General features: G+C 41.4%; 2 pseudogenes; one reads left to right on the top strand and one right to left on the bottom strand.

Annotated features, from left to right (window-relative positions):
* Positions 1-35002: 35002 nt before the first annotated feature.
* Positions 35003-35937, top strand: LOC114198888 (annexin A13 pseudogene; annotated as a pseudogene).
* A 35291-nt stretch (positions 35938-71228) lies between these two features.
* LOC114198886 (deoxynucleotidyltransferase terminal-interacting protein 2 pseudogene) overlaps positions 71229-72089 on the bottom strand; it is a 1949-nt pseudogene continuing 1088 nt past the window's right edge.

The raw sequence follows: 72089 nt of genomic DNA, 5'->3' as shown, positions 1-72089 counted from the left end.
TACAAAGCTCTCTGATAAGAAAAGTAGAACAGCTGAAAGAAAGAACAGGTTGGAGATGTATTTCTTAGACTTTCTCCCCTGGGGTCTATGCCTCAAAAGGAAAACTCTAGGTCTTGGAATTTCCCAAGATAACCCAGAGAGACTGCCAAGTTGAGAATGACCGCTCTTGGGGTGGGGGCAAAAATGTCTTGCATGGACACCTCCTTATGAAGTTGAGATACATCTAGGAAGATGCTTGTTTGTCTGTGATAGCTGGGGGATGGTGAGAGCATGAGAGAGACTTCCAGCTTGAGAGGAGAGGAAGGTTGCTGGAGGGGTGACAGGCAGGGTGAAACAGGAAGCTGGGATGGAGAGGACGTGAAGAGCTATCTCTGTGGCAACCGGAACTAAGGTGAGCAGTAAGTCCAGGCATGTCATTACTCATGAGGGTAGTTATAGCCTGATATTTCCACACACTGTAGTGCAGCAGCACTCTGACCATCTGGCCCAGGACACTTCAGAGAGGAGTCACTCAGGGGCAGGGCGATGTTCCCAGAAGCATTGTCTTTGAAGAATAAATCCTTAATGGACAGGGTGACAGCCATGGCAGGAAGTCATTCAAATAGGAGCAAAAGGGATCAAAGAATGTGGCTTCAGGGGACCTCCTTGAAGCCCCAGTGTTCCCAGCATCGGTTTTTCTAATAGTTGACATTCTTGCACACATCAGTGCTCAAGGATATTACCCAGTCACTTCAGTTTCCATTTTATACTACAAATTATGCCCCTTTGGATCACTCACTGGAGTTTCCAGAAGATCCAGATTAGAACATTCATGTCTAACATTCTTCCCCATTCCCGACGTTCAAAGTAAGGCAAATACATACCAAAAAGTTTCAGCTTTAGATGGTGTCTCATTTCTAACACTGGTCCACAGCATCCAGTCATATTAAGTCATTTTGGTCTTGTTTTTTCACCTGTGAATGGAAAGCAAGGTTTATTGACATTACTCCTCAGGTTTGGGGAAGTCATAATTATTACAAAGCATTCAAAGAGAAATGGGAAGACGCTCCCATTCCATCCCAACGATTTCCAGGCATAATGACAAGGATAACGGCTGTCTCCATTAATCTCCTTGTGCAGTAATTTATGAGAAGTATAATTTATAACGGGCTACAGGAGTGTGAATATCAGAGGTGTCTGTTGCCAATGCTGTCTAGGTATCATCAACTGAAGAATTTGGAACTGAAATATTTTAGAAAGAAGGGGCGCCTGGGTGGCTCAGTCATTAGGCGTCTGCCTTTGGCTCAGGTCGTGATCCCAGGGTCCTGGGATCGAGCCGCACGTCAGGCTCCCTGCTCGGTGGAGAGCCTGCTTCTCCCTCTCCCACTCCCCCTGCTTGTGTTCCCTCTCTCGCTGTCTCTCTCTGTCAAACAAATAAATAAAATCTTTAAAAAAAAAGAGAGAGAGAGAAATATTTTAGAAAGAAGAGACTAGACTGGTCCATCTACTACTGAGAGTATCAGGAACACCACCTGCTTTCTATCCTCATTCAACTTTCTCAGAGAACCTTCTTCACTAGAAACAACAACGCATTTCCTAGTATAAGAAATCTGCCCTAACATTTCATTCTATTTTCCCCAAATGGGAATCATCTCTGAACCTCACCTCTTTCCCCACAGCTCTTGGAAGCCCCTCACCATAGATGTGGAGCAAAGGCCAAGGCTGAACTGACCCCCCACCCCCACCCCCGCCACATAGGTCTGGCTCGTGCCAGGGCAATGGGAACCATCTGAAATAATGATCAGGGACAGAAACCAAGTCTGATGACAAGGAAACAAATCAACCAACCAGCGATTATTTCCCCAAATGAATTCCTGAATTTAGTTTTCCATTCCCGGAGGCTTTACTGGCCACAGAACAGAGGGGCTGATGTTTTTTCATTTCTCTCCTATGAGGGAGCTTAACAATCAGGACCAGAGCTGTGGTCTGGGGGAACAGAGTAGGTGGTGAAAGAGCGTTCTTAGCAGAATGAGAAATATCTTTGATCTGCTCCCGTGGCCCACCCCCAAGATGACCCCACTTTTTTTAAACAGGGTCATAGTCCCATCACAGCGCCAGCTTTGGGGACTCTCAGATCTCTTGTGGTAACACTGGAATTTTGTTTCTCTAAAACGTAGAGGGAGTGAGTCTTCTGAGAGTCTGAAGATCTCATTAGAACTCAGTAGATCTAAAACGACTTTGATCAAGAATGTAACTTATCTGAGCTTGGCTCCCAAACATGTTTCGAAGCCTATATTCAGAAATACTAGCTTTTTTGCTTGTTTTCCAGGCACATTCAGTTTTCAACCTCTAAATCTTCTGAGTTTCTAAAAAGAAGATGTATCCCCCCAGGCACACACTGGAGAGAGAAAGAGCTCAGAGTTTCCCAGAGCTAGTAGGTGGTGTCAGTAAGAGATGAGCTACTGAGGCAGGAGCCAGAGACCATGGGTGGCTGGGAAGAAGACAGGGTGGAGCCAGCCAGCCATTGCCCCAGGGTCAGATTCAAACAGGAACTGCTCCCCTTTCTCTGCTTGCAATTTTTTTCAAGGGTCACTTACATTATAAACCTGATCATTTATCAAAGAAAATAACATTTGTTATGGGAGGAGAAGCCTACGGTCTTAGGGCAATGCCATAACAAAGGAGACCAAAAAATGAATGCACTGGAAAAGCCCTTTGAGTCCAGCATCTTAATTTTTGCAGACAGAATTCTGAGGCACAGAGAGGGAAGGTGCTTTGCCCAAGGACTCAGAAGTGGAAAGCAAGATTAGATCATAGGTTGTCTGTTTCTCTTCTGGCTCCATGCCCTGTCCCTTCTCAGAGCCCACTCTAGTGACCCCTAGTGGGGCTCCCCAGTGGTTTCTACCTCCATGTCTCATTCTGGAAGTTTGCCCAGCTTCTCAGTGGGGTGATGAATTGATAGTGAGATTGCTACAGGAAATGTCTCAGGGCTCAGACTCATGAACCCCAAAGGAATTCATGCCTCTCAGTCATGAGGCACCACTGGACCCTAATCAAGGAGGCAAGAGTCTAAATTAAGCGATCTAGTACCAACCTCTACTAACGTTAAATTCTAAGAGGCTCAACAGCAAGGAAAGGAGAGAGAAGAAGAGGGGATGGAAGGGAGAGGGAAGGATGGCGAGAAGAGGTGAGAAAATGGAGCACAGAGGAGAAAAAAACAAAGGAAAGGAAGGGATGCAAGGGGGATTACTGAATAAAAAATGGAATTGAGGGTATCTTTTTCTGTTCTTGGTTCAGGAACTCCAAAGCTGAGCATCACATGAAATCTGCTGTGTGCTCCAAGGAGCAGAAACAGACTCTGGATTCACTGCATCTAGGGATCCCATTTGCATCCTGAGCAGTCAAGAGGGCCAAGTCCTTGCCAGCTGAGCGCTCAGAGGGGGGTGGAGAGGATGCCCTCATTTCCCAACCTTTGACAGACTCCTCTCTGGACACTCCATTGATTCTACTGAGGGCGCTTTCTGATCCTGATCCAAACCCAATCAGGTTCCAACCTGAAGAAAATGCTGAAGCCATGGATTTTCTTTAGCAACTTTCCAGCCAGCAGCTCTACCAGGAAGCCTCCAAGCCTATTAAATAGAAGTTATGTTAATACCCTTTGTACGGCCAGAAGCTGCCCCCAGCTTTGCCTTGCTGAAGTCTGTGGGTGTCTTTGATCTCCAAATGGCTTCCAGATCTTATGGCAGTGCTGTGAGTGGCAGCATTCAATAAGAAATGCCTGTGGCCGCATGGACAGAAATAGCTCTAGAGGTTCAGTAGCTGCTGCTCTCCCCAATTCTGACCACTGTTCACCCTCTGGCTCTAGAATACCCCAGTGCTAGTGGGCAGAGATGCCAGCTTGAGTCCCCCACCACCTCTGGATTCTGACACATCTGTGGACATTGGACAGACTCCCAGGAAGGACCCACCATGGATCTATTTGTTTGAGGGTCTGAGAGGACCTCTGGGAAAGCAGACAGATGTGCTTTACCAGAAACAAAGTCCCAGTATCCAAAGGGACTGGGGTTTATGAGTACAGCATCATGTCTATAATTTGGATGCTTTCCCTGTGAAGAGGGATTCCACGAGTAGTAAAACAAAACAAAATGGAAAGTTCTGTTTATACTAAAAATTGCTTTGGTAAGCCTCTGACAAACTATAAAACACAGGGGAGGGAGGCATTCCTCCCACAGTGAGAACACAGATGGGAAGGCTGTGTGCAAGATCCTAATATTAAGGCCCTAAATACTGGACCTAAAATTAAAGTCTAATATTATGTGCTGCCTTAACATCAGGCAAAATCGGGAGTAGTTGCTACCTAAGCATTTGGGTCTAAAAGTCTCTTTGGGATTTACTTACTTGGGTCTTTTCAAAGTTCATGGTAGTTCCAAGGTCTGAAGTGATACTATATATATCATTAACTGGGTATTTCATTTGATCATTCATTTAAAAAAAAAAAAAAAAGAATCTGTCCTTAGAAAGAAAACTTCTCTCAGGTATATGATTGAACAAAAAAATTAATGAAAATGACTTTAAAAATTCTTACTAAGCCTCTAGATAATATTCACAATTACTAGAGGCAGGAAAAAAGTTCACTTCAGAAGAACTGGCCATAGGTCAATTGCCAGATGAAACTTACCCACCTATAAAGTTAAGACTCAGTTCAGTAATGTATGGTATGTAAGTAATGGTATTTTTTAACCCAATTATTCTTTTTTTTTAAAGATCTTATTTATTTATTTGAGAGAGAAAGTGAGAGACAGAGCACAAGTGGCAAGAGGGGTGGAGGGAGAAGCAGACTCCCCACTGAGCAGTGGGAAGCTGGACATGGGGCTCAATCCAGGGACTCAACCAACTGAGCCACCCAGGTGCCCCTAAACCCAGTTATTTTTAAAATAATTTTTTAAAGTTTAGTAAGCTGAATCAAAAACAACCATAATTTTTAAATAAAATTTAGAAAAACAAAATGATAAAAAAATTTAATAAAACATTTTTGCTGGTGAAAGTACTACCCAACTATAAAAAAATAGACACCTAAGTAGGAAAATGAACAAGAAAAAATAAAAATGACCAACAAACATGGAAAAAAAAATCAACCTCATTAGGAATCAAATGTAAGGTGAATTTTTTTTCAAGATTTTATTTATTTATTTGAGAGAGAGAGGAGAGTGAGCACGTGAGAGAAAGGGGGAGAGAGAGAGCGTGCACCAGAGGGATAAGGGGCAGAGAGAGAGGGAGAAGCAGACTCCCCACTGAGCAGGGAGCCAGACACGGGACTCGATTCCAGGACCCTGAGATCATGACCTGAGTCGAAGGCAGATACTTAACCGACTAAGCCACTCAGGCGCCACTGTAAAGTGAATTTAAATGAAACACCATTTTCCTGAAGGACGCCTGGGTGGCTCAGTTGGTTAAGCGGCTGCCTTCGGCTCAGGTCATGATCCCGGGGTCCTGGGATCGGGTCCCACATCAGGCTCCTTGTTCGGTGGGGAGCCTGCTTCTCCCTCTGCCTGCCTCTCCCCCTGCTTGTGTTCTGTCTCTCTCTCTCTCTGACAAATAAATAAATAAATGAATCTTAAAAAAAACAAAACAAAACACCATTTTCCTGCAAGTAAATTGGCAAAGTTTACAAAGTTACAAAGAGACGATGATGTTTAGAAATAAAAATTCAGAGATGAGCAAGTTCTAGATGATAAATAAGATTCTTAGGGTTTTGGCCATGGGCACTGGTGGCTGAATTGAGGCATTCAAGGAACTTAAAATCTAGGGTAGCACTTGTCACACTTCTCCACCAAGAATCCTTAAAGATAAAGCATAAAAAATGCACAGCCTTGGGTGCTGGACAGCCATAAGCAACCTGTCTCTGTTTTGTTTTTAAAATCTCCGTATAGTTACATTCTACTTCATAATCCACCTGTACTTATTTCAATGTGCACATCCCCCATCGAAAATCTTCAAATAATATTTGGCTCTCTATATATGTTATGCTTTTTTCCCCAGCTGCTTTAAGTAACCCTTGATGCACCACTGAGTGCCTTAGGGAAACATTCAAATAAGGGGGCTAGGATATTGGGAGCATCCAGGAGGATGGCAGAACATGAAGTAGAGAGAAAGAGTTGGAGGCAGATACCCAAACTCAGTGAATGACAAGAGATGGTCAGAAAGTTAGTATCTGGAAGCACAGATGAAAGACAAATAATGGTGAAGCTGGATGGCATGAGGAACATGAATTTTTAGCTAAAAGTTTTAGACTCCGATCCACATGCTCCTTCCTCATCTGAAGGTACAAAGGAAAACAGGCAGCCTCCAATTTGGGGAACCGATGCCTTTAAGGGGAATCAGGGATCACTTGAGTTGGAGGTTGAGAAAATGTTCAGGTAAGATGTGGTTAATGGAGGAATATGAAATGAGGGCTTCATGGCAAACAATAAATACATTATTTCTGAGCTGTGTTTAAGACCACATTTCATGCCAGCTCATTAGACCAGCTAAGGGCAGAATTACTTATCTTAATAACCAGCTGATCTTGGAGTAAGACTGATATTTCTTGTACTTGGTGGGAAAAGGACAAGTATCTGTAGAAAAGGCTGTCTGTCCCCTGACGGGAAGCGAGTTGAAGGAATACTCTTAAGAATACTAAGAAAGTCAGGGCACCTGGGTGGCCCAGTCATTTAAGTGTCTGCCTTCGGCTCGGGTCATGATCCCAGGGTCCTGGGATCGAACCCCACGTTGGGCTCCCTGCTCAGCAGAGAGCCTGTTTCTCCCTCTCCCTCTGCCTGCCAGTCTGCCTACTTGTGCTCTCTATCTCCCTGTCAAATAAATAAATAAAATCTTAAAAAAAAAAAAAAAAAGAATATGAAGAAAGTAATTGGGGAGTTTCTACAGCATACAAGTAGATGGACAATTTTAATTCCAAACTCCATGCCAGACAGCATGATTGTGATCATTTTAGGGTGGCAAATTTTTGAAATCAGGTAAAACCAAACATCCACTTTGGTCATAAAACATCCCCAAAGAGCACCTGTAGCTTTTATATATATTCAACTTCCTGGTTTACCATTCAACATAAACCAGTTGTCTTGATCCTTCCCTAGTATTCTGAACTCCTACATTAACTGCCTTTTTGGAGGAATCTCAAACTTATAATGATGAAATTATATTTGAACATTATGCCAAGAACTTGATCTTCCAGTACTCCAGTACACACACACACGATGTTCTATGGGTTCTGTTTCTCTGGAGAACCCTAATACTTGGGGTGACAAGTGTCCCATTTGCCTTCTCAATCCCTAAGGATGGTTAAGGATCAAGGGTAAAGATATTCATTTAGCCCCCTATTCTGGGAGAGTAGAGGGTAAACATCAAACAGTTGAAAATTCAGGCTCCTTTGGGCATATTCTTTTGATTCCATGTCTTAGAATGCATTTTTAATCTTCTTTAGAAGTCTTTTTTTAAAGATTTATTTATTTGAGAGAGAGAGACAGACAGAGAGCACAAGAGGGAGGGGCAGAGGGAGAGGGAAAGAGAATCTCAAGCAGACTCTACGCTGAGTGTGGAGCCTGACATGGAGCTCGATCCCATCACCCTGAGATTACAACCTGAGCTGAAACCAACTGTCGGATATTTAACTGACTGTGCCACCAGGCACCACTCTTTAGAAATGTTTTAAATTGCATTTCTTTCTTGGTGTCCCCACATTGCCACTGAGTGAACAGAGTGCAGGGGTTACCATTCCCTCTTCAAGAAGTCAACAGAGTGAGGCTCAGGGGATGAGGAGCCACTTAGATCCAGGTTACTAAGGCAAAAATACTCTCACAGCTTAGTTCATGTACATAAGATTATGTATGCACAAAGGCAATATAAAATGCTTAAGGCACAAGTTAAAAATAAGATAGCCAGGATATCCTTGTTTTATATCATTGGAAATTATATAACATATCTCAAGTCCTTTTTTGCTGATTAACTTGACTCTTTTGGTATTACCAATACATGAATTTGCATCATATTAATCTATCAATGAGTTAGCCGCAAAATAATGGACATGTGTTGGATTGAGGAATATACCAGTGGTCCTGGAATGAACCAAGAGAGCAAACAGGAAATAATCTGAACAGCAGGAGGAAGCACCAAAGGTAGGTGAGCCTGGAATTTCCCCTGGAAGGGGTCTGCCTAATCCTTTTGCCTTAGGAGAAATGTCACATTCACATCAGGGCCTGGGAGGAAAAAGGCCACAGTTGAGAGAGGTGACATGGGAAAGAACTGCCATTTGTTGAGTGTCATCTTTGTCCCAGACACTTTTACATATATTCAGTTTTTTTTTTTTTAAGATTTTAGTTACTTATTCATGAGAGACAGAGGAGGAGAGAGAGAGAGGGAGAGAGAGAGAGAGAAGCAGAGGGAGAAGCAGGCTCCCAAGGAGCAGGGAGCCCGATGCGGGACTCGATCCCAGGACCCTGGGATCATGACCTGAGCCAAAGGCAGACGCTTAACCATCTGAGCCACCCAGACGCCCTACATATATTCAGTTTTGATTTTCAGAACCACCTGAGTGGTTATAAAATATTACCTCTATTTTTCCAGATGGGGATGTAGACGCAGGAAGGTAAAGACTCTTATCTGAGATCACACAGTTGGTCAGTGTCATATGTGGGACTCAAACACCTCAATTCCATCCTCCTTTACTTGTCCTAATTTTGGGGGGAATAGAGGGAGTCCAACTAGCCTGTGAGTGTATCTCAGGAAGGAAGCCACTGTGTAGGGGTCCTTTATTTGAAGCTACAGTTAACAGTGATACCAAGAGGGCAGAAAAAGTGAAAACAAAGGTAGAAGCAAATGTTAGGGGGAATAGGGCAGGTCTCCAAATCTGAGAAGGGTCAGAAGTGGAGATAGAAGCCAGATTAAACATGAGGGTTGAAGAAGTGAACTGAGAAATAAAAGGGGACCATGTGCTAAGGGAGAGAATAGCAGGGTGTTCTTGGATGAATATTTTAAAGATCCTTTAGCCACAGTTAGTTTTCCTATGACCCCCTTCCTCATCCCAGAGCATGATGTGTGGCCAAACCTGCCATGTTTTAAGTTCCAGAGGTGAGTTCTTTTATTTGATCACATACTTATTTCATTAAATTCCTACCCCTTTCAGGGTTGTGCAAAGATTTAAGTTCTCAGGGGTGGGGTTCTAAGGGACTTTATCACTTAGCTACCAGCTTATCTAACAGTATACAGGATCAGATATCGAACAGTAACTATTCAGCTATAAATACCAGCTTCCTGTGTTTGGAAAAGGTAAGGAAATTCATTCATTCTACAAATATTTGTGGAGGATGCAAAAATGGAAAAGGACCATCATGGCAGTTCAAATGAAATGCTGGGGTAGTTCAGGGGAGGAAGCTGGCATTTGAGCCTGGACTAAAACCCACCCCAGCTCTTGTGTGTGTGTGTTTTCAATTTCTTCTTATAGCTCTGGCATTTGGACTGTATTATAATTATCCAGTTACTTGTCTGCCTCCCCCTAGTAAACTAAAATCTTCTAAAGGGCAAAGATTGAACTTGGTTTATCATTGATAACCCACAACTAAAAGTAGCACTCATTTTATAAATATTTATTGACTTTTAATTGATTTTAAATTAATAATCAGACCCAGAGTTCGCAAATCATGATTCCAATTAGAAAACCCAGCCCTAGGATCTGCAGTCCATGGTTTGAGACCGATATAAAAAGATAGGGTTTTTGAGAGAGTTTATGTTACCTTTTTTTTTTTAAAGATTTATTTATTTATTTACTTACTTACTTCAGAGAGAGAATGCACAGGGGCAGGGGAAAGCAGAGGGAGAGGGAGAGGGAGAGAGACAATCCCAAGCAGACTCCCTGCTGAGTGCAGAGCCTGACACGAGGCTCAATCCCATGACACTGAGATCATGACCTGAGCCAAAATCAAGAGTCAGATGCTTAACTGACTGAGCCCCCCAGGTACCCCTATATTACCTTTTTGAGCAGAGTTTACACTATGGTTTTCTTGAACTTCCTATACAATTGAAAGCAGTGCCATGCACATGGGAAAAATAAAAAAGCATTTGCTAAGAACAATTGAATGATTAGACTTAGAGCAAAACATAAATTAATAGGACTTCAGAAAAGAGTTTTTTTCATCATTTTTTCATCATTTTTTTCATCCATTTTTTTTCATCATATTCTTCTAATCCCTAACACGGAAAACAGAGGACTTGTGGACAGTGTCTACATGAGGCTTCACATTAACTTTATTTGACAAAGATGCAAGTAATGCATGAACCATCTGTGCATGAGAACCAGATGTCTCATTTGCATTTGGATTTTTCCAGTAGAAATGAACCCTTGAAGGCTTGAGAAATGCACTAAATTTATTTTAATTGACAGATGGACTTAGAATGTTGAGACAAATCATTTTCCAGGCATCCAATGCAAAGGTCAGTATGTTCACTTGAAGGAGTATAAATAACAACAGTGAAGGGCTAGGCAGTGAAGGCTAAGACTGGAAGAATCTGGAGGATAGGGAAGGTGGAAAGACTCAGACATCAGAAGAACAGATAAGATCCAATTTCAATTACTATTGCTTGAGACCATCTCATGTACCCGTTGTTGAAAAAGCAACTGCTGCACTCATTATTTCATTTACCCTTCACGCCAGCATATGGGGAAACTAATGCAACCCCATTCTGCAGATAAAGAAATGGAAGCTTGAAAAGGCTAAGCTGACTTGACCATGCACCCATGAAAGAGGACTTCAACTATCTGCATGTTGACCTCAAACCTTCTAATTGATTAAGTTCTTCTTTCCAGTTTATCTGTTATCTCAGCAAAAGACCCTGTGGGCAAAGCATCCCATAATAGAAACTGAAATTACCCCCTTAAGCCCTAAGGACTGCCCTGAGCCAGCAAGACCCCATGTGATTGACCCCCAAGACACAGATCACCCTGATCTTTACTGCCCATCAGCTTTTACCCACTGACCTTTGTCCTACATTTTCCTTATATTAACTTGGAAGTATTTTGAGTACTTTTGGAGACAGTCTTTGAGATGCTGGTCCTCTGTCTTCCGATATTGGTCTCACTGAAATAAAGTCCTTTCTTGTTTTACCACCACTCATTTCTTTGCTTTGGTTTTTGTCAGTGACAAGTGGCTGAATCTAGTCTGTTTGGGACCCCCGGAGCCAGGTGCTTTTACATCCCTGTACCCCGACTATACCCACAGCTAGCAAATCTCTGCATCAGGATTCAAACCTAGGTCTTGTGTCTTCCTGACCAATGGTCCAAAGCAGACAAAGCAGGGAGGAGCAGGCTGGGTCCCTGATGTCAATAGTAAGACTCCAGAGTCAGTCAACAAGACCAGTCCAACTGTCTAGAAGCCCCAGGTGGAGCTTGTGAAATGGCCTGCTGAAGACAGCAGTCCAGGACTCACAGATACTAAGTCTTTGAGGCTGTTAGGTAAACCCTAAACACAGAACACTAGCAGGGCAGAGATGCTACTGTCCTGGTAAAGCATTCATGTACGTTTACCCTCTGGAGTCCTGGTGATTGGTTCAGGGCAAACGGTGAGTCCAGAAATACAGAATTTGATCGGACAGTAAAGAGGAGTCAGCCCACTAGGAAAACTCAAATGATCTGTTCCATCCTGCGGTGCTTGCAGGTTTATAACGAATACACTTTTGCTGGCTCAAAATGAGCCTGTGCTCCTTTGAGCAGAAAGAGTTAACCCTCTGGGAATGAGACCGGAAGCTGAGCTGGTTAGGCTGTTAGAGAAACAGCATGTAGCTCATTGAAATGGAGAAGAAGCCTGTGGGTCGCTGTTGTTCAGCACTGGGACTAGGAAATGGTTTATTGTATGATATTCAATAAGCATTTTCTTTGAAGGAAGTGTGCTGTAAATGTGTCAAATGACAGTTAGTGACTGGTCTCTAGGGAGAGGAGATGTGTTGTGCTCGAACTGTGTTACTTGAAAAATTGAAGAATTGAAGGCTGAATCACATGGACCCAGAGCAGGTCTGATTCTTACTCCAAGAAGGATATATGGAGAATATTATTTCCTTGGATTTGTGTGGTTCTTTGCATGTCTCAAAGCACATTCATACACGTCATTATTCTTATTCATTCTTGTTACTTGGCAAAGGCAAAGTATTATTCTCCCTCCCCCTTCTTTTTAGATAAAGAACAATGGCTTTTTTAGGTAAAAGAACAAAGAGAATGACTTCCCAACAGAACCGACAGGAGGCTGTGACTGCTCATCCTCAACTTCACCTTCACCTACTGATCACTTCACACTCAATGCCAAGCATTGTGCTAAGCACTTGATCAATATTACCTCATTTAATTATCATCTCAGTTCTACGGTGTAGGTCCTCTTATGATCTCCATTTGGAAAGAGAAAAACCAGAGGCTTCCAGAAGTGAAGGGCCCATAAGCAGGAAATGACAAGCTGGGATTTGAAACCTCACAGATCCATACTCTCAATCTTTGTACCCTACTTCCCCACCTTCCCCTGCCCCAATGAGTCAGGTGCTATGACCTCTCCTGTTTTACTCACGAACAAACAGAAGCACAGAAAGATTAATAATTTGCACAAGTTTACACAGTGAGTAAATGGTAAAGCCTGGCAACAAGGAGTCTCTGTTCTGGAGGAACGTTCTGGAGTTGCAAATAAAACACCAAGAATATTAATTAAGCACGTTGGTAAAATGCACACGTTGTACCCAGGCTGGAAGTTCCTCCCCGGAAATGGCTGAAGAAAGACAGGATAACAACAAGCAGGCAATGGGGACCAGTGTGTCCCTTTATAAAGGCCACCAGAAATCCCTCTGTGGCCTAAGAGGATACAGCAACAAACCAATGTACGGTAGCTGAAAGAAATAATTGTCAGAGGCATGTCATGACTTGAGAGAATTTGAAAGGAAAGAATGAGAGAGTGTAGCTATAGGGTGTCTGGAACACACATTCAAAGGCACTCTGCTAGAACCACCCAGAACAATTTTCATCCAGTTATGACTGTCATTTCCAGGAAACCCATCCCCCATCCCCCAGAGGTATGTGTGTAATGTTCTTTTTTAAACTTGAGTAGCCCAAGAAAGCAGCCATGTCCCAGGGACATGTCCTGTTCCCTCCAGCTACATCATCACACTGGCAGAGATGGAGAACTCCGAGTGGAGGACCCCAGTCCAGGTCACAAGCGAAGCCTCACAGAGTAAGGGAACTTATCCCTCTTTGACAATGCCCTGAGCTCACACTGATGCACATTCTTACTCTTTTGCTTTCCTCCTGCAAGGCTTTATTTCTCCTGGGGGAACATGACATCTTCACTCTGACAAAACATCCTGAGTGATAGGGAACCCAGGCTACAGCCCTTTAGCTGCCATGTATTTGAAGCTGACTGCTGATTTATTGGAACAAGAAGTATGTTCTTTTTCCCCTGAACCAATGATGCCAAGGTTTTCCATAATTTGAAATCACTTTATCATTTAACCAACCCCCCAAAAAAGCTTATTTGTCTCCTGATTTATGCATGAAGACCCTCTTGGGATCATTTAAGGATAGAAAAGATATACTTTTATGTGTGCTCTAAGTCTGAACTCAGGAATACCAAAAAATGAAATGGCAGAAAAATGGCAATAATGCCACCATATTCTGGTTAAAATTTAGCTATACTACTTGAACTGAATGGATGAGACAGAGTCCAGTGAAAAAGGAGTTCTGGTCATCCCATCTGAGCAACTAATTAGCTGTGTAACCTTGGGCAAGTCACTTAACTTTTCTGAATCCATTTCCTCACCTATAAAATCAAAGACAGTAATATTAAGTTTACTATACTATTCTAATTACCACTTTTACAGTTTAAACCATATCCAGGGCATCTTATCTGAGCTTCTTTCATGCTATTATCATTTTACTTTTATAATTATTCGTGGTTTTATATGCATCATCTTTATCTAGGTCAAAATATCTTAATTGCTTAATAGTTGACAGAGAGATACACACACCCTACATCAATTGATCCTCACAGAAACCCTAGTAGATAGGACAGGTAGGTATTATTCCATTTTAGAAACAAGAAAAGGAGGCTCAAGGGATTTCAATAATTTCCCTAAGCTCACACAGCTAGAGTGTGGTAGGAAGTAATGCAAACCTGGCACTTCTGATTGATTGAGGCTCTGTTCCCAGGTCCATGTGTGTTTAATAGAAGGGCACAGACTTACACTAACAGAGGACTGTTACACCATTCTCGAATCCACTTCTCCTTCCACCCGACTCCCACGACCTACTACCATTCTTTATGCATAGTAGGCTCTCCCCACACACACATGCTGAATTCATTCACTCATTCTATTCATTCAGTCCTTCAATATTGATTGAATGCTAGGTGCTAAGATACTATGATAAAAAACACAGGCTTGATTGTGCCTATAAGGAACTGATAGAGGGAGAAGGAAGGAAGGAGGGGAGGAAAGAAGGAAGAAATTCAGAAGGAAGGAAAAAAAGGAAGAGAGGGAGGGGAAAATGGAGGGAAGGAAAGGAAAGCAAACCGGTCATGGATATTCTTTATTTTTTTAAATGTAGATAAAATACAAAGAATTAGGTCCAGCCCAGGTCATTCTCCATAGTGGTGCCCAGAAAGTTCTTGGCCCCAACCTCAGAGTAATATTTTTATCAATACTATAATGATTTCCTAAAGGTGACTTGTTGTAGGATTTCTGGATTGCTGGGGAGGAAATGTGAAGGTGTGTCTGACCTGGCTACAGAAGGTCACATAATGGATGGCAGTGAAGTCATGGGAAGCTTGCTAGCTTCATTTTCTGTTACTTCTCTTCATCTAGATGAGAGCAGTGTTTATTTAGGAATGTTGTCCCTGCCCTTGGCTTAGAAACAAGTCATAAATTTTACAATCCTCATAGAAGATTTCATTTCTTTGTGCTTTTTCTCTTTGACATAAACTCACGGATACTTTCTCTAAAAATCAGCCCTGAGCTATGCATCAATGTTTCCAAATACATTCCATTACATAAAGTTTAACAATAACTCTGAATAATAATTTTTTTTGGCATGGTCATTCCATCCAATAGCAAGGGAAGGGAAATAACATTTCTTTTTTTTTTTTTTTAAGATTTTTATTTTATTTTTTGACAGAGAGAGAGAGACAGTGAGAGAGGGAACACAAGCAGGGGGAGTGGGAAAGGGAGAAGCAGGCTTCCCTGCTGAGCAAGGAGACCGATGTGGGGCTTGATCCCAGGACCCTGGGGTCATGACCTGAGCCGAAGGCAAATGCTAAATGACTGAGCCACCCAGGTGCCCGGGAAATAACATTTCTGAACTCCTACCTATAGCAGGTTCTCTCCCCTTCTGTGTTTTGTTCACTGCCTTACCCTCAGTCCAGGACATAGCAGGCCTCAGTAGATATTAAATGAATGTATGAACAAATGATATTAGAGCAATACTGTGACTCTGTTTATTTTACTTAAATTACCCAGATTAGGAACTAAGAAACCAGGAAACTGATTTCCTACATTTCATGAAAATATTTATAAAATAATAAGATTGAGAATTGAGTTCTCCTTTATACAGAATGTGTTGCATTCTAATTTTTAAAAAAATTTCCTGCTTTTTAGATTATAGACATTGGCAATATTTCCTACAGGCATATTCACCATGGCATACTGGTAAACATTATGTGCCTAACCAGTAGATAGAAAAATAGCAAAGTATACATCTTCTAAGAATTTAGTGCTTGAATAGCAGGAAAAATGTGTTAACCCAAACCATGTTATAGATAAATAACTCATGCTGTTAATACTTTCTACTGATGGTGTCTAAACCTAAAGCAGTGTCATAGGTAGTCCTCTGCAATATCATATTTTTTACTGCATCCTTTGGGAAAAAAATTATATTTATTACTACTGGAAATTAGTTACTCTTATTAATGTAAATTGCATGATCAAATCCTTAAACAATTTTGATGACTAAAGGTCATAATGGCAAACTAACACCAAAGGATTTATGTGCTATAATCCATTTTGTTCTTTGACTAGCTTTGAAAGAAAGAATCTACAAGAAAGAAATTTTTTAAAAGATCATTGGGTCCCAGGATCTTTCTGGTCTTGACTCATTCTCCAAATCAGCATGTAATATTCTGGAGAATCAGAAACTCCTTTTAGAGTTAGAAACCCTTTCCTCAGAAGAATGCATGTCAGATAGAAACTTGCATTTAATCTCTCAGGATTAAATCTGGTGTGAATTTCAGGTGTCCAGATTCGAGCCTCTCTCTCCATACAATGGAGAGAAAAAACTGACAGGAAATTCAAATAGGAGGATAGACAGAATTATGCCCTCCCCCACCCATATATGTCCATGTCCTAATCCCCAGAAAGTGCAAATATGTTAGGTTACATAGCAAAGGAAAATTAAGATTGCAGATGGAATTATGCTAATCAGTTGACCTTGAGATAGAGACTATCCTGGACCCAATGTCCTTTTAAGTGGAAGAGGGATACACCCTGTGTCAGGGTGATGTGATGTGAGAAAGGCTGAATCAAAGATTGCTGGCTTTGAAGATGGAAGTGGGCCACAAGCCAAGGAATGCAGGCAGCCTCTAAAAGATGGAAAAGAGAAGGAAACATTCTCCTTAGAAAGGAATGCATTCCTGCCAGCATCTTGATTTTAGCCCATTTGGGACTTCTGACCTCAGAACTAGGATTGGGGCACCAGGGTGGCTCAGTCAGTTAAGCGATTGCCTTCAGCTCAGGTCATGATCCCAGGGTCCTGGGATCCCTGTGTCGGGCTCCCTGCTCAGCAGGGAAGTCTGCTTCTCCCTCTCCTCCTGCTCGTGCTCTCTCTCTCTCTCTCTCTTTCAAATAAATACATAAAATCTTAAAAAAAAAGAACTAGAATAATAAATTCGTGTTGTTTCAAGACACTAAGTTTGTGATAATTTGTTATAGTAGCAATAGAAAACCAGTACAATATATATTCCCTTTCCATTTCAATATCACCCTTAATCTTCCTCATTACATCAAGCTTGTCAAGCCCTTCTCCCTCAGACCATTGAATTCTGGAGTCAGAAATCTGCTCTGACGGGGGCTCTGAAGCACAACACTCCCAAGAAGGCCAGCAGGTCCACGGAGGGGTCTCTCCACTGATAATCAGCTCATGGTTTTCATGTCTAGAACTATGGGCTCTGCCCTTAATCAACTTTAGCCTTTGGTGACTCCATCTTGTCCTTCTCTGTGCCACCTCTGTTGTCTCAGACAAGTTCCAGAAAGAAGAAACATTCTTAGTTATCAGTAGATTATTTCTTGGCACAATTTTTATCCATTCTTTTTACAAGGATCATCACCCTTCTCCTTGTCACCTCCTGGACACTCTGGAATGTGTCTGTAGGGCAGAGCCTTTGTCTTGCTTGATCTCTTTCTTCCTTCATTGTGTTGAACTTATCAACAGATAGGTTTCATTGAATTTTATTTTCAACGTTTAGACTCACAGTTCTTCACCTTCTTCCCCTTTCTTTTCCTCTGTTATCATGCATATCTGTTTTGTTCTTCAAAGACTTCAGGGTTTTTTTACACACTTGGGAGCTTTCTTTTTACCACCAAAAAAATTCCTCACTTATGATATCAAGAAAAGAGATGCCAGATGCCATGCTTTTAAGTTCCACCTTTGATATATTTACACTTCTTTTCTTCCTGTTCCCGTAAGAATTTTATGAGATTTCGTAGGCTTCTGCAAAACATCCCTGCTTTTGAGAAATCAAAATGAATCAGTGTGTGATCAGAGATTATAGCGGATTTCATTTTACATATCACAACCTTAATTGGCCACAATGAAAATTCTACTGGCTGACTTGTCAACAAGCAAATACAAATTAGTATTACTTGATTTTTTTATTATGAGAAAATTAAAAGACCTCAGTGTGTAAGTCTTTAAAAATATTGTAAATCCAACTTCATTTCCTTATTTTGACATGCACTTGAAATGTGCTCCCAGAAACAATCTTTTTGTTTGCATTGAGTTTCCCTAAATTGTCAAATCAATTTTTCATTTTTACACCTGTTTAATACATTGTAATTTTATACATATTAACTTTAATTTTCCTTTCCACATATCACCCTTTAACTTCTAAATAGTTTATATTCTAACCTGAGCATTATTCATATTCATACAATTCATATTCAAACAATTCCCTACTGTCAGCCATAAGTTTCTTTTCTCCTTTTGACCACCATCAGTCCCAGTGACTTCATGAGCAAAAATTTCCCTCTTTCTAAAAAGTTATTATTTCTATTATTATTATTTATTTATTTTACTATTATCATCATTATTATTACTACTTTCAGCTTTTGAAGGCATAGAAAGTCTACAGACACTTTGTAATAAAATAGACGACATTCACCAATAATGCCTTCTTGACCTCCTTCCTGGGCCAAAGTCTGAGATAAAACAGTAAACAAACTCACTATCCTCACAGAGCTTGCAATCTAATGATGCAAACCCAAATCCACTTCTTTCTATGGAACAGGGATCAAGGAAAATGAAAGTAAAATGCTTTGCCTGTGATGTTTGGCACAAATTAATATTTACCATGATGACAACGATCATGGACAAATGATGAAGAAGATGATTATTCTCTTGCTGTAGAGGGTACAGCTGTAGCCACAGGGTATTTAGATTACCAGCTCCAAGATTTTCTTTGGAACAGTGAAAAAGGTTTGTATACTTCTGTCACACTTCCATGAAAGCTTAAGCCCCAGAATCAGATGGACCCGAATTCAAATCCTAGCTCCACCCCTGACTAGCAGTGTGACTTTAGGCAGTTACTCATTTTCAAACCTTATTTGTTCTCATCTAAAAATTGTGTATAAGAGTTTTTAATCCCATAGGGGTTCGGTGAAGATTAACCATGAAAATTACAGTGCATTCAGTACAAAACTTAGGATCCAATAAGTGTTTAATAAATATTAGCCATAAAAAACATTAGTATCATTTAATTCCAGATTAAATTCTGAAGCCTTGGTCTTCCAGGATGGGAAACATAACACAAATACTCATTAAAGAGGTGAGTGCTTTTATTTGTGTGTTTGTTCTGCAGGAGTATGAATTGAAAGCAATTTCATAGCCAACAGTATTCTGAAAGATTAATTTGGAGGCACTGTTCAGAACAAACTAGAAGGAGTTTAAGAGGCAGGAGAACAGTAAGAAAGCCACAGACATCATAGAGATCTAAAGTTATAAAGGTCTGTATTGATGAGCTTTTACTCAAATTGGCTTGATTGTGTTAAGTATTTCAGGGCATTCTTTGAATTTTTCTTTTCTCCTGGTTTCCTTGATTCCATGCCTTACTTGCATAGCCAGACAAAGGCCGATAAAAATGAATTTTGACCTCAATCTCTGTCTTAGTCTGTTCAGGGTAGTATAGAAAACTACCATAGACTTGGTGGCTTAAAATTACAGAACTCTATTTCTCACAGTTCTGAAGGCTGGAAAGTCCAAGATAAGGCACTTGCATATTCAGTGTCTGGTGAGAACTCTCTTCCTGGCTCATAGAGGGTCATCTCCTCACCCAAGGGGCAAGAAAGCTCTCTGGATCTCTTTTATAAGGGTACTAATTCCATTCATGAGGGTTCCACCCTCATCACCTAATTGCCTCCCAAAGGCTCCATTTCTGAATATCTTCATATTGGGAATTAAGACTTCAACATATGAATTTGGGGGTGCACAAACATGCACTCTATAGCACTTCATTTTTATCAATTGTCCTGGCCCTTTTTACTTGTTACTTCAAGTATTTTGTTCTTCCGTTACTTGTGTGGTTCCTGTGTCTATTATTAACTAGGTAATAAGATACAGACCCTGGAGCCAAGACAGTCTCCAGGGTAGAAACTGAAATCAAAGTCAAGCAAAATGTGCAACCAAATCATGAATATGAAGGGGCCAAGCCAAGCAAGAGATCCCGGGTACTAGGAAAGAGGACAAGAATCTGAGAAACAAGAACTTTTTTTTCATGGCTGCATTGTCCATTTAACTGAACTAAGATCAGAGAGTGCAATGATTTGCAACAGGCATGGCCTTGTGGAGCTTATACTCTATGGGGCAGGCAAGCACCAATCAAATAATTGTAAGATCGAACCAGGGTAATTCCTACAGGAGTGATATCCCCAGAGCAATGCAAGAAAGATTTCACCTGGTCAGGGAAGTCATGAAAGGTTTCTCTGAAGAAGGGACAACTGAACTGAGATCTGCAGGATGACCACTGACTCAGGTTGAAATAAAGGGCATGCCAAGCCTCAGGGGCAGTCTTCCAAATCTCAGGTGCTTCTTATAAGGCCCAGTGGAAAGTGTGACTGAAGTTGCCTAGGACCCTAAGATGCTCAACATTCTTACATTTGAACTCCTTTGGCTTTGTCCACTATTCTTCCCATGGACTTCTACTTTCTGAGTATAGCAGGTCAGAATTTGTCCTGTGTCCCTTCCAAATCTTGGTGGCTTTGAGTACCAGAAAAAGAAACAGCCTCCAGGCATCTAGACCCCACCCCAGCAGTCACCTGTATGTCCAGATATTTTGTATACGTGGCTTAGCCTTGCCTGGGAGGGACTCTACACATTTTACCTTCGACTTCTTTCTTATATCCATTCCTCTTACCTCATGCTCTTCTCCTATCCTATTATTTTGAGACTTGCCTTAGGTCTGTACTTCCCTAATATCTCTTAGATATTGTCGCTTCTGATACTACCTTTACTTGTAAGCACACCCCATACTCTCTGGACCATACATTCTAAAGAGTGGGCAGCAAAGACAGAGTCAATTTGAGACAAATGGTCATTGAGATGCCTAATCACCAATGTGCTTTCTGGCAACTAGGCAAGAACAGCAAGCAATCACTAAATGAAAATAGGGTTCCTTGTACTCGGGGATAAACAGAGCTTCCCTGTCTTCTTGCTTCAGTGCTCACATCTGCAGCTGTCAGTGAACATTCTCGAATGCCTTGCTGAACATGGGAGGAGGAAGAGTCTCAGGGCTTTGCTTATTCTCAGGATTCTGCCCCTGCTCCTATTCTGTCCCCATCAGCTTCCGAGGAATCTGAGTGGCCCCATCATCACTATCCTCCCTCTTTCTACGCTGCAACACCCAGTGGCTGCTCACCGTGCCCCTCCGATGACCAGAGCTCACACTGTGTTCTCCTGTTCACCACACCCCTGTACTGATAAACTCACTGAACACACACACTGCCCCGAAGGAAGAGGAAAGAGTGGGGCTAACACCGAGAGAGGCAGCACGACCTACCCAAGACTTGCTGGCAAGTGAGTAGCAGAGCTGGGATTAGAACTCTGGTCTCCTCACTGGGGTCTCTATGCTTTTTCTACGAAGTTATATTTGTTTTTGTTTGAATGTTTTATTTGAAAATAGGGTGTTTTCGCCAAGAAAAGTGTGCTGGTTAGCTTCTGTTTTCCTGTCTGAGAAGACTCTCCACCCTCTGAGGGGCTGCAGGCAGCCTCTACATCTGCCTTATCCTCTGGTTTCCCATTGGGTTCAGTGAATAGGGAGCCCTGGCCCGAGGTAAGGGCGTGGAAATAATGAGATCAGAGTAGTCTCAGCCCCACCCCCTCCTTGCTGGACGGGGATTGTAGTCATTGTGCGCCCCCACCCAAGGCCTTGGTTCCTGTTCAGTGTCCCTCCGGTGCCTCTCTCTGAGATCAGACCACCGCTCTTTCCTCTCATCCACCTCAGAGCCGGGGACAGTAATGGCTGCCAGCTCTCATTAGTTCTTGCGTGTCTCCCCATCCCCTGTGGATTTCCCTTAACTCCCCAACCCTCTTGTAAATGGTCATTTCATTAAATTTTCCTCCATTGTCCCACTTGTGGGGACCCTCTGTTTCCTTTCAGAACAAGGATTCATACAAAGGCTTGTGAAGAAGACTCTGTTTATTCCACTCAACCATAAAGCACCTGTCCCCTGAACCCTTTTGCTCTCCTTAAAGTCACTAATGGGCATATTTCACATCTTGAGAAGGATGTTTACTGTGTGGGGCTCCTCAGAGACCAGCAGTACCCCCAGACTCCCACTCTCTCCTACCTCAACATGGCCCACTGAGCCTCCAGATGGGATTTCCACCAACTTCAAGGAGAAAATACCACCCCCATACAGAAGGGTCAGGATGGGCATTCATCGACAGGATCTTCACCTCAGTGTAACGGGAAACTGATGGATTAGTAAAAGAAGACCCTTCTGGGCCTGTCTTTGGGAAGTTAATGTTGGTCCTCTACCAACAAGAGCACTCTGAAATCCCTTTATGAGAAGTAGTCTTTGGCCCTGGACTGCTGGAAGTGCTTGTTTTCTGTGGCTAGCTTGGTGATCTGAACAGCAGAGTCTCCTTCAGGGAGGTCTCTAGGATACAGGATTCCCAGGCCCTGTCCCACTACCACAGTACACCCCTGAAGGGCCCTAAACAATGTTTCCAGTGACCGGCCAGAGGTCTGAGAAAATCCGTGGGAGGTTCCTAGTCTCAGGGTTCTCAGCATCTTCACCCCACCATAGTCCCATGCCACATCTTTCTCCTCCCCATACTGTGTCTAAGCCACTTAGAAATTGTCAGTGACTGCGTCTCCAAGCAACATAGGGCCCCTTGTTGGGCAAAAGGCCTGGACAATGTCAGTTTGCAATGATCATGATTCACTCTTTGAAAAAACTCTGCTATAAGACAATCACCTGGTCTAGCCACTCTGGCCCAGATAACTCCAATGTTATTGTTATTCTCTGCAAAACTGTTTTAACTTCCCGAAGATTTTCCAAGTTCTCTATTTCCTTAGATCCACCTTGCAAATCTATACTGTTGGCAGGACAACTACTGTTATCCTGTTTTCACAGAGAGATGAGGAAACTGAGATTATGATTGAAGTCCTCAGAGCTAGCTGTTGGCAGGACTGGGATTCGAAATTAGGTCTTCTTATGTTCCCTGGCTTCCCATTCCCCTCCTTTCCATTCTATTAAGTTTCATCTCATGATGTTTATATGCACAGCCTATCAATGTTCTTATTGAAAGTGCTCCGAATGCTATTTCAACAGTGTTCTTATTCTTACTAGTGTTACAGGAAATTCCAAATCAATTGTGCCCCCAAAAGTTTTGTATTCTTCAAGTTAAAAAATTCATTTATAAAACATTTGATCGTTGAAAGTACAAAAATACTGTGGTTATAATTTCAAAGCAGCCCTAAAACCCTAACATAGTAGAGGAAGCTGAATAGCACTGAACCCTGAATTCTACTACAGTCTACCTCCCTCGCCTAGAGCGTGAAACTCTGCACAGCCCCAGGGAGTGTGGAGCTTCCCAGAGGGAACTGTAGGCTCTCTAGAATTAAGTGCCTCTGTGCCACAATCCAGGACAGGGGCCCAACAGCAGCCTTTCTAAAGACTAGTTTCTGCCAAGTTGAGTATCAGAAGTGGAGAACTAGCCTCCCTGTGTCAGAAACTTTCCCACTCACAAAGCTGTGCATATCATGTGTCCCGGCACTGAATGACCTGGGAAGAAAAAAGCCTCATTACCGTTGCTGGTATTCCCCTTCTGTGATGGTGCAGAGGGGATTAAATACTGGCGGAGCTGGCACCTCCTCTAGAGATGCTCACCAAGTGTGAGGGAGAGATGCATGAGCTGTGAGAGCAGAGAAGGAGGTTGTTCCTATTTAGCACCCTTTATTTTTTCATTTCACCATATTCACCATTAGTGAGGTGAATTTCAAACAGGCTCCACACAGTCCCCGCCCTCGACACCCCACAGGGGATCTCAGCTAATCCTCTCTCCGGATCAACACCAAAATGGAAGAATAGCTCTTCAATATTCTCTGACCACCAACGATGCACCCAGCCCTGTCGTAGGCCCTGAAATACACATAAATGAGGATCAATCTCTGTCCTTGAGGAATGTGTTTTTGAGATGGAGCATCAGATAGCAAAATAGAATAAAGAAAAAAGAATTGCTATTTTTTCGCCAAACCTTCCTTCCAAGCTTGTTATCTGGAAACCTACTTTTTCTTTCTTTCTTCTGAGTACCCTGATTAATTTGCTTGAGCAAAGGTGGACACGGTTTGAGTTGGAGAAAAGGAGGATGAAGGAGCAAACATAAGATGGAGAAAATAAATTACATTTCTTGGGGCTAATTCCAGAGGGCAAAGGTGATGGGGAAACGAGAGAAGCTGGGGCTGAGCAAGGCGCTAGTGAAGCTGACGCTATGCCTGGAGAACAAGACAGCAAGCAGCTGTAGAAATATCCCGCGAGTGAAGTGGCTGAGGCTGATAGAATGGAGATGTCTAATGTTCTCTCTGAAATTGATTGCACTGCTGCCATGTAAATTCTCTCCACTCCTTCTTCCAGTAACATCCACTCCACACGAATTGCCTCTTGCAAGGGTAGATTTTGCAAATACAGAGGAAAGGCCTGCATTTTCTGTCTGGGCTGAGATGGGGCAGAACTCACACACATCCAGCACATGCAGGATGGTGACAACCCACAAGCCAAGGATGCGGTCCTATGACCCAGTGTGGAAACCCTGGGGGCAGGGATGTGTGGTCTGGATCTCTACCAAGCATAGAGTTGGAGGTTCAGGAAAACTGCTCAAGTTCTTATGGGGAAAGTGACTTTTGTCATATGCGCTGCTTTGAAAAAAATTAAGTGAAATGTTAAAAGTGCTTATTAGAGGTTAGGGAACAATATTACAGGATCGGGTGGAGAAACTAAAGGAAGGAGAGATGGAGGATCAGGGTTGAGAGGGCTTTACGGAGAAGGGAAACCTTAAGCAGTGCTTGAAAAAACAATAGTGAGCATTTCACCAGATTGGGAAGGAACAGAGGGAGGGAAAAAGGAAGAAGGAAGGGTATTCTAGGTAGAGTTAATGGCTTATGCCAGGGTTCCTCCACCTCGGCACTATTGACATTTGGGGCATTTTGGTTTCATTACCATATGGAACAGTTCTGTGTATTGTAGGATAGTTAGCTGTATTTCTGGCCTCTACTCACTAAATACCAGTATTTACTCACCAATACCACCCCGCTCCCAGGGAGACAAACAAAAATGTCTCCAAATATTACCAAATATCTCCTGGGGGACAAGGCACACGGCATGTTTAGGGGATGAAGTACCATGAGACTGAAGCCCAGTATCCATAGACATTAGTGGGTAAGGTAAGACAAAAATAAGGTTGGTTAGTAATTTGTGGCCAGGTGGTAGAGGGGGGCTCGATGCTTGCAATGGACTTGACATTGTTCTCTATGCCACAGAAATTAAGATGGGAATTTTAAGCATAAATGGCACAGTCCAATCTAAATTTCAAAAAGATAACCAGAAGCAATATAGAAAAGACTTGGAAGGGCAAATTCTGGGGTCAGGGAATTCAATTAGTTTATATGTCCACTTAGAAAACAGATACATATATCCAGCTTCCTTATCGCTCTGTCTGCAGACTAGTCTGTGACTCTCATCCTGAGGACTTCCACTTAGAAGCAGCCAAACATGCCTGGCCTTGACTCGGCACTAGTAGCTTGTTTTTCTGAAGGCTGAGAACACCTGCAGCTCTGCTCCCCCTTATTTTAGCAACAATTCTTGAAGCAGCCAGACGCTTACACCCAGAAGCCCTTTCAACTGTTTGTTGTGTTGTTGCTAACGAGCCTGGGGTCTAAAAGGGGTTCCCAGGGCGTGTTGACTAGCTATCTGCTACCCAGGGAGCCAGGGACATGGCTTGCGCAGGGGCTGCTTGGCTTAAGCACCATGAACAGAACTGGTGGTTATTTAAAGCCTCCAGCAGCAGTGTCAATGTCGCTTTGACATTTTATTTTTTTAAAGATGCTTTCAGGGGCCAGACTGATGCTTCCACTTAGCCTTGCTAATTTGGGATTTGGGCTGCACTTAATAAACAGCTGTTGTAACATCTCCAGATTCCTAGCAAAAATGGGGGTGATTTAGGGAATCTGCTTTTGGCCCGCTCAGGATTTGGGTAGTTGAGTTTTCTCTTTTGGGAATGAGACCCTGTGCAAAGTAGGTTCAGGATTTCTATAACATTTGGGACAAATAAAATGTCCTTGATTATGAAGAATACATGAATTTGACAAATACATACTGAATGTCTACTGTGGTCCAAGCAACGAAAAGAGCTTTCTAAAACTCCCATCCTGGTAGACTTCACAAAGACAATCACCTCCAAATATGGTTACCCCAAGGAAGCCATTCCTTCATTTACTTGTTTAGTTATTGAATAAGCTATATGTAGGGTACATTCTTTGTGCAGGCACAATAGTCCTAGGTATACAATGAAGAAAGTCTACATTCCCTGACCTAGAGAAATGTATATACCAGCACAAAAGAACTTATATACAATGATATACTGATATAAAAATCTGTGTCTTAATTATAAGAAATAAGAGCAGAGAGAAGTTCCTAAACTCTCCCTGGGAATGAAAGACAGCTTTGCAGAACACGATTTGCTCAGAGAGAGCCAAAACCAGGTCTGTTTTTGTATACCACTATACTTTTGGTGCCTAGTACCGTAACTCACACACAACAGGCACTCAAATGTTTATTAAATGAATGAATTAATGAGGTAGTGATTATGCTGGCATTTGGAGGTTCCATATAGTCTTGGCACCAAAAAACACAAGATACCCAACCCAGAGTCCTTCTGAGTCTTCAAGTGGCCATGAGTACTAGCAGGGGTAACTTCAAAAATGCCAAGACCCCTAATTTTCTAATACGCTCACAATACAGTAAGCTGCCAAGATATTCATGTGAGTTCTTGCCTTTGAAATATTCCTTAAGGCAATGTGTTTCTCATTTTGAGGTTATTATAAGACAAAGGAACATTTTCCTTGATTAGCTTGTTCTTCATAAATAGAGCATGGAAAACAAGCATGTAACTTCTCAAAGCTCTGGAAAATATGAGATGGGACTAAAAGGTCTGGGCATTATTCCCTTTGGCTTGGCTCCATCAGAACCCTCAAGGTCCTTTGTAGCAAAACTCTGCTTAAAGTATAAGATACTTCGCAACCTAATTCTTGTCATGGAGAATGCTCTAATGTAGCAAAACTACTCTGTATTGGGCATTAAGAGGGTTTGGGGATTTTTTTCCTTTTAAACATGAGTTAATATCTCTTCCTCTTTCACTTCTGCTGCCTTCTCTACCCTGCCTCAGTATCGCAGTCTCAGTGAGTATCACATGAAATCAGACTGTGAATGCTTTGTAGGAGGCCAAATACTGTAGAAACATTCAACCCAACAAATGTTTACTGAGTGCTACACCGGACAATTTGAGGAAGAACTGTGATAAGAACCAGATTCCACCATCAATGAACTTACTAGCTATTTAGAAAGACATGCATGAAAAGATACCTATAATACCTGGCAGAGTGGGACATATTACATAATTCTATAAGATCTTTTAAAATCTTAAATGAGACTAAGGAGAAAAGACCCAAATGGATTAATTCAAAATAAATCATTAGTTTTTTATTGCTGCATAACAAATTACCGCAGATTTAGTGACTTAATGGAACAACCTTTAACTTTTTCACAATTTTTATAGGTCAGAAGTCTGGGCACAGCATAGTTCTGTTCTCCACTCAGGGTCTTAGAGGCTGCAAAGGAAGTATCAACTAGGCTATGTCTCATCTGGAGTTCATGGTCCTCTAGCTCATGTGGTTGTTGGCAGCATTCAGTTCCTTGCTCCTTGCTCACTGTCAGCTCTTAAAGGCTGCTCACTCTCAACTCTTAAAGGCTGCTCTTAGGTCCTAGAAGTCACTCTCAGGTCCTTGCCACTTGACCCTCTCCATCTTCAAAGCCATCAACAACAACCAAAAAACCTCCCTCTCCACATGTTGGATTTCCTTCCTCAAGAAGAACCCAGTCTCTTTATAGGGCTTACTGATTAGATCAGTTCCATTAATGATAATCCTCCCTTCTCAAAGTTAAGTGTGCCATATAACATAAAAACAAGAATGCCATTCCATCATATTCACAATTCCCACTCATGTTCGAGGGGAGGGGATGATACAGGAGTATACACCAAGGGGGAGGAATTTTGCCTTATACATAGAGAATTCTGCCTCACACATAGCTCCTCATCCAAGTCTCCTAACGCCCTAGGAGCAATGCTTTCTGTCACTAACACTGTAGTAGTGTGCATCTGGCAGGCTTCAAGGGCCTTAATTTTGCTACCCAGCCAAGCCTCTGTCTGTCCTGTCTAGTGGTCTCATGGGGGTGACCCAAGAGTATACAAGACTCTAATTGTGCCAGGTATTCTAGTGCTTTGTATACATTATCTCATTAGCCCCCACAGCAACCTGTATAGTACACATTGTTGGGTGTTTTTTACGACTGAAAATTGAGGCTTAGTCCTCAAAACCATACAGCTAGGGAGACTGGAGTCAGGATTTAAACCCAACTCTGTCTTCATGCCCATTCTTTCTCTACTGCACATTAGAAACTTGCCATGACTAAAACACCTGAGCACCCCACCCATGCCTTCCTCCCATGATGCTACGCGCATTCTACAAATACCTCATTCAGAACACTGCTGGGCACATACATTTACATTAGAAGATGGGAGCTATGTGTCCCAGATTTTCAGAGATAGTCCCAATTTCAAAAAGATGGTCCTGATGTCAGCTTATATCTTTGATGTTGGTACTGAACATTTCTTTACCACATTAAGAATTCAGAGAGCATGACCAGAAAATAGAAGAAAGGTCTCATTTCTCTTTGGAGATTTATAGAATTTATCCTCCAGGAAGAGTATTTATATCCCTGCATAGAAAAGGGTCATTAATACTGTCTAATCAGTATGTGTAGAATTTGGCTACGCCCACTGAGAGATGAGAGACCCTTCTGCAAGCTGCAGGAACTCCCTGTGTTGCTGTTTGGTACACACACACACAAGAGGATTTGATTGTGATAACTCCTTCCTCACTTTATTGACATAATTTTTCTGTTTGGGATTATCTGAGATGTTCAGAAATTCAAATACTTCATAAAGAAATAAAGAGCTATTCTCTAGATAACCTAGTATTAGTGTGGTTTCTTAATGTTATCTACAGAGGGTTATCTAACCTAGTACTTCCCAACCTTTCCCTCAATCCTTTTCACATCATGACAAGCACAGAAACGATGTGAAGGCACAATGGGATAATTAGGTGAGGCTGCCCACAGTTGGAAGCCACTGCCTTGGGTCTCTGACTACTCTCAGACCATTTTAGGCCTGAAAGAACTAAAGGAGGTAGGATGTCCACATACCTATAGCCTATTTGAGACCCAGACACAGAAGTTGGGAAGCTCTTCTTGACTCAGTAGAGCACTTAATTAGTAATTGAGTACTGTCAGGTGTCCCAATTAATAACTATTTATTGAGTGATCATTATATGTCAAGCACTGAGTCTAGGTGTTAGGAATACAGAGGTGAATAAAAGAATCCCATCCTCAAATAACTCACATACTCCATCATTAGCATAGAAAATCATTTGCATCTTTGTGCAAATCTAATCGGTGGACAATGGCCACCTTAGGTACTAGTTGAGAAGGATTCCTGAGGCCTCCAGGTGCAGAAGAGGGAAAAGTATGCTCACTTAACCATACTTGCCATGTGGGGGAACAGCAAAATCAGCATAAGCATGCAAGCCACCTTCTTGCCAACCCTGTTCTTTTAATAGCATATACTGCAGTTAAAAGGCCATTATACGTTCTACTTTCAATTGTGACATATTTTTCATACGACTATGTTGTGTTTTTATTATCCTCCCTAGTAATTACCATTGTGTTTAGTAATCAACAGCACTGATTTACGCAAGTTACTTTCAAGTCAATCACTCCAGCACTTAAAAACAATGGCTTTGAATGGAGTTATTTCCTGGGAGAATGTTAAATGTTTCCGAGTTCAGATAGCCAAGGAAAGGCGGCTCCCTGTGTGTAAGGGAAGAGAATGAAAAGTTTTCTGGCAGCTGGACCAAGATAAAGTGTTCAAATAAGTGCCATAGTGGCTTGGGAGTGAATGGGAGTAACTCACCATTTCCTGCCTAAATTTGTACTGTTGGATACATTCAGCCACCTCACGCAGCATGCTTTTAATTACTGATACAAATCCTGATAGAGTTCTCAAGGGATCAGAAATAACCTTTAGCCATTCTGTCTGGAAACAATAGCAGAACTGCAAAGGAAAGGTAGTCAGTGCAAGTGATTCCAAGGAAACTCCTTTACGTCCCATTTATTGTCTAAGCCTCACACCACTGAGCTAATTGCCTATAGATCTGGGTTCCAACCCAAGATTTTTAACTTATAAGGGCAGACTCTATGTTTCAGCAGGCTAAAGGCTGGACCTAAAGCCTGGGAAGGAACGGAGGAAAGGGATGGACTCATTGGTGAACAGTGCCATGGTCTCATACTGTAACTGAAGGAGAGAGAGTGGAAGAAAACTGCCCCTTACTTAAGGCATACTCTATACCAGGTGCTTTAGATCTTATTATGTGTAAAGGAAGTAATTTTTAAATACCAATAAGTGGCTGGGGCGCCTGGGTGGCTCAGTCGTTGAGCGTCTGCCTTCGGCTCAGGTCATGATCCTGGGGTCCTGGGATCAAGCCCCACGTCGGGCTCCCTGCTCGGTGGGGAGCCTGCTTCTCCCTCTCCCACTCCCCCTGCTTGTGTTCCCTCTCTCGCTGTCTCTCTCTGTCAAATAAATAAATAAAATATTTAAATAAATAAATAAATAAATAAATAAATACCAATAAGTGTCTTTGAAAGTACTCACAAACATGGGCCAGGAAAGGGGAATAGTATCTCTTGCCCATGGGTGTGGCATAAGGACCCCAAAAAGGCAGTTCTCAGATGCACTGTGCAAAGAGAGACTCAAGTCAGAAACAAATAGATCACCTTAAATTTAGACACCAGTCCAAACAGGATGAGGTGAAAAAAGGAACCTCAGGTTTGCAGATAAAAATGGCAGGGACCCATGAGAGTACATGCCAGATCTTTCTACCTCTCCTTACTCCAGACCTGCCTCCTGGAATCCCAGCCAAGACCATAGGTGGCTTACCTACCCCTTGTGCCATGAAAGAAATTCAATAGGTATTGGGTCCTGCCAATTTAAAAGCTTTCCAATGCGACTGTGAGTTTCTTAAGGGGAATGATGAAATGAAGGAACAAATATGTTTGTTTCATGAGCAAGGTCAATCCCACTTTCTGACCGCATTTGAACTGGGGTGGTTGAAATTTATTCTATTGAAAACATTGGTATAGATTGAATTTTCTTCCCAAGGGGCTAATTCTTCAAAAATAAAAACAACCAATAAAAAGGGCAAACCAATTTCAGAGGAAAAAGAGTATGTGGGAAGAAGACCCTGAACACTATAGTATTTCTTTGGGGCTGATCCAACTCTGCTTTAGCCAAGAGTCATAAAATTCACTCATTTTAAGTGGCAATAGCATAGCAAGTTCACCCCCCATCTATCATCAGTTCCAGAGAGACATCTGTTTATGAAAAGAGTTTGTTAACTAGATGTAATTGGATTCTCTTGAGAAACACAGTAACCTCAACTTGGAACTCTCTGTTCATTTATGTAATCTGTGATATGAATTATGATAAACAGAAACTCTACATTGACAATGGACAAAGATTTGAACTATTTCTCCACCTTTGAAAATAAAATAAAAACATCCCTTTCCTTAGGTGTAGAAATTTACAGGGTACAAGTGCCTTTTGAAATTCCATCATATGTAATCCTCACCATGATGCCCATGATAACAAGTAACCTGGGGCTCAATCAGGTTAAATGACTATTCGAGGTCACTCAAAGCTAGGACTTTTATCCAGTTCTTTGTATCCCAAATCTGGAGTGTTTTCCACCATAGCAGAGAAATCTGCGAAAAGGTATACAATCCTGCCTTCCATTTCCCTGGGAACACAAGCAATGAATGAAGTTGGTATTATTGCCATTTGTTATTTTTGCTAAACAAAGTGGGACTCCATCCCTTCCCCTCATAATTAAACATAGATTGAAGAGCTGATCTCCATTTAACTGAGAGCAGAAAGAGAAAACACTGATTTGTTTTACAGCTGCAGGGATTTGCAAACCATAAAGCAGAGAGGTCTGTGCATACTCAGAGTGCTGAGTGCATGGTGCTTTGAGGGATGGATAGCAATTGAATCCATAGAATGAGACATCTCACAGAATGGAACACATTTGCTTTTCAGATCTGGAGGACTTATATAGTTACTTCCACAGACATTGGCAGGGGCAATTTAGGTTCTTTCAATTATTAGAGTGATTCTGGTGCAGAACAGGTAGCCACTTGAGTGGGTAGAGAACCAAATGCGTGTCCTCTCTTGCTCTTGGGCTCTGGAGTGGTAAATCCAAATACCTTTAAGAATGACAGGACCTCTGGGACACCTGGGTGGCTCAGTTGGTTGAGTGTCAGACTCTTAGTTTCTGCTCAGGCCATGATCTAAGGGTCCTGGGATCGAGCCCTGGGTCAGACTGCACTCAGCAGGCAGTCTGCTTGAGATTCTCCCTCTCCTTCTCCCTCTGCCCCTCCCCCTGTTCATGCTAGTGCGTGTGCGTGCACGCGCTCGCTCTCTCTCAAATAAATAAATAAAATCTAAAAAAGAAAAAAAAATGATGACAGGACCTCATTCCCAATCTCCTCAGAGGATGCATGCCTAATACCTATTTCTTATAAGAGAAGGGGGAACAGAGGCAGAGCTGATAGCCAGCTGGGAAGATACATCACCTACAAGTCTTTACTTAGGCACAGGTTCGTTAGGTACAGGCCTCTACACCTTGAGGAACTTGCCCCATGAGAGCCCAAGTCCCATTCCTACACCTGAGAGCCAAGGCCTGGAGGGGACCGGGTGGTGGCAGGACTCTCAGCCTACGGGGAGGGAGTATAGGCAGTAATGAGTCCCCCTTGTCTCTGGGCTGGGTAAGGACAGACCCAAATGAGCACTTGTATCTCCAGTACTTTGCCTGGGGAAGCCTAAAACTTATCTCTTCCCCAGTGATAACATATCTGGGAACCAAGCCCTAGATCCCAATATCAAACCATCTCTTCCCATAACTTCAAATATTACCTAGATGCTCATGACTCCAAAACCTTTATCTTCCATTTGTTCTCTGTATTTAAGAGACTGGGGGTTTTTTTGTTTCTTTTGTTTGTTCATTTGTTTTGTTTCTCGTTTTCCACATAAGTGAAATCATATGGTATCTGTCTTTCTCTGTCTGAGCAGCAATAAACCCTCTATGTCCAACCATGTTGTAGCAAATGCAAAATCTCATTCTTTTTTATGGCTGAGAATATTCCATACTGTATATGTATACCACATCTTCTTTATCCATGCATCTACTGATGGACACTTGGGTTGATCCATATCTTGGCTGTTGTAAGTAATGCTTCAATAAACATAGGTTTACATATATCTTTTCAGTTTAGTGTTTTTGTTTTCCTTGGGTAAGTACCCAGTAGTGGAATTACTGTATCACATGCTATTTCTATTTTTAATTTTTTGAGGAACCTCCATACTGTTTTCTGCAGTGGCTGTACCACGCATTGCATTCCCACCAACAGGGCACATCCTTGCCAACATTTGTTATTTCTTGTCTTTTTGATTCCTGCCATCCTGACAGATGTATGGTGATACCATTATATTGTACACCGGAAATTAATATAACACAGTATATTAATTGTACTTCACAAAAACAACATCATCAACAACAACCAAAACCTTTATCTTCATTACAGATCCATCTCCAGTGTTCTAAACCAGGGGTCAGCAAACTTTTTCATAAAAGGTCACATAAATTCTTTATCACACAGTCATTTCTTTCTTTTTTTTTTTTAACATAAAAATATAAAAGGCATTCTTAAACTGGCTCCGGGCTGTTTGGCCCTCAGGCCACACTTTGCTCACTGCTGCTCCAGACCTCTCTCTACTCCATGCCTTACCCTTCCCTCCTATCCCTAGTTCTCTTACTTCTGCCACCTGACATACCTTTCATTTTCCTCAATAGCAGCAAATCTTCAATTCTGAGAAAAACAGGATGTTTAGGGATGCCGTATTTCATGCATAGGCATGCTAAATAAAACTGGGTGGTTTTATTAGTTTATTAGTTATCTATTGCTCTGAAGCAAACTACCCAAAAGTTTGTGACTTAAGAACAAACATTCATCATTATCAACCCTGTGGGTCAGGGATGGGTCATTGGCTGGGTAGTTCTGGCTCAGAGTCTCCCAGGAGACGCTGTCAAAATACTGAGCAGCTTGACAGATCCTAAAATTTATGTGAAAATGCAAAACATCTAGACTAGACAAAACAATTTGAAAAAAAAAAAAAAAAGCAAGGTGTAGGAACTTCCTGTCCCAATTTCAAAGCATAGTATAAAGCTACAGTTATCAGGATCAGTGTGGTACCATGCCAGAAATAAGTACTGAGATTTATAGTCAATTGATCCTTAACAAAGATGCAGGGCAATTCACTGAGGAAAAGGCAGGTTTATTCAGCAAATGATGTTAAGAAAATTGAACTCAGACCCTCACCTCACACAATACACAAACATTAACTCAAAATAGATCATACACTTGAACTTAAGAGCTAAAACAACAAAACATTTAGAGGAAAATGTAGGGAAAATCCTCAAGACCTCAAGTTAAGCAAAGATTTTTATAGATGTGACACTTAAAGTATGATTCTCAAACAGGGGAGAAGGATAAATTATACTTCATCAAAATGGCCCAAACTTTGGTTCTTCGAAAGACAATGAAAATGAAAAGCCAAGCAACAGCCTGAGGGAAAATATTTGCAAAGTACTCATCTGATAAAGGACTTACGAATTTTAAAAGAGCATTAAGAATTTAAAAAGAACACTTAGAATTCAGTAAGACAAACAACCCAATAATAAAATTAATTAAAAGATATGAACAGAATGAAATACAGAACAACTGTCTTAGAAAAACAAAAATGGGCAATCGTCATGCCAAAGCGAGAAGTCATCAGGGTTTTGATGTAGATCAGGATGCCAAAAAGCTGAACAAAGCCTGCAAAGGAATGGGAACTGATGAAGCAGCCATCATTGAGATGTTATCAAGCAGGACATTGGATGAGAGGCAACAAATCAAGCAAAAGTACAAGGCAATGTATGGCAAGGACCTGGAGGAGGTGTTCAAGAGTGAACTGAGTGGGAACTTTGAGAAGACAGCCTTGGCCCTCCTGGACCGCCCCAGCGAGTACGATGCCTGGCAGCTGCAGAAGGCCATGAAAGGTCTGGGCACAGATGAGGCAGTGCTCAACGAGGTCCCATGCACAAGAACCAATAAGGAGATTATTGCCATTAAGGCAGTCTACCAAAGGTTATTTGACAGGAGCCTTGAATCAGATGTCAAAGCTGATACCAGTGGAAACCTAAAAAAAATCCTGGTGTCCCTGCTACAGGCTAATTATGATGAAGGAGATGACTTGGACAAAGATCTAGCTGGTCAGGATGCCAAAGATCTCTATGATGCAGGGGAAGGCCACTGAGGCACAGACAAGCTCGCCTTCAGTGAAGTCCTGGCAAGAGAAGCCGCAAGCAATTATGTGCCACCTTTCAAGCCTACCAAATCCTCATCGACAAAGCCACTGAAGAGGTCATTGAAGCAGAAACGTCAGGAGATCTGCAGAAGGCCTACTTAACTCTCGTGAGGTGCACCTGAGACCAGGAAGGCTATCTCACTGACCGTCTATGAAGGGTGCAGGCACCGATGAGGAGACGCTCATTCACATCATCGTGACCAGGGCTGAGGTGGACCTTCAGGGGATAAAAGTTCTAAGAGAAGTATCAGAAGTCTCTCTCTGACATGGTTCACTCAGACACCTCTGGGGACTTCCAGAAGCTACTGGTGGCCCTCTTGCATTGAACTGAGCCAGAAGAGTAGGAGCCCAGGGAGGAGCCACCTTTGTTAAGAGCCCATTTCAAACCAGATTTGTAAATGTGACTCCAGCACATAAAGTACTGAAGAGTCCTGGCTTATTTTCTTGGCAGCTTGAATACTGTAGCTGGGCCAAGCTCTTTAAGTGAAGGGCAACAGCCTCAAAACACTTGGGCAGGTCACCCTGAACGCTGGCTTAGCAGGTACCTGAGCTGCCTTTTGGCTTTCCTTTAGCGTGCAGAACGGAATGCTTTCTGAACATAAATGAAGTTAGCCATTGATGAAAGAAACTACACTTGTAATAAGACATTCAGAAGAATATGTATCACACAGAGGTGGGTAAAGACTGAATGGTTAAGGTACAGGGAAGACAAAATTAACCAGCTGATCAATTTTCCTTCTGTGGGGACACCTGGGTGGCTCAGTCAGTGAAGCGTCTGTCTTGGGCTCAGGTCATGATCTTGGGGTCCTGGGATCGAACCCCATGTCAGGCTCCCTGCTCAGCGGGGAGTCCGTTTCTCCCTCTCCCTCTTCGCCTCCCCACCCCCCGCTTGTGCACGCACACACGCACTCTCTCTCTCTCTCAAGTAAATAAAATCTTTTTTAAAAAAGATATGAACAGACATTTCACAAAAGAAGATACACAAATGGCCAATACCCACAGGAAAAGATGCTCAACATTAGTCATTAGAGAAATGCAAACTAAAGCCATGATAGGATGCCATTTCACACCGACTAAAATACGTGGAGGAACAGGAACACACATCTTGCTGGTGGCATTGTGAAATGGCACAGCCGCTGTGGAAAAGTTTGGCAGTTCTTCAAAAAGATAAACACAGAGTAATCATACTTAATTCCACAGCTAATTGTATAACCAAGAGAACCGAAAACATATGTATGCACAAAGACTTGCATGTGAATATTCATAGCAGCTGTATTCATAACAGCCCCAAACTGGAAATGACCCAAACATCCACCAACTAATAAAACAAAATGTGATGCATCCATATAACAGAATGTTATTCAGCAAAGAAAAGGAACAAACTATGAATTCACGCTACAACATGGATGAACCTCAAAAACATGCTAAATGAAAAACCAGACACAAGGTACCACATATTAAGAGTCCATTTCTATGAAATGTCCAGAAAAGGCAAATTAATGGAGGCAGGAAGTAGATTAATAGTTGTCCAGAACTGGAAGTAGGAAGGAGGATTAATTGTAAATGATCATGAGGGATGTTCTTGGGGAGATAAGAACGCTCCTAAATTTATAAATGTTGATGGTTACATCACTAAGTTACTAAAAATCAATGAACTATACACCTGAGCTGGTTCACTTTTCTGATATATAAACTATACTCCAGTGATGTTATGATTGGGCAAGGCTTCAGTCACTACCAAGCTTAAATGAAACTGGAGGGTTCACTTTCAAGGAGGCTTGCCTGCACAGCTGGCAAATTGGTGCTGGGTGTCAGTGACAGGTCTCAGTTCCTCCACACAAAAGCTTCTTCAAAAGGTTGCTTGAGCATTATTTACAATAACCAAGACATGGAAACAACCTAAGTGTCCATCGATGGATGAATGGATAAAGAAGTTGTGGTATATATACACAATGGGATATTATTCAGCCACAAAAAAATGAGGAAATTCTACCATTTCCAACAATTTGGATGGAACTTAAACGTGTTACACTAAGTGAAATAGATCAGACAAAAAGAAATGCTTTTTGTCTTTTTATGTGGAATCTCAAAACGTACATAAAAAGAGATCAGAATTGTGGTTACCAGAAGTGGAGTGTAGGGGCAGGGGGGAATGGAGAAAGGTGGTCAAAAGGGGCAAACCTTGAATTCTGAGATAATTAAGTAGTAGGGATGTGATGTACAACATGATGACTATAATTAGCACTGCTGTATATATATATATAGGAAATTTAAGAGAGTAAATCCTAAGAGTTTTCATCACAAGAGGAAATTTTTTCTTTTCTCCCTTCTCTCCTTTTTATCGTATCTATAGGAGAAGACAGATGTTAGCTGAACCCACTGTAGTAACCACAATATATAAAAATTGAACCATCATGCTGTGTGCCTTAAACTTATACTGTGATCTATGTCAATTATTTTTCAAGAAATTAATAAATATTATAATAGCTCTTTATAGCCTTTTACCAAAAGCAGCAAAGAGAATCCAGGCAGCACCTTCAACACGCGGCCTGTAACCTCCTTAGCTGGATCCCCCAGTTCATAAATTATGTTCCCTACTTTTCACATTAACACAAGTGACAGTGTTGCTAAACCTTCGGCCACTAAAGAACATGCACCCCTTTCCTCCAGCCTCCAATAGCATTTCTTCATTTTTCTTTCCCTTCCTCCAGCCAGCGCCCTTGAGGACCATCGGGCTTCTGTTAACAGTCTCTTCAGAGCTCATGAGGCTTTCCCCCAAACACTTTGTAAGTTCCTTCCGGCTTCCATTTGCCACTCTGATGTTTTAGCTCTTTGTTTTGGTAACACCCTATTTCCAAGTATCAGTTCTGTTTTGGTTATCTACAACTGCATAACAAATTACTCAAAAACTTGGTGGGTGGGAACAATCAAGAAACTTTCTCTCAAAATTCTGGTGGCCAGGAATCTGCAAACAGCTTAACTGGTTAGTTCTGACTCAGGAGCTCTCATGAGGTTGTGGTCATGATGTCAGCAGGGGCTGAGCCATTTAAAGGCTTGACTGAACTGGAGAATCCATTTCCAAAGGGACTCATTCACTGAGTAGCACGTTGGTGATGGCTCAGTTCCTCCCTGCACAGGCCTCTCCCTAGGACTGCCCCTAGGACCAAGTATCTGGCTCTCCCAGGAGTGAGTTAAGGTACAGACAAAGCCAGGCAGAAGCTATCCTTTTTTATGACCTATCTTCAGGAGTTACAGAGCATCACTTCTGCCAAATTGTATTCATTAGATAGGTGTCTGGAGATCACCTTTAAAGGGAGAAATGCCAAATTTATAGACATATAGTAAAACCATGATGGTGGTCAAACTAAGAAATACAGAGTTCTCAAAAATAAGACCCAGTGAGACTAATTTTCTTGACTGACACAAACTTACACTGAGGGCATTTGCCAAAATTACATCCCACTGTATTCTGATCGATGACAGCATTGCTGAAATGAACATAGAGCCTCTTCCCAACCCCCAGGCAAGGGACTACGGTAAAAAAAGACAACCATCTTTTTTTGTGTGTTACTTAAAAGCAACTCTCTTTGTTCTAGACTTTTATTTTGTGGTCTCAGCTGCAGAAATTAATAATGAAAACTAAATGTTTTTAAAGTGAGTAAGCTCAGTGCTCATGGTCACTGTTAAAGAGGTTTAAGACAAACTAGATTATTTATTCACTTGTGTACCTATTGTCTGTTTCCTGCTAGAATGTAAGCTTCACAAAGTCAGGCGTATTTGTTGAATCGCAGTGAAGAGGACTGTGGTAAAGACTCAAGAATGCATGTCAAGTCCTCACAGTTGACCCTGGGCTTTGCCTACTAAATGTAAGATTGAGTTCACCTACAGCCAATGTGAGTATCTGGCAGATTTGAACTTCTGCATGGACTCTTATCAGGAGTAAAATTTTGAAAACTTTTGAATAAAGTTAATTATAAGATTTGGGGAAGAAATAAAAAACAAAGTGAATAAACCAGAGCAGGGTCCATGGGCCACATTCTGAGGGCCAGAAGGCTCTATACTGTCCACTCCTTCCCCACTCCACCATTCTCTGCCCCCAGGATCCCACACAAACCTTTCCCCCCTGAATTAATTCATAAAAACAGACCTCTTGAGAAAGCCTGTCCCACCAAGTCATCTATATGCCTGAACATTTCTGCACAGAAGTAGTTAATATAAATTGAGTGCGTACTAAATACTGGAGACTTCACATGTATTACCTCATTTTATTGCTCAACAACCCTAGTTTTTAACAATCTCATTTCATGGCAGGACTGAGGCTCAGGTATTCAATAATTTGCCAAGGTCACATGGCTAGTAAGTACCACAACTGGATCTTGAATCTCAGAAGTCTGCCTAAAGATTCATGCACCGATGTTTCTACACTAATCTGAATACCAATGGAGGAACACAGTTTATGCCAAAATTGAATCCCTGTGACTGGGGCAAGGATAGAGTGATGCTGGTTTGGGCAGTTGTTCATCTACCACGTTGAAGAATACAACCAACTTATTAACCAGGAGAAGAGGGACGCCTGGATGGCTCAGTTGGTTAAGCATCTGCCTTCAGCTCAGGTCATGATCCCAGGGTCCTGGGATCGAGTCCTGCACTGGGCTTCTTGCTCAGCGGGGAGCCTGCTTCTCCCTCTGTCTGCCGCTCCCCCTGCTTGTGCTCACTCACTCTTTTTTTTTTTCTCTCTCTCTCCCTGACAAATAAATAAATAAAATCTTTAAAAAAATAAATAAATCACCAGGAGAAGGGAGCCAATGTGTAGTTGTCATGACCTATGACCTTATTGTAAGCACCATGAGACTCCCAAGGAAACTATTTGATTTTTGGGGACATGGGAAAAATGGAGACGTGACCAACTTGACAAAATAAGGGAGGGTTAAGAATGGACTTTACTTTTTTACGATTTTATTTATTTATTTGAGAGAGAGAAAGAGGAGGAGCAGAGGGAGAGAATCTCAAGCAGACTCCCCACTGAGCATGGAGCCTGACGATGCAGGGGCTCAATCCCAGGACCATGAGATCATGACCTGAAGCAAAACCAAGAGTCAGACGCTCAAACGACTGAGCCACCCAGGTGACCCAAGAATGGACTTTAAAAAGGAAAATTTTTTTAGAAATTGAAAATTAGGGGAAAAAAAGAAAATTGAAAATCAGATAATAGTATATAACAAGAGTTGGCAAACTATGACTTACATGCCAAGTACAGCCCACCATATGATTTTTGAAAATAAAATTTTATTGGAGCACAATAGTGCCCATTGCCTATAGCTGCTCTTATACTATTACACAGAGTTTGCTAGCTGCATGGGCGGCAAGTCTAAAATACCATCTGGCTCTTTAAGAAAACTTCGCCAACCCCAGGATATACTCACTGGAAGCAGTTTATATGTATCCTGCTGCCATGTCTGGTTAGAATAACAGGACACACGTGCATTAGGCAAGAAAATGCCAGAGAAGACAGAAGGTAAGTGACTCCTCAGTCTTCATAGGAAATCATGAATGTGCCAAAGGAAGGAAATGAGAAAATAGATCATCCTCTGATCAAGAGAAGAATTGTTCAAATGAGTCATGACCAACTTTGTAGATCAATCAAGCAAGCGTGACCAGACAGGCAGCTGAAATGTGCATCTGCAGCTCCAGAAATGCCGGGATGAAATTGGAGTTCAGGGATGTTCAAGGTGATTCCCCTTCATGACTGTGTGGTCTATGGCTCCATTCTAAGGAAACCCATGCAAACTTTAGAGAAGGACTACGTAAATACGAGAGAGAGAGATAGTAGTAAAGGGACCACTCCTAGCTGCCAGGAGGTCAACAGATATTTGTGGAAGGTACCCGACACTTTGGCAATGGCAGCAAGACCAGCAATAAAACAGCAGCAATTAACATATGGCTAAGTGCCTTGTTATCTCATTTAACCCTTACAGACAATCCTACAATTAGGTATTATTGTTTTGCAGATGAGGAGACAGAGGCTCAGAAAACTTGCCCAAGTGGTCAGTGTCAGGACTGATGAAAAGTGTCAGGTTTCCTTTGCTCAGGGTGGGAACTGTGAGTAAATCTCAGATTCCACATACCCCACCAGGGCCAGCAGGGTGGAAGAGAGCAGAAAGAGTCCCTGAGTGCCTCATCTGTACTAGAACAGCCATTTCCTGACTCCCCCAGCAGGTGCAAGGTAAAAAGCCTCCAATGGTTCATTGTTTGCTGAGATAGTAGCTCTGGAGGTCTCAGTCCTTATTTGTACATTTGTGCTTCTTTTGAGTCTGGAAACCACAGAGGATGTCTGGGCCCCCGAGGCCTTGTGATAAATCATGTATAATCCTGATAAATCCATCAGTCTTGTGGAATTGTTGGCATCTTCACTGATTATTGGGTGGGGTTCTTCATAACACAGAACGCAGGTAGGGAGGCACTAAAAACCACTGTCTTCCCATTAAGTTTTTAATCATGGTTTATATTAGGTTTTTAATCATAGAACCCTTGCAATCCCGGGCGCCTGGGTGGCTCAGTTGGTTAAGCGACTGCCTTTGGCTAAGGTCATGATCCCAGAGTCCCAGGATCGAGTTCCGCATTGGGTTCCCTGCTCGGCGGGGAGTCTGCTTCTCCCTCTGACCCTACCCCCTCTTGTGCTCTCTCTTTCACTCTCTCTCTCTCAAATAAATAAAATAAAATCTTTAAAAAAAAAAGAACCCTTGCAACCCCATAATCTAGGTGTTCTCTGTACTGTTTGTGGTTGGGAAGTGTATGGCTCAGTGGAGAGAGAGCATTTTTACCTACCCACCCCACCATGCACCGCCCTCCCCCACCCCCCACCCCCACCAACCCTGGCTGGCTCTGCTAATTCATCTGCACAACACAGTGATCCTCAAACTTTTTTCTTAGCCCTTCTCCTCCCAGGAGCTCCATTAGACATTTTCTCCTAATCACTTTTCCCCACGAAATTCTAAAACCACAGAAATACTGTATATCTGTTTAAGTACTATACGTGTACCCATACTTTACACATGCAAAAAGTAAGATTTATTTTGCCCCCTCTCCCCAACCAATGTTCACCCCCCTTGGAGAAGATATCTCCCCTGTGAAGAATACATGTGAGACTTTGCTACTCTAAGTACGATCAAGCATCCCTCTCTATCAATGGATCCATCAGCAGCATCAACATCACCTGGGTGCTTCTTAGAAATGCAGAATCTAAGGCCCTACCCCAGACCAGCTGAATTATACTGTGCATTATAACAAGACTCCCCAGGAGGTTCACAGGTACATTAAAGTTGGAGAAGCACTGACCTAAGAATAAGTGTGCACAGTGACTGGGTACTCATAACCTTTGAATGCAGCCCATTTTACCTCCAAATAGCCATGATTGAGAGACCATTCTCCATGATATAGAGCACAAACTGGTCTTTTTGGAAGTCTACCTACAGCTCCTAATTCTTCCCCAGGTGCCCAAATAAAATAATATTAATTCCTTCAAACACTTGATGACCCATAACATGCCTATCTTGAGTCTTTTCTAAACTACAAGGCTCTGAGTCTCTTATTATTTTCAATTTCTCTTTTCTAATTTGCTTTAGTTGATATTAATCATGCTTTAACAAATGGTAACTTTTATTGTTTACTGGAAGCTTCCTATATCTTTGCACACTATTCATCTAATAGCCACACAAGCCTAAAGCAGGTATTATTACCCCATCCTATAAATAAGGGAACTAAGGTTCCCAGAGGCTGAGTGATTTTCCTTAGTCACACGGTAGTAAGTGGCTGGGACCAAATTGAAAACCAGATCTGCCATGTTCCAAACCCAGTGCACTTTCAATTACTCTACTGTTTCAATTTGAAGACTGTGGCAAAGACTTGAGTCCCTTTTTCCCAAGGGATTGGCTTATGAGAGTTTTAGCTTACAAGGCAGCTATTTAGGTTCAGCAAAGGAATTCCATCATCATCAGGTTGGACCTGTCTTTCAAGGTGCATAACCAAATCCCACTGATCATCAGTAAAAAAGAGGCTTTTGAGTTCATGGTGATATAGAACATTCTTTAATCATAATTCAGCCAGCCCTTCATTTTACTGATGAGAAGACTGAGGCCAGAAAGTAGAAGTGATTTGATCAAGGAATCACGGCTAATTAATAGCAGAATCTAGGCTAGACTCTACATGAGTTAACACCAAGTCCAGATTGCCCCTTTCCCACCCCACTATACACTATAGCATACTTCATTCTCTAGGGAAAAGAAAGTCCATAAAAAAGGTCCAAACAAAGAGTATACTAGTAGTACATAACAAGTAAAAATAGTCTACATGCACTTAAAAAAACTTTCTTACTTTCTCCTGAGAGTATGTTTGGCTAAGCAAAGGTGAGACTTTCAGACAGTAGATGAGAGAGCTAGAGAGAAAGGGTTTCTTTTTCCTTTGGTATAAGGAGTGACAGTGACTCAAACCAGCCTATGAGAGACAACTGGCAGCATCTCTTCCTAGCCTTGTATTCAGTAACACACCCACTGTTAGCTCAAAATCAGACGTGGTGGGAGCATTTACACCATGAAAATCAGCAAATGCTAAAAATCAGGCCTTCCTCCCCAGCCCCAGACCACTACTAGAAATGAGTTTATCGAAGTATAAAATGTGATGCTTCCGTGCCGAGTATTGCAATTCCCTTATCTATCTGAACAGAGGCTGAAACATCAGGCTACACTCCCACTTCCCTTAACCTCGTTCTCTTTTTCTCTTGACTTTGGGTTGTACTGAGGAAAGAAGTTGCCAAGATGGCTCTGGTTCTACTGGAAGACTTTGGACTGGAGTAGCAGGGTAGTGATTCTCTGGTTTTATTGCGCATCAGGAGCACCTGGCAGGGGCAAGGGGCAAGTTAAACTGGACAGTACTGCGTGCCCCCTCCAGCATTCCTGATCCAGCAGACCTGGGTTAGGGCTTGAAAATTTGCATTTCTAACAAGATCCTGGGTGATGCTGATGTTGTTCATCCAGGGACCACACTTTGAGAACCACTGGCCTGGGGCTTCTTGACTGGTCCCAGCTGATTGCAGCTCATAGCCCTCGAACCTTAATGTACCACATGGTCTGCATCAATTTAGTTTCAGCAAAGCACAAAAAGTCTTTACCTCTCTCCAAGACAGTGAGAAGGAGGACTGCTAGATTGTCACAACTTGTTCCCCTAGATGCAAAGTCACCCTCATCTTTGACTTTATTATTCTGAGAAGCTGGGAAGCTAGAAAAACTAAACAAAGCTGCGTTTACAGGTACAAGAGTAATTAGATGTCCAAAGCAATCCAGAGCCTTGTAGCCAAAGCCTCTGGTATAAGAGGACCAATACTTTTTTCACCCATGGGATAGGAGGGCCTGCAATGGAAAGACTCCCCACTTTCTGAAGCCTTCCCAGAAAGTTAGAGGAGAGGTATTTTAGCAAGAAGTCCTACAACTGCTTTCAGTAAGAAGTGGGGTATATAAATTGAATTAGCTGTAAGTTACTCTATAATATTACTATTGTTACTATTACATTACATTAACTGAAAGTTCCAAGTGGAAAGAATTATGCTAATTGACCAATATCAATAACATACGGAGTTCTGACCCTAGATATTTCTCTGAATTTTATTAATTATCTTGAAATGTCTATAAAAAGACATTTATAGTGCTTCAGAATATACAAAGCTCTTCTTAAAAAATCATTATCTTCGGGGCGCCTGGGTGGCTTGGTCGTTAAGCGTCTGCCTTCGGCTCAGGTCATGATCCCAGGGTCCTGGGATCGAGTCCCCGCATCGGGCTCCCTGCTCCGCGGGAAGCCTGCTTCTCCCTCTCCCACTCCCCCTGCTTGTGTTCCCTCTCTCGCTGTGTCTCTCTCTGTCAAGTAAATAAATAAAATCTTAAAAAAAAAAAAGGCATTATCTCTTTTCAATGAAGGGTGTATTTTTTTGTTTTATTCTTGTTTGTTTTCTATCTTGTAACATTTGGTAATCATTGTAGGTGTTTCTTAAATCCTGCTCATAGCTTTTCTTCATCTCCATCTTCAAGTCACCATAAATTGAAGCCATTTGAGTCCTATTAGAGGTGGATATAGGTTTTGCCAATGTCAATTTCAAGGGATTCTGATTAAATAACTTCCATTATGTCAAATCAGAAGAATTTTTAATTAAGAGGAACAAGCCCTCACAGACCACAATAATTTTATAAATTTCTCAAATAGGAAAAGATAGAGAGTGCTCTTGCTCTAAACAAAATGAAATTAACCCATTTTATATTCACATGTTCCTTTAAAACTAACTTAGAAATCTGAACTGTATTATAAGCCATATGTTGAATTTGTTGCATTCAGAATAAGTTGTTTATTAAACAAGTACAATAGGAATGGCCACTTAAATTTAAAATGCATTAAAGTTTCCTAAATACCTTTACAAATATTTAAAGCAATATACACCTTTAAACATTTCTGCTTTGGTGCTGTTTCCCCATTTTAAAGATAAGGAGTATGAGGATTACAGACATAAGTGACACCCTAAGAAATTCAGGCCACATCTTCTGACCTTTCCTGAACCCTCTCTGCTCAGAGTGTGGTCCAAGGACCAGCAGCATGCAGCCCCTGGAAGCTTATTAGAATGGCTGAGTCTTAGGTTGCACTACAGACCTTAAAAATCAGAATCTGCTTTTAATGCGACCGCATCCCCCAGGAGACTCATATGCATGCTGAAGACTGAGAAGTTCTGCTCTAAGTCTCACTGCTCTACACAGACTGGAAGCTGGGCTGCCAAAACTTTTCTCATCCTCACATGAGGAGGCATCCAGCTTCCACCTCTAACCAGACATAGGCCAAGAATCTTCTTAACTCTTCCTTCACTCCAGCCCCAGGAACCCTGTGATATCTCAGACCCTGGAGTCCCTTCCCTCTCCCCTGACTCATCAGCAGCCAGATCTTAAGCAGATACTGAAAACCAGTACGTGGCATAATCCCTACAGAGAGAGAACTCTGGAGAGGAGAGAAGGTACATCTCCTTAGAACTGAGTAGATTATAAAGAAGACCATGTCCCTATGGGTTAAAACAATTCTGCACACTGGTTCCCATCACTCATTTCCTTCTGTACCCAAAGACCGGTGGTCAGAGCCACAGAGTACTGAGTTATATGGTATACAGGAGAGGCTTGGATCTTTCCTCCAGGAGTTCATTTAAGGTAGATATGTTTTTCAGCCCAGATAGCCGGACCATAGGGCTGTTGTATATTTGCCGTTTTCTGAAATATACTGTGCATGTGCCATAGTGCAGGGTGTCTTCTGTTTGTTATCTCTGTGTTGAAGTGTTGTTACCTCCATCCAAGGATGTGAGGTGAAGTCATCTGCCCAAGATCTATAGCTAATGCCAACATTTAATAGAAGCCTGATGAGATTAAGTTTACCTGTTAGACCTTTCTAAGGCATGATACACACCGAACCATGTGATAAAAGATTTCTATTGTAGATATTTTTTTTAAACAATGAAATCTTCCCTTAAAGAGACAACCAGGTTTGATTAGAGTCTCTCCTCCTATCAGTACTCAGGCCAGAGCCAAAAACCCCTCGTCCAGATGCGATGGTCTCCAGGCAAAAAAGTGTAATCACATAGGTCATATATAATTAGGAGACAAAGTGGAGTAGGAAGACATTCTCAAAAGCAGATCTGGATTCACTCTGCCATGTATCATCTGTGTGGTCTTGGAAAGATGTTAAAACTCTGTGGTTCAGATGCTTTGCCTCTAAAATGGAAGTGATAATAATGCATATCTCCTAAGTTTGTTATAAGAATTAAATGAGATATATATCACATTAAGGGCCTAGCCTAGTGACTGACAAATCCAACAAATGTGGCTTTTCTTTGGTCCCTGAATGTGGAGGCAGGCACAACTGTAGTTGGCTCTGCCTGTCTCTATGTGATGTGAGCCTGTAAGGGCTCAGTGGCAGCCTGGAGGCTAGCTACTCCCTCACTGTCTGGATTAGCCCCAGTAAGCATGCTTTGGTCTTGCAGGTCAGAAATGAGAGTCTTTGGTCGATCCTGTGGATTTCCTCTGGGTCATCTGGAAGGAATTTGTTCTTATCTTAAAAGAAACATTTAACTGTTCCCCAATGGGAAGAAAAATTCAGGTGGATTTCTGGTTAAACATGGCATACTCAATGCATATTTTCACTCCACTCAAAACTAATGAAATGATAGTAAAGGGGGAAAAAATGGAAATTCACAAAGACAAAGAAAATAGATAAGAAGATAATAGATTTAAAACATTAATATTTCTGAAGGTTAAAAAGGATAATTGCATGGTTACAGACTTACTGGAGAGGAAATACTGAAACCAAAGACCACTGAGGGAAGTCAAAATGGAGCAAGCAGATTCAGGGTCATGGAGTTCCAAAGAGCCTCAGGAATTTGAGATACCCGATACCTCTGAGAGCAGAGTTGAGGAATAAGACTAAAAACAGGATAGGTTGATGGTCTGTATATGGAAGGAGCAATCGGTTCCCCAACTCCTTCCTTCTGAGCAAATAGGGGAGTCCTCCCCACCCTGATCACCCCAACTCAGACTGTACATGGGAGACTTGATCTCTTGGAAGTGAATCACGAAGGCTTTGAACTGGGGACACCAGGCACAGACAGAAGCAGGGTGATTTATCATACTGAAAACAAGGCCATTAAAATGTTTATATTCTGAATGGTAAGACCCTTAGCTACCTTCTACTGCGTGGTTCCCAGACCTCTGTCAGGTGGTCTTATACTCCCTGGGAAGGATTTGAATATTTCTTCTCCATAGAAGTGGGCTGGCCCCAGAAAAAAACACCTACAGATACTGTTATTTCATCTGATGAAAAAGCTGGCTCGGTCCTGATCACCCTATAATGATGCTTAGTGTTCAACACACTCTCTCTGCACCCAGAGTTCCCTGTCAGTGTCTAAGTGCTTTACTTAGTTAAAAAATGCCAGATGTTTAAGGAAAGTCCCTAACATGAAAGGCAGAGATCAAGACCAATAAACTGATGAAGAATAGGGGAAAGGGGGAACTTGCACAGAAAAGAAAATTGAAACAAACAATAATATAGGATAAAAGATAAGAAGATAAAAAAATATCATTATCCACAGAACAAGAATGGGTGAATTTAGAGAAGTGTCCATGGAAATAGACCAATATGATTAAAAATAAAAATTATTTTTGCTAAAGGTGAACTGAAGGGCTGGAATGTAAAGTTAAGGCTATCTTCAAAAATCTAGGAGAAAAAGTCAAAAATGGAAAAATAAAAGAAATACATGAAAATTAGAGTAATAGCAAATTAAAGATGGCTAAAATTCTTTACTATTCTCCCATTGAAAGGTAGAGTCTAAATCCCCTCCTCTTAAATAGAGCTGGTCTTGGTGACTTGCTTGACCAATAGAATGTGGTAGACATGATGTTCTGGGACTTCCAAGCCTAGGTCACAAGAAGCCTTGCAACTTCTTTCCAGCCTTCCTGTAATACTACTCCAGAACCCAGCCACATGCTCTGAGGAAGCTCAAGCAGCCCTGTGGGGAGTGCCATGTGGAAAGATACCAACAACCACACATCAACCACCACCAACTTGCTGGCCCTGTGATTGAGCCATCTTGGCAGGTAGTTACGGTAGTCTCATTAGAGATGTCCTGTGATGCCACATAAAGCAGAGATGAAGCTATCCTCCACCAAGTCCTGCCCAAATTACAGATTTGCAAGCAAAATAAATGATTACTGTTGTTTTAAGCTGCTTGGTTTTTCGATGGTTTATTATATATCAACAGATAACTGGAACAAGGGTCAACATTTGACCAATAAGAATTTTAAAAAGAGAGATGAAGAAAAGAAAAAAAGAAAATAACAAAAGGAAAGAAACTTTCAAAATAATAATACAAGGGAAATTCCCAGAACTGAGTCTCTAGATTTATTTGTTTTTTAAGATCTTATTTGTTTATTTGACAGAGAGAGACACACAGCGAGAGAGGGAACACAAGCAGATAAAGAGGGAGAGGCACAGGGAGAAGCAGGCTTTCCGCTGAGCAGGGAGCCCGATGCGGGGCTCGATCCCAGGACCCTGGGACCATGACCTGAGCCGAAGGCAGATGCCAAACGACTGAGCCATGCAGGCGCTCCTGAGTCTCTAGATTTAAACTAAAAGAAACAAAATACTGAGTGACCAACAAAATGCATTAAAAAATACCTATTCCGAGGTGCATCATCATAAAATTTCACAACACTAGGGATAAAGAGAAAATCCTAAAGATTTCCAAAGACAAGGAAAAAGGGGGTAAAGGCAAAGCACATAAAAATATCAGGAATCACTGCTCTTCACAGTAGGAAGTTAGAAGACAATGAAGCTACGCTTCAAAGCCACTGGGGGGAAAAATGTTTTAAACCCAGAATTCTATTCTCAGTCAAATTATGAATCAGGTGTGAGGCCAAATAAAGACATATTTTTTTTTTTACATGCAAGTTGTCAAAGATTTATTCTGCTAAATGAGAGAAAGCCAAGAATAACCACATCCTGGGCTCCAGGACTTAGGGATTCCACATAGCAAAGTGAAGGAATTCCCAAGAGGAAGGTGAAGGACAATCCCCTTGTACCAGCTGAGCAACCCAACCCAGCTTGGAGAATGGAGGACTCCAGGGGGATAGAGGGAGATGGTATCAGTAAGTTCCCTGGTGTTTTGACCATATTGAAAGGAGTTTGTAGTTCTGGAAATGGTTTAGGCTTTCGTGAGTGATAAAGAAATGAAGAATTATGCAAAAATGAAGTGTGAAAGAAACCATCAATTCTAAGAAAAACAAAAAGTTATGGAGAAAAGAAATGCAAACACTGTATTCTGCAGACTCAGCTATGATAATGTTGACATGGTCATACTAATGTAAACACAGGTTATTAACTCAACCTTGTGAAAATGTGATGGGATTATACTCTAAGGATGGGGGAAGGAAAGCATGTGTCAAGAGAGGGGGTGGGTGGCCATTTAAGAGAGCTGAATCATCTTCTGCCATGGTAAGAAAGTGTTAGCTAGTATCTTGAATTGAAAAATCAAGAGAAAACAGCCTAAGCAATTATTTAAATATAAGACAACACAGTTACACTTAAGCCTATTTGACATGCACCAGTCTTTCCTGAGAGAGGATTTGTGCAGGGAGAGCAGGAGCCAGACCAGGGGAGACAGTGAGGTATTTAGGGCTCATAATTTAAGTGCACAGCCCAGAAAGTGAGTGCCTCCTAACATTTTGTGTCCTTGATACCTCACTTGCCTCACCGTAGTCCCAGCTCTAGGGGACAGCACTTGACACCATACAGGTGGTGGTAGAAAGAGCAAATGGTAGAAATGATAAGGAAATGTAGACAGAGGGGAGGGGGCTCCAAGCTGTGTATTTCACCTCCTAATAGATAGATTGAACATGAGACCTTTAAATCAAATCTGAATAGATGAGTAGACTTTTGCAAGGCAGAGAAAAGAATGGGATTCTAGGTTCAATAAACAAATGCAAAGGAACAGAGGCAGGTGTATGAAGTTAGGGGAAATCAACATAACTGTATGAAGGAGAGGAAACACAGAATTTAAAAAGACCTTATTGCAGATCACAGATTCCAAAATATTGGGTTAGATTCTTAATACATGGTAAGATTCTTGAAAAAGAATTAGAGCACAAAAAGTGAATTTAAGAACATTCTACAGTTGATTGCCTTTCTCTCCAGAGACTCAAAACAAATCTAGAGGCTTCAATTTGTAAGCATCAGTTGGTTGACATATTAGCCCATAATGGGGCTTGGGATACTTGCTTTAGATGGGCATAGAGATGCTTCTATTCAGAATTGCTTTAATGTGAGTTTTATGAGTTTGCATAGTGGGGCTGAGTGGGCAGAAGTCTGCTGAGGAGAGATTTGTCCCTTAACACCAGGAAAGCATAAGCTGTTAGGTGCCATGGCACACTCCCTGCTCCAAAGCCAGGTTCCCTTGTGTCCCTGGGAAATAGATCAGGAAGTTTAAGCAAGAGAGTACCCAGAATTTGTGGTGACTGAGATATCACTGGAAAGCAAACAAACATTTAGCCCAAGATCCTCTAAAGAAATGGTAGACAATGTTTTGTTTGCCTATTGACTGGCTTAGCATAATATTTTCTCAATCTTGGTCCTGTATCAATTTCTGACAGTACAATTGAAGGCTAATGCAAGAGTACATTGTCTACAGGGCCAGCCAAGGAAATTGGGAGCTTGGTCAGGAGCTGTAAATATCCTCTTGGTATTTCAATTTGTTTACTCTGAAGTGCTCTCTCAGGGGCCGAGAGGGTTCTGGGACACACTGGCACCAGATTTGCAGTGGGAAAGATCAGTTGCTGAGATAAGGGTTGGGGTCCGCCTTGAGACGTGCCATGAAAAAAAAGGTCTGATTTAGCCATTAAATCCCTCCAAAGGGTGGTGAGTATGACTATAACAATGGGGTATTCAGAAGAACACTTGGTAGGCAGGAAAGGGATGTTCAAACACAAATGCAACAGAGGTTTAGAGGACTGATTTGTCACTCCCTCCTCTTCCAGGGACACTAATCATTGATTGAACTTCAGTCAGAAGACTACACAAGTAGACTCCTCTTTTGGTGACCCAAGAGATGGTGGAGACCAAATACTAAAGCCAGGGGACAGCAAAATCTGCTGAAGATTTGTCCCCAGTGAAAATAATACTGGTCCACATGATTCACTGTGGGTGGTCCTGGCTGAACTTGGGGTGAATGAGCTCACTGATGCTTGTTTTTAAGTGTCTTAATGGACTTAACTACTCTAGGAGCAAGGCTGTTGGCAGAAAGAAAGAGAGAGAGAGAGAGAAGAGAGAAAGAAAGAAAAAAGAAAGAAAGAAAGAAAGAAAGAAAGAAAGAAAGAAAGAAAGAAAGAAAGAAAGAAAGAAAGAAAGAAAGAAAGAAAGAAAGAAAGAAAGAAAGAAAGAAAGAAAGAAAGAAAGAAAGAAAGAAAGAAAGAAAGGAAGGAAGAAAGAAAAGAAAAGAAAAGAAAGATATCAGCACATAAAGAACTATACAGAAAAAAACATGTGCACAAACATATGTAGGAGGAAGAATCCTGAAAAACATTTGCCAAAGTTTGCAGGGTACCAAAGGACTCACACATATTCCTAGCAGGTGGTCCACTAAAATGTCTAAGAGATACTCTGAAACTAACTAGCTACACACACACACACACACACACACACACACACACACACGCATGCACGCACTCACGCACACACACAAAAAACTAAATTAAAGGGATTCTTCGGTGTCTGCGATTCTTCAGTCTGAAATCTCTTGTTTGTATTTAGTGTGGAGTGTTTTCCCTAAAGGATATCCTGTTTGAGATTACTATTGGCCTGTTCCTCTTAACATCCTTAAAGAAACATCCAGAAAAACTAAATAAACCCCCACCCCTCCAATAGCATGCCAAGTGATTTGTCTACAGGAGGTCAGGGAGAGAGTTACGTAAACTAAGATGCATTCTCGTCTCCTCCTACAGGTTTCTGCTATAACCCAGAATCCCAAAATGCTTCCCAAGAAGAGAAGGAAACGTGATCCCACTACTTGCATCACAGAGGGAGGTAGCATGGCTTTGGAATCACGCAATCTGAGACCAATTCCTGCCTTAGCAATTGAGTGGCCTCAAGTAAATCTGTGCCTCAGTTTCCTTGCCTGTAAAATGAGGATAAATATTTATCTCCTAGGGCCATTAGGAGAATCAAATGAGCAAATATATGTAAAAGCACTCAATAGTTTATAATGAATTTTAACACACATTATTATTGTTATTATGCATATTTCTCCCATCTTTGTGAAGATATCATATTGACTTCATAGAATTAATTAGCAATTGAAAAAATAAAATGATTGGAAATATTTATTTTTATTGTTAGTTCAACAATAGATACCATATTCTTTATACACTAAAAAAACAAATAATTGATTGTTTCTTACCATCATCAGATTTAAAATATTAAATTTCTCAACCAATGTTTCTATTACCTCCACTTTTAGCAACCACTCTAGAGTGATATGATACCAAGTGCCCTGAACACCATGTGGGAAGTGGAAATTAAGAATGATAGAGACAAATTCTATGGGACCCAGAAAGTTATACTATTTTATACCAAGTTTCTACCTCCTTCAAGACTCTTAATCCTGACATCTTCTAATTCTGCCTCAGCCATTAGGTTAGACTTTCAACATAGCTCACCTGGATTACTACAGTAATCTTTCCCTTCTACCTGTCTTCAGATTTATATAGTCCATTTTCACAAGAGCAAAGTTGAATATGTGTGTTTTCTACCACCTCACTCTCTTTATCGTTTCTACCACCTCACTCTCTTTATCATTCCTCATGATAGCTACGCTGTGTCTCATTGAACAACTTTCACTTTCCTGAATCATGCTATCTCTGAGACTTTTTGCCTGAAATGGACCTTCAAAACCCCTTCTCACCTTTGCTTCTCAGATCTTAGTTCAGGTGTCCCCTCCTTTGGGAAGCATTTCCAACAATCCTGTGCCATCCATCTGCTCCCAGCTCCTAAAAGATCCCCATCCTATGCGTTTTATAAGTCCATGAATATTTTTATCATAGCACTAATTACTTGGCTTTGCAATTACTTATTTTCAGATTTTCCTTACTACATTATGAGCATCTTAAGGAGGGGAATTATGTCAAATGTGTAGATAGGTCCAATGTATGTGTATTGTGAATAGATGAATCAGCAAAAGAACAATTCTGTGAGCTGAAATGAGTTGCCAATTGATTGCAGTTTGCTTGTCTGAGGAATTTTAGGATAAGGTGAGACAGCTCTCCTTTTAGGGTGCTTGGAAATTGCAGACTTGGCAGAGGCAGGGGGATGAACTAGATGGACCATCTGGTCCTCTCTCTAGGCTTGAGGCTGGAGAGGTGGGAAGATTAATTTCTTCAGAAAAGGAGGAAACAGAGTGAAAAGCAAGTGGAACACTCACCACATCCACAGGACTACGACAGGCAATCTAAATACACAGTTGTCTCCAAGGGAATCATGTGAGTTTGGTGTCTTTAATCCCCCTTTTACAGATGGAGAAACTGAAAATTGGAGAGTTTAATTAACTTTCCAAGATCACCTATTTCCTAAATGACAAAACCAGGACCTGAACTCAGATTCCCCCTGGTTCCTTCACCCATGCTTCTCCAAGCGGAGGATGCATAATCTCACAGTTCAGTGGTGTGTGGGTTACACAAAGCAAAAAGGTACACATATGGCATGTTTTCCTGGGGTCATATTATTTAAAGATTTTGGGAAAAATACTATATTCATTGTCAAAAACCACAAAATTAAATACTTAATTTGTAAAAATGTTTCAGAGGAAGGGAGTCATAAAACATTTTCAGATTTTGAGCCAGCTGCTTTGGACTGGACCTCCAGGCTTCCAGGTTCGATACTCTCATGCTCTGGAGTCATCAGAGCCACCGTATGGAAACATTTGAGAAGCTCTGGACTACTGTCAAGAAAGCAGCAGATGCATGCCAAGATTAAGAGGGAGGCCGATGACACATCATCCTCCAGACTGTGGGACTGCTGCAGAAGAGGCTCCAGCTGTGCTACACATGGTCCGGGGAGGGAGCGCAAAACAGCGGGAGCTCATCTGAGCACTTAGTGGCTTAAAAATGTCCAAGAAGATATTTCCAAACCCTGAACATAGGACATATCCCCCTCCTGACTAAGCAGCAGACTCTGGCTCAGGGACGTGCAGTCTTGCCAAGGAGACTGAACAGAGCTGATGGTGTCTGGATCATCTGGAATGGGAACAGAGAGAAGGAAAGTGTGATATGTTACTTTTTAAGCTGAATTCAGAGGCCCAGTTAGCAAATGGTCTTCTGCTGAAACTCCTCCTCAATTCAGATTTCATTGGTCACTTAATCTTTGAACAAAGTCACGAAATTGTCAAGCCAACCTAAGACTTTAATTCTAATTCACATCTAAAAAGCATATGCCGGGACGCCTGCGTGGCTCAGTTGGTTAAATGTCAGCCTTCAGCTCAGGTCATGATCCAGGGTCCTGGGATCGAGCCCAGTGTCGGGCTCCGTGTTCAGCAGGGAGCCTGCTTCTCCCCCCACCTGCTCCTCCCCCTGCTTGTGTTCTGTCTCTGTCTCTATCTCTGACAAATAAATAGATAAAATCTTAAAAAAATAAAAAGCATATGCCATATTTAGTCTACAATGATACTTTTTCATATTTTAGCACCTCTATGTCTCTCTCTAAAAATAAGATTATGTGTCATAATCTAATGAGCCATATCTCTTTTTTCTTAATGTCACATTAAATAATAATGTATTTTGTCATCAGTGGCTTCTTGGGGTCCAATAATGTATTGAGCTTTCACAAGTGGGTTTCCATATAAACACTGTACATGTGTGTAAGTTAAAACACTATACGCTGTTGAAATTTGTCTTCTTATAAACTCTCCAAATAAAGCACTATATATAAAAGAAATAAAAGGAATCATCATGGCTGAGGCAGGATTAGAGCTCCTTCCTCAAACAAAGGTCCCCTGAGGATCCCCTGGTGCCCCTTCTTCAGACAACTCCATAGCATATGGCAGATCAAATAGGCAATATGTGGATTAAAGCATAAATGAATGTAAGGATTAGAGTTGATCTTACTATTTCCATATCTACCTGCAACTAAAATCCAAGACCAGGGAGTTCCTGGGTCAATAATAAAGCTCTGCATTACTATTTGACACTATTTGAACCTATAAATAATATAAATGCATAAGTTTGATACATTTTAAAAATACATATACAAAAAAACAAAAAATCTGTATGACCTAAATGAAATTGTATTTAGAACGAAATTAATCAAAATTAATAAGTGTATATGTTAACAAATAAACACATTAATTAATTAGGCATTTGACAAAATGCTTTCTACAGAGGAGTGAAAGAATAACAAAAAAATCCTAAGTGGGAGGCGGAGCAAGATGGCGGAGGAGTAGGAGACCTGGATTTCGTCTGGTCTCAGGAATTCAGCTGAATGGGGATCAAACCATTCTGAACACCTACGAACTCAACAGGAGATCGAAGAAAAGAACAGCAACAACTCTGAACAGAAAAGCCAGCATTTACTGGAAGGTAGGATGTGCAGAGAAGTGAATCTGAGGCGATATTCGGGAGGATAGACGGCGGGGGAGGGGGCCTCCGTCGGCCGCTTCTGGCAAGTGATAGAGCCGAGGAGCACAAAATCGGAACTTTTAGAAGTCGGCTCCGCGGAGGGACGTCGCTCCATTGGCTAAGTGGGGGGTGGAACCCTCGCAGGACAGTGTGGTCTCAGGACCCTAGGGGTCACAGAAAGACCGGGGGTGCCTGAGTGTGGCAGAGCTCCCAGGTATCGGAGCAGGGAAGCCGGCTGCAGAGACGGAGCCAAGGTGCGGGGTCTCAGCTCGGGGTTGCCATAAACTGTGATCCGCGGCACAGTCGGGCCACTGCTCCTCCAGCAGGGACCCAATAAGTGGCAGAGCTGGGGAGACTCCCCTTCCTCCCCGGGAGGAGCGGCGTGGGAGCGCACCGCAGGGATCTGCTGGGTTTGGAGATGCCACACCGAGACGGGTGCCAAAGATAGAAATGCTCGGTCACAGGCCAGGTGAGCACGGAGTGCGGCCAGAGACTGGGGAGATGGGACTGACTGACTGCTTTTTTCTGGGGGCGCACTGAGGAGCGGGGCCCCGAGTTCTCAGCTCCTCCGGGGAGATTGGGAGGCCACCATTTTCACTCTCGTCCTCCAAAGCTGTACCAAGAGCTTGCAGGGAACAAAAGCTCCCGAGAGCAAACCCCAGCAGATTGCTTAGCCCAGACCGACAAGGGCGGGGCAATTCCACCTCCGGCAAAGACATTTGGGAACCATGGCAACAGGCCCCTCCCCCAGAAGAGCAGCACGAACAGCCAGCAAGCCAAGACCAAGTTTACCGATCAAGGAGAACGGGAGAACTCCAGCGCTAGGGGAATACTGCACATAGAATTCATGGCTTTTTTACCATGATTCATTAGTGTTTCCAAAGTTAATTTCTTTTAAATGTTTTTTTTTTTTAATTTTTCCTTTTCCCCTTTTTCAACCAACATCTTATCAATCCCTTTAAAAAAAATTTTTTTTAATTTTTCATTTGTAGAGTCATATTCTATCCTTTCATAGTAGTTACCCTTATTTTTGGCATATATATATAAGTTGTTCTCTCTTTAAAATTTTGAGATACAGTTTCTTCTAACAGATCAAAATATACCCTATATCTCTAGTGTATGGCTTTGTTCTAGTCTCCTGCCTGATCACATTCTCTCCCTTTTTTTTTAATCTTCTTTCTTTTTTAAAACAACTTCTTATCAATTCCTTTTATAAAATCTTTTATACTTTTCATCTTTACAGTCATCTTCCATCCATTCATTGTATCAACCCTTAATTTATACATATATAACTCTTCCTTTCCTTACAATTTTAGAAGGCACAATCTTCTAACAGACCAAAATACACCCAAAATCTAGTGTGTGGCACTGATCTACGCACTAGCCTGATCATATTTGATCATATTCTGCTTTTTTTTTTGTTTTGTTCTGTTTTTGTTTGTTTTTATCCTTTTCTTTTTCTTTTTTTCCTCTTTCTTTTTTCTTTCTTTCCCTTTCTTTTCCCCTGGTTTCAGGTCTTTTTGGATTTGTTTAGAGTATTTTTTCTGGGGACGTTGTTAACCTGTTAGCATTTTGTTGTCTCATTCATCTATTCTCCTCTGGACAAAATGACAAGATGAAAGAAATCACCTCAGCAAAAACAACAAGAGGTAGTACCCTCTGCCAGGGACCTACCCAATACGGACATTAGTACGATGTCGGACCTAGAGTTCAGAATCATGACTTTAAAGATACTACCTGGGCTTGAAATAAGCATGGAAGTTATTAGAGACACCCTTCCTGGAGAAATAAAAGAACTAAAATCTAACCAAGTCGAAATCAAAAAGGCTACTAATGAGGTGCAATAAAAAATGGGGGCATTAACTGCTAGGATAAATGAGGCAGAAGAGAGAATCAGCGATATAGAAGACCAAATGATGGAAAATAAAGAAGCTGAGAAAAAGAGAGAGAAACAACTACAGGATCACGAGGGCAGAATTCGAGAGATAAGTGATACGATAAGATGAAACAACATTAGAATAATTGGGATCCCAGAAGAAGAAGAAAGAGAGAGGGGCAGAAGGTATATTGGATCAAATTATAGCGGAGACCTTCCCTAATGTGAGGAAGGAAACAGGCATCAAAATCCAGGAGGCACAGAGAACCCCTCTCAAAATCAATAAAAATAGGTCAACACCCCGACATCTAATAGTAAAACTTACGAGTCTCAGAGACAAAGAGAAAATCTTCAAAGCAGCTTGGGAGAAGAGATAATGTAACCTATAAAGGTAGAAACATTAGATTGGTAACAGACCTATCCACAGAGACCTGGCAGGCCAGAAAGGACTGGCATGATATCTTTAGAGCACTAAATGAGAAAAATATGCAGTCAAGAATACTATATCCAGCTAGGCTGTCATTGAAAATAGAAGGAGAGAAAAAAAGGTTCCAGGACAAACAAAAACTAAAGGAATTTGTAAACACGAAACCAGCCCTCCAAGAAATATTGAAAGGGGTCCCCTAAGCAAAGAGAGAGCCTAAGCACAGCACAGACCAGAAAGGAACACCGACAATATACAGTAACAGTCACCTTACGTAGGGCAATACAATGGCACTAAATTCATATCTTTCAAAAGTTACCCTGAATGTAAATGGGCTAAATCAGCAATCCAAAGACACAGGCTATCAGATTGGATTAAAAAACAAGACCCATCCATATGCTGTCTGCAAGAGACTCATTTTAGACCCAAAGACACCCCCACATTGAAAGTGAAGGGGTGGAAAACCATTTATCATGCTAATGGACACCAAAAGAAAGCTGGGGTGGCAATCCTTATATCAGACAAGTTAGATTTTAAAACAAAGACTGTAATAAAAGATGAGGAGGGACACTATATCCTACTGAAAGGGTCTATCCAACAAGAAGATCTAACAATTGTAAATATCTATGCCCCGAACATGGGAGCAGCCAATTACATAAGGCAATTAATAACAAAAGTGAAGAAACACATTGACAGCAATACAATAATAGTGGGGGACTTTAACACCCCCCTGACTGAAATGGACAGATCATCTAAGCAAAATATCAACAAGGAAATAAAGACTTTAAATGAAACACTGGACCAAATGGACTTCACAGACATATTCAGAACATTCCATCCCAAAGCAATGTAATACACATTCTTCTCTAGTGCCCATGGAACATTCTCCAGAATTGATCACATCCTAGGTCACAAATCAGGTCTCAACTGCTACCAAAAGATTGGAATTATTCCCTGCATATTTTCAGACCACAATGCTTTGAAACTAGAAATCAGTCACAAGAGGAAAGTCGGAAAGAACTCAAATACATGGAGGCTAAAGAGCATCCTACTAAAGAATGAATGGGTCAACCAGGAAATTAAAAAAGAATTAAAAAAATTCATGGAAACCAATGAAAATGAAAACACAACTGTTCAAAATCTTTGGGATACAGCAAAGGCAGTCCTAAGAGGAAAGGATATAGCAATACAAGCCTTTCTCAAAAAACAAGAAAGGTCTTAAATACACAACCTAACCCTACACCTAAAGGAGCTAGAGAAAAAACATCAAATAAAGCCTAAACCCAGCAGGAGAAGAGAAATAATAAAGGTCAGGAACGCGGCAGGGATGTCCACTCTCACCACTGCTATTCAACATAGTATTAGAAGTCCTAGCCACAGCAATCAGACAACAAAAAAAATCAAAGGCATCCAAATCGGCAAAGAGGAAGTCAAACTCTCACTCTTTGCAGATGATATGACACTTTATGTCGAAAACCCAGAAGACTCCACCCCAAAACTGCTAGAACTCATACAGGAATTCAGTTAAGTGGCAGGATATAAAATCAATGCACAGAAATCAGTGGCATTCCTATACAGCAACAACAAGACAGGAGAGAGACAAATTAAGGAGTTGATCCCATTTACAATGGCACCCAAAACCATAAGATACCTAGGAATAAATTTAACCAAAGAGGCAAAGGATCTCTACTCAGAAAACTATAAAATACTCATGAAAGAAATTGAGGAAGACACAAAGAAATGGAAAAATGTTCCATGCTCATGGACTGGAAGAACACTGTGAAGATGTCAATGCTACCTAGAGCAATCTACACATTCAGTGCAATCCCCATCAAAATACCAACCACTTTTTTCAAAGAAATGGAACAAATAATCCTAAAATTTGTATGGAACCAGAAGAGACCCCGAATAGCCAGAGGAATGTTGAGAAAGAAAAGCAAAGCTGGCGGCATCACAATTCCGGACTTCCAGCTCTATTACAAAGCTGTCATCATCAAGACAGTATGGTACTGGCACAAAAACAGACACATAGATCAATGGAACAGAATAGAGAGCCCAAAAATGGACCCTCAACTCTATGGTCAACTCATCTTTGACAAAGCAGGAAAGAATGTCCAATGGAAAAAAGACAGTCTCTTCAACAAATGGTGTTGGGACAATTGGACAGCCACATGCAAAAGAATAAAACAGGACCATTTCCTTACACCACACACAAAAATAGACTCCAAATGGTTGAAAGACCTAAATGTGAGACAGGCGTCCATGAAAATCCTAAAGGAGAACACAGGCAGCAACCTCTTCGACCTCAGCTGCAGCAACTTCTTCCTAGAAACATCGTCAAAGTCAAGGGAAGCAAGGGCAAAAATGAACTATTGGGATTTCATCAAGATAAAAAGCTTTTGCACAGCAAAAGAAACAGTGCACAAAACCAAAAGAGAACTGACAGAATGGGAAAAAATATTTGCAAATGACATATCAGATAAAGGGCTAGTATCCAAAATCTATAAAGAACTTATGAAACTCAACACCCAAAAACAAATAATCCAATGAAGAAATGGGTAGAAGACATGAACAGACATTTTTCCAAAGAAGACATCCAATTGGCCAACAGACACATGAAAAAGTGCTCAACATCGCTCGGCATCAGGGGAATCCAAATCAACACCTCAATGAGATACCACCTCACACCAGTCAGAATGGCTACAATTAACAAATGAGGAAACGACAGATGTTGGCGGGGATGCGGAGAAAGGGGAACCCTCCTACACTGTTGGTGGGAAGGCAAGCTGGTGCAATCCCTCTGGAAAACAGTATGGAGGTTCCTCAAACAGTTGAAAATAGAGCTACCCTACGATCCAGCAATTGCACTACTGGGTATTTACCCCTGAGATACAAATGTAGGGATCCGAAGGGGTACGTGCACCCCTATGTTTATAGCAGCAATGTCCTCAATAGCCAAACTGTGGAAAGAGGCACGATGTCCTTCGACAGATGAATGGATAAAGAAGAGGTGGTATATATACACAATGGAATATTATGCAGCCATCAAAAGGAATGAGATCTTGCCATTTGCAACGACGTGGATGGAACTGGAGGGTGTTATGCTGAGTGAAATAAGTCAATCAGAGAAAGACATGGATCATATGACCTCACTGATATGAGGAATTCTTAATCTCAGGAAACAAACTTAGTGTTGTTGGAGTGGTGGGGGTCGGAGGGATGGGGTGGCTGGGTGATAGACATTGGGGAGGGTATGTTCTATGGTGAGCCCTGGAATTGTGCAAGACTGTTGGATCACAAATCTGTACTTCTGAAACAAATAATGCAACATATATTAAGAAAAAAAAAAGAAGAAGATAGCAGGAGGGGAAGAATGAAGGGGAGTAAATCGGAGGGGGAGACAAACCATGAGAGACGACGGACTCTGAAAAACAAACTGAGGGTTCTAGAGGGGAGGGGGTTGGGGGGATGGGTTAGCCTGGTGATGGGTATTAAAGAGGGCACATTCTGCGTGGAGCACTGGGTGTTATGCACAGACAATGAATCATGGAACACTACATCAAAAACTAATGATGTAATGTATGGTGATTAACATAAAAATTAAAAATTAAAAAACAAAAGAATGGAAAAAAATTAAAAATTTTTTTAAAAATAAAAAAAATGAAATATGTTCTTACAAATCACCCATTAATAAGTGAAAGGGCCAGAAAGCATACACTCATTTCTATAGATGCTGAAAAGTCATAATAGATACTTCTTTAAAATGAAAAAAAAAAATAGTATCTCAAACTATGCTACCTGTTTTTTTCTTTTTTTTTTTAAAGATTTTATTTATTTACAGAAAGAGACACAGCGAGAGAAGGAACACAAGCAGGGGGAGCGCGAGAGGGAGAAGCAGGTTCCCCGCTGAGCAGGGAGCCCAATGCGGGGCTCGATCCCAGGATCCTGGGATCCTGACCTGAGCAGAAGGCAGATGCTTAATGACTGAGCCACCCAGGCACCCCATATGCTACCTGCTTAATGGAAAATTGTCATAAATAATCCTGTTAATAGAAAAAGAAAGCAAATTATCACAAAAAAACAAAATATTAACATATTTAACATTAATATAGGCAAAATATTCACAAAAATTATCACTACTTTATGTTACTTCTTTCTGGAAATACTTTTTTAAAAAGATTTTATTTTTTTCTGAAGATTTTATTTATTTGCATGAGAGAGAGAGAGAGAAAGCACGCACACTTGCACGAGCAGGAGGAGGGGCAAAGGGAGAGGGAGAAAATCTCAAGTAGACATCGTGCCCAGTGCGGAGCCCAGCACAGGGCTTAATCCCAGGACTCTGAGATCCTGACTTGAGCTGAAACCAAGAGTCAGACATTTAAACAACTGAGCCACCTAGGCACCCCTGGAAATACTTTTCAATGTAGTCTGACACAAAAAATAGAAGTTAAAAAAAAGATTAGAGAAGGAAAAATTATCATTATTTATAAATAATGTGATTTATACTTGGGAAGTTTGGGAGAATTGATTGAAATTTTTTTTTAAAAATAAGAATAAGTAGTAGGTAAGAGTAAGTGGTAGAGTAAGTGATTGATAACAAAAAATTCATTAGAAAACAATGCACTTTTTAAAATCTAGTAAATGAAAGATTAAAATAGGAACACTTAATAAGAAACGTCCAGGACATTTATTTAAAAATGTTAGAGTTCGTCTAAGGAACAAAGAGGACTGGAAGACCCCATGTTAAAAAGAAATCAATTTCCCTAATGTAATCTATAAATTCATTGTAATCTGATCAAATCCAATCAGCTCACAAAAATGATTTATCTCAAGACATAAAAATGTGGGAATAGTCAGGGAGATTCTGAAAGACCAATGAGCTAGCATTAGTCAGATGTTATTTTTATTTTTTTATTTTTTTATTTTTAAAGATTTTATTTATTTATTTGAGAGAGAGAGAATGAGAGATAGAGAGCACGGGAGGGAAGAGGGTCAGAGGGAGAAGCAGACTCCCTGCTGAGCAGGGAGCCCGACATGGGACACGATCCCGGGACTCCAGGATCATGACCTGAGCCGAAGGCAGTGGCAACTGAGCCACCCAGGAGCCCCAGATGTTATTTTTAAATTATAAAGCTACATTAAACTAATGTTAATGATGAAAAGACAGATAAATCAATGGACTAGTACAGAGACACCAAAAATACCAAAACACCTAGGGATATCTAGTGAGAAAAATATATAAATGAGTATAGTGGAAAAATACATCAAATATTCATCATATGATATTAGTATAACTACCAACTTATTCAGAAAAAAATAAATCTAGACACCTACCCTGATCCTTTTTCAAAAATAAATTCTAGGGGCACCTGGCTGGCTCAATCGCTAAGCGTCTGCCTTTGGCTCAGGTCGTGATCCTAGGGTCCTGGGATCGAGCCCCACATCAGCCTCCCTGCTCCGCAGGAGGCCTGCTTCTCCGTTTCCCCTTCCCTCTGCTGTGTTCCTTCTCTCGCTGTGTCTCTGTCTGTCAAATAAATAAATAAAATCTTTAAAATAAAATAAAATAATAATATAGTATAAAACCCAGAGACCACACATTTAAAAGAATAGTAAATATGCCTCTGGAATAGCAAAAATACTGTGAACAAAAATTTAAAATAATAGCACATTGGAAAATATTTATAATGTATTTGATACCAAAATGATAATATCCTTATAATGAGAACTCTTTGGAAGCATTTATTAAAAAGAGAAAATACAGGGGTGCCTGGGTGGCTTAGTCAATTGAGCGACTAGCTCTTGGTTTCAGCTAAGGTAGAGATCTTGGGGTTGTGGGATTGAGCCCCACAGGGGCTTTGGCTCCTTATAGAGTCTGCTTGAGATTCTCTCCCTCTCCCTCTGCCCCCCCCCCACTTGTGCACATTCTCTCTCTCTCTCTCTAAAATAAACAAACAAACGAGAGAAAATATTAAAGATGGCAAAGGACAGATCCGAGGGGAAAAAAGAGACACTAAAATGGTGATAAACAGGAAAAGATGCCCAACCTCACTAGTCATTAATGAAATGCATACTGACCAACAACGGGATACCATTTTCATCTCAGAAGTAATTTAGTGATGACTATGGCACGGGGTGGGAAGCACTCTCATAAAATGGTTGATAGGAATAGAAATTGGTACCAACCATGTGGAAGGTAACTGGGCAAGCTTTATCAAAATATAAAAGGTACAATCCTTTGTGTCCATTACTTAATTTCTAGAAATTCACCCAACAGGTACACCCTCTTCTGTGTCTAAATACACATATATACAGGCATTTGCAGCAGCACTGCAGCCAACAGCAAAAGTTGGAAAATAAGCCAAATGTCCATCAGTAGAGAACATGTAGACCATGATATACACACGTCCCATGAAGCATTACTGAGCTATTAAAAAGAGTAAGAGAGGTCTATATACAGTGACGTGGGAAAATGTCCAAGGTATATCATGTGACAGAGCAAGCAAGGTACACAACACTGAGTAGCATAAGTCCATCTGTAATTCTTAAAGTATACACATGGATGTGCAGACGCTTGCTGACACATAGAAAATCTCTGAAAGGATAAGCAGGAATGGGGAAATATGATTACCTAAGGAGGGTAGGTCTAGAAGCAAAGGGTGAGCACTTCTAGCTCTCACCTTATACACTTCTGTACTACTATATAGATCTTAATAGTGATCATGATTTTTTTAATTTTAAGAAGCTATTTTTCCTAATAAATATATGAGACCTTATTTTCTTGGAGTGTCAGGCTTCTAAGATCTAGGATGTTTGTGCTCCTTGCATTATTGATTGATTATTTAATTATCATAAAGACAACACTGTGGGATATTACAATACCCACTTTGTATATGAGGAAATTGTACTTTGAAGAGGTTAAATAACTCTCTCAAGGTCCTCAAAGTGACTCTGTCATGGCCAGGATTTTAATTTAAATTGGGATCTGTCTGGTTCCAAGACTGCTGTACAATACTGGATGCTGGCCTCCAATTCTTCATAATTGTTATATGCATCAGGACACCCACTAGATCCATGAAGGCCAGGATTTTTCTTGGCCTTACTCTCTGCTGCATATCAGGTCCTGGCAGAGTAAACTCAGAAGGACTATCTACTGAATGCATGAAAGGCACCATAGATTTTTTTAATTTTTTTATTGTTATGTTAATCACCATACATTACATCATTAGTTTTTGATGTAGTGTTCCATGATTCATTGTTTGTGCATAACATCCAGTGCTCCACACAGAATGAGGCACCATAGATTTAATAGATAGAATCATGGATCCAATTTATTTTATCACAAGAATTAGGTAAAAGTCAGAAAATCCCAAGTAAGGAAAGAATTACAAGGCCTTCACCTCTATTCTCTCTTTTGTATTGTCTTGTTTTATGGCATAAGCCAGCCTGCTCATGATCCCCAGGCTGTCCCATCCCCTTGCATAGTTGGAGCCACATGTCTGAGTTTTAACCAGTGGAATATGAGGGGAATTGATGAATGCTACCTCCTGGACTTGAATATCAGCAAATATTTGTATTGTGCCTTAGCAAGCAATAAAGTTCATATCAGTTTATACAGTATTCCTACATAGCCTGCAAATGCTGTTTCATTATCTTTTAATGATATAGATGAGAAGCCCAATATTTTTCTCACAATTTTTCCATTGTAGGTAACTTGTTCTTTCTTCCTGGAAGATTGTAATATATTCACATTGTCATAGGAATTCAGAAATTTTACTAGAATAATGCCTGTGAATGTTACTTGTCATCAATCCTGCCTTGAACTTGATGAACTCCTTTAGATTCAGATCTGTCTTCAATTCAGGATACCTTCTCTCCCTACTATTTTTTAATTAATTATTTTCCCAATTCTTTTTTGAACTTCTGTTCTTCACATGTCACATCTTTGGGATGCCTCTCCCCAAACTTCTTTCTCCCCATAGCATCTACCTTTATCTTTGCTCTGGGCTTTGAGATACATCTTCCACTTGCCTCCAGTGACTATTCTCTCCTTCAGTCAGTCTGCTGAGATATTGAACTGGGAAATCATGTGGTTTGGCTCCATGTTTGTGGTGCACTTGAGTCTCTTTCAATGTCTTTGTTTGGGTTTAGACGGTCACTTGTTACACTCTAACAAGTCATATTCACGGATGGGGCTCTATAGGTTCTGACTTCTTTCCTCTTCTAGCTGCCAGGACCACGTCACTGAGTTTTCTTTCCATTTTGTCTGCTCATTTATGTTCAGGTCTGGTTGTTGGAGTCTTCTAACTGGTGTCAGCCACACAATAGTGTGGGGGAAATATTTTCTACTCCCAGGAGATTGTCAGTCACCTGTGAAGGCACCCAGAGGGTGCCTCCACATTCTAGCTAAAATAGGTTCTCATATTCTGCCACCTCAGGGTCAGAGAGGATGCAGCCCCCAGATCTAGCTCCTGCTTGGCCTCATAGGGACCAGAGAAACCAGATACCTTCGAGGCTGCTGTCACCCTTTCCTCCAGGACCATATATCTCAGAACCAGAATTTTCTCAGGATTCTCCAGACTGTCTTTTCCTTATCACAGGGCAGTCTCCTTTCCAGCTCTAACTCGGCTTCTTGAGGAAGAAAGCCCTCTGTCTAGTCTTCCCTCCTCAACTCAGCCTCATATCCCTCCCATCTAGCCCAAGAGAAGAAGGAGTTGGGGGTCAAGGAAAAGAGAGCTACAATTCGGTGGTTATCTTCCCAGAATCCTTGCTCTTCTGTGTTCTTACAAACTGTCTTCTATTTTTAAGTGAAAGAAAAGAAAAAAATAGTCAAAGCAGGACTGAGATAAAATCATGTCATTTAAATAAGCAGAAAGAATCATGATCGTGATATAAGAGGGAAAAGCCCTTGGGCGCCTGGGTGGCTCAGTCAGTTAAGCATCTGCCTTCGGCTCAGGTCATGAGCCCAGGGTCCTGGGGTCGAGTCCTGCATCAGGCTCCCTGCTCATCGGGGAGTCTGCTTCTCTCTCTCCCTCTGCCCCTCCCCACCCTGCTCATGTTCTCTCACTCCCTCTCTCTCTCAAATAAATAAATAAAATCTTAAAAGAAAAAAAAAAGAGGAAAAAGCCCTGCACTGGAAACCAGACAACCTGTTGCTCATTGTCTTAGGGAATCTTGCAAGAGTCCTATCAGTGCTGCACCTCAGTTCTCCCCTCTGTTAAATAAAGATGCTAGACCCTGCTATGAGCTGAATATTTGTATCCCCCCAAATCACATGTCAAAGCTTAATCCCCAATGTGATAGGTAATTGGAGGTAGGGCTTTTGGGAGATGATTAGGTCATAAGGGTGGAGCCTTCATGAATGGGATTAGTGCCCCTATTAGAAGAGACACAAAAGAGATAATCTCTCTCAGCAGTGTGAGAACACAGCAAGAAGGTGGCCATCTATAAGCCAGGGAGGAGGTCCTCCACACACACCTGATTTGCTGACACCTTGATCTTGTACTTCCCAACCTTCAGAACTGTGAGAAATAAATGTTGTTTAAGCCACCATCCACAGTATTTTCATTCTAGCAGCCTGAACTGACTACACCAGAAATAGTCATTCCCAAGGCCTAACCCAACATGAAACCCTCTGTTAATTCCCTGTAATGACTTATGGTCAAGGAAAGCATTAGAAGAAAGAGGAGGAAGAGGGAGGAGGAGGAGGAGGAGGAGGAGGAGAAGAAGAGGAAGAGGAGGAGGAAGAAGAAAAGAAGAAGAAGAAGAAGAAGAAGAAGAAGAAGAAGAAGAAGAAGAAGAAGAAGAAGAAGAAGAAGAAGAAGAAGAAGAAAGAAGTTTTTGTAATAAATTGCAACATGGGTTTGAGAAGTGGTTGTATCTTGTTAGCCTTGTAAATCACTTCTGAAGCAGCTTAAGTCTCTCACTGCTTCTTTATGCTGCAGCTAATGCCAGAGGATTACGGGATGTCAGCTACTCAGCAGTGGTCATGCATTGAGCTTACTGGCCAAATCAAGAACGGAGAGAAAATGCCATTTCATTCAGCTAATCTGCTGGATTCAGAGACATAAAGTGTCAGAGAGGGAACTCCTTAGGCACCATCAAGTCAAGCTCAGTCTCCTGATTCATGCTCATCCTAGGTCCAAACTAACTTAGAAACTAAATGTGCAAAAGAACAAAAGTCAAAACAAACAGGGCCTGATAGTCTCAAAAACAGTGAAAGCTCAGTTCTTCCATTTGCCCAGCTGTTTTAAGAAATCACAACAGCAAACATCCACAAATACAAGTTATGACCTGGGGTTGTCAGTGCCTTAGATCCCACAGAATAAACAAGGAAGAAAGAGAACAGAGAGTCACAAGGATTAGGTCACTGGGCTCTGTGGTCCATGCATCCCTCCCTGATGACCAGAAAGATGTGCAGAGACTGACCACAGAATGCACTTTCCATCCTGCCATGGTGATGTTAAGCCAGCCCAGCCTAGGCCCCTGGCTGGCCCCTAACAGGTGAATGAATGCATCACACTCATTCAGTTCAGGCATTATGTCACCAACTGTCCTCCCTTTCCAAAGTTGATCCTGACTTCCTTGGCTCCAAAGCTCCCATCTCTGTGGAACCAAACTCACCCTTCAAACTTCGTTCTCTAGAACTAGCCTCCAACTTCCCTCCTCACACCCATGCCCCAAGTTAACACCTGCTCTGAGGAACTCCCCAACAAACCTTCTACTTAAATGAGCCTGATCTCCGAGACTGCACCCTGGAATAAATCTGTCAAGGCTGCAGCAACAGTAAGGTTGCTCCTTAGACCTAGGTTAGTGTGGGCTTGGACAGCTGAAAGTGATTAGTACAGAGTGCAGTGCAATATTAGGAAAACAGTTTGTGACCAGCTTGTGAAGAGCCTTGAATGCTAAGATGTTGCATTTTATCCTAATGACACTGGGAGCTTTTAAAGGTTTTTGAGAAGAAAGAATCAGATCTGTCTGTACTTGTACAAGACCACCCTCGAAGCAATGTGGAGAATGGATATGAGTGAGGCTAGAGAAGCAAGATCAATTCACAGGGTAGAAGAGTCCACAAGTGAAAGCTGCAATAGACCACAGCAGGGAGTATGGAGAAAAGGGAGCAAAATACAAATAGAATAAGGGAAGGGAATTTGATAGTTACAAATCTTGAGATGATTTGAAAAAAAGAGAGAGAGGAGCCTAGGATGGTATATATAGTATGTTTTCTCATGTTCCTCCCCCACTCCCACAAATTCAAGTCCACCCAGAACCTCAGAATGTTACCTCATTTGGAAATAGGGTTTTTGCAGATGTTATTAGTTAAGGATCCCAAGATGACATCATAATGAACTTTGGGTGGGCCCTAAATCTAATGATAATAATCCTTACAACAAGAAGAGAGGTCACAGAGATAGAGAGAAGGCCACTTGAAGACAGAGATAGGCAGAGACTGGAGTGATGTGGCCACAAGCCAATGAATGTCGGGGGCCCCCAGAAGCTAGGAATAGGCAAGGAAGGGTCCTTCTCCAGAAGGAGCATGGCCTTTCTGACTCCTTGATTTCAAACTTCTAGCCTCAAAACTGTGAAAGAGAGTTTCTGTTGTGTTAAACTACCCACTTTGTGGTCCTATGCTATGGCAGCACTAGGAAATCAACAGAGAAGGGAAGCAAGAAGGAGTGATAGGTGTGAGAAAGTTGGCTTCAGCAATAGCTGGGAGCAGGCAGGGGAAATAAAAATAGCTAACAGAGCACTTACTGTTTGTGAAGTATCGCACTAAGACTTTCACAAGGTGAGTGTCGTTTAATTTGTACAATAGCCCAAATAGATCACTATTGTTATTATCCCTTTTTTCTGGATGAAGTAAGAATTCATTAATTAACTCAAGGTTACATGAGCAGTAACCCAATTCAATATTTGAGCCTGTCTGACTCCCAATCTCATGTTATACTTCCAGACATATGAAGGAGGCAGAGATAGGGTTAATATGATTGTATCAGTGAGTCCCTGAAGAAGGATCATGAGACATTGAATCCAAGAGATGTTTTCAGAACATGTTGTTAAACAAAAAGCTTTGGAACAAACACAGGCACTCAGCTTACTTTAAAAAGATGTCAAGAGTTGGCTAACAAGCTGCCTCAGGTCATTCTTTCTCACCCAAAGTACACAGCCCCCTTTCTGCAAAAGCTCGTTTTTCTTTTTCTTTTTCTCCTTGATCTGTGTTAGGGTTCTCTTGTTTGACTGTAGTTTGTCTGCATTGAAATTAATATACAAACCACCCAACTGCTTGATACTCATACAAGGGTCTGTGCTGCTGCTTGTCAACTTCAGAAGTTTAGACTTTGTGCTATTTAGTAAGTCGTCTTCATCACTAAACTCACTATCTTTGTTTCTGTCATGGTCTGATGGTTCTTCACTTCTTTCATCCTCTTCCACCTCTTCTTCCTCCTCAATGGCAACCTCACTTGCCTTGTCTCCCTCATCCAAGTAAAAATGTTTATCAGTACTCAACCCAGGAGTTGTGTCAATTACAAACAATGCATTGTCACATGACATATTTTATCATTCTCCATTTAATGATTCCCTTTGACTATTCTTTTCAACAAAACACAGAGTGTCCTCTTCATTCTCATTATTTTCAGACTGCTGGCTTTCATCACTGCTGAGAACTAATAAAACAGAATCACCTTTGTCCAGGGATGTGTGGAGCTCAGACTTGAATAGTTTGGTTTCACACTCAAAATCTACATCCCTTCCTTCATCCCTATCTTCACTGATACCTGTAACAGTGCACTCTTCTTCATCACTACCACTATCACCAAATTCTGTCAAGTCACTTGTTTTTATGGTGCCCTTTCTCTCTTCATTCCATCTGTCCACTTCTATCACTGCAAATGATTGAGCTAATGATTTCATTATAGTCTCACAGTTCAGATGTGAGGGCTCTGATGTAGTCTCATTATT

Source organism: Eumetopias jubatus, unplaced genomic scaffold (genome assembly GCF_037043125.1).
Source record: "Eumetopias jubatus isolate StellerSeaLion01/CBP00866 unplaced genomic scaffold, mEumJub1_p1.0 scaffold_10, whole genome shotgun sequence".
NCBI lineage: Eukaryota > Metazoa > Chordata > Mammalia > Carnivora > Otariidae > Eumetopias > Eumetopias jubatus.
This window is presented reverse-complemented; position numbering and strand designations above follow the sequence as displayed.